The 72,089-nt window shown below is 43.1% G+C and overlaps 2 protein-coding genes and 1 long non-coding RNA gene across 4 annotated transcripts in view; 2 read left to right on the top strand and 1 right to left on the bottom strand.

Moving 5' to 3' along the window:
• The first annotated feature begins 8,208 nt into the window (after window positions 1-8,208).
• LOC311026735 lies at window positions 8,209-10,562 on the top strand. 2 transcript variants are annotated; one of them, XR_014598518.1, is made up of 3 exons: window positions 8,209-8,492; window positions 9,848-9,931; window positions 10,378-10,562. It is a non-coding gene; the product is annotated as an uncharacterized lncRNA (long non-coding RNA). The 2 variants fall into 2 exon arrangements; XR_014598519.1 differs by lacking the exon at window positions 8,209-8,492 and having other exon boundaries at window positions 9,118-9,931.
• A 27,500-nt stretch (window positions 10,563-38,062) lies between these two features.
• Window positions 38,063-40,295, top strand: lratd1 (LRAT domain containing 1). Its single transcript, XM_084030603.1, has 2 exons — window positions 38,063-38,225; window positions 38,650-40,295. Exon 2 carries the CDS (start codon window positions 38,687-38,689, stop codon window positions 39,473-39,475), a length of 789 nt encoding a protein of 262 aa, XP_083886729.1. The 5' UTR covers window positions 38,063-38,225; window positions 38,650-38,686; the 3' UTR covers window positions 39,476-40,295.
• A 29,788-nt stretch (window positions 40,296-70,083) lies between these two features.
• Window positions 70,084-72,089, bottom strand: part of nbas (NBAS subunit of NRZ tethering complex) — a 140,044-nt gene continuing 138,038 nt past the window's right edge. Inside the window, exon 53 of the mRNA XM_084030177.1 lies at window positions 70,084-71,061. Coding sequence (XP_083886303.1) covers window positions 70,786-71,061 — 276 coding nt within the window. The 3' untranslated portion in view covers window positions 70,084-70,785. The remainder of the gene's footprint in view (window positions 71,062-72,089) is intronic.

The following is a 72,089-nucleotide window of genomic DNA, read 5'->3' as shown; positions in this document are numbered from 1 at the left end:
TCTTGCATGTCCTCTGTGCATCGGGCCTCACCAGCGTCGGGGAAACTGGGAAACAACAGGAAAGAAAGGAGATTGTTATCTTTTTCTCATGCTTTACTTTAGAGTCGCCTTTTTTTTTTTTCATGATGATGTTGCTTGTTAGCCTGCTGGGTGTCCTGGAGAGCTCCCTTAGATGTGCATGTTGCTTGGATCAATATTGTCAAACGGGGGCGGTTGCTCCCTGTCACAGAGAGAATCGCAGATCCGTCAGTGCAGACGCGCCATCACGCACACAAACACCGAGCGCATCATCCCAATTAACAGCACAAACACGCACATACTCTCTGTTTAATAGATCCACTACGAATTAGTATCTCCTCTGACATTTCCCTTACGCCGATGACCTCCTTTGATGATCAAATATCTGCCAAAGTTGCTCACGCGGTACGGCGACATGCTGTAAATACACTTGAAGGCTTTTTTGATGAAAGCATTTTGATAGTGTTTCAGAGAAAATGCTATGCTTCGGCTGTAAAATGTGTTGTCTGCCAACTGCGCCATCTGGAAGACCAAGAAAAAGACTTTCTATGGGTATGGGGGGGAAAGGGGGGGTCTTGCTGGCCATCTTATCTTTTCAGCTGCACTCTGGAATTAGTTTCACAGCCTCATAAAACTCAATTTTACTGCCACAGTTACAGAGCTATACAAGTCCATCCATCCATCCATTTTCTACCGCTTATCCTGTATTCAGGGTCACGGGGGGGCTGGAGCCGATCCCAGCTGTCATTGGGCGAAGGCAGGGTACACCCTGGACAGGACGCCAGTCTATCGCAGGGCCAACATGTAGAGACAAACAACCATTCACGCTCACATTCACACCTACGGGCAATTTAGAGTCATCAATTAACCTATCCCCATCCGGCATGTCTTTGGACTGTGGGAGGAAGCCGGAGAACCCGGAGAGAACCCACGCTTACACGGGGAGAACATGCAAACTCCACACAGAAGGAACCCGGGCCGACCCGGGGATCGAACCCAGGACCCTCTTGCTGTGAGGCGAGAGTGCTACCCACTACACCACCGTGCAGCGCTATACAAGTCATTAAGTCTAATATTCAACCTTAAAATCTGCTCCTATTTTCTTGTGGGGAGAGAGTTCCTCGTGTTTAGCTGCTGAACTTTCAGGAAGTATCTTTAATCAAGGCACGGAGAAGTTTAGTAGCATCACGATGAAAAATTACACCCAAGGAAACAACTTAAAAAGAAGATCATTTGCAGCGTGCTCGATTGGCAGTTCCCACCCCTAAAAATGAAAACTACGTAGAATTGAATGCATGATTTCGAGATTAAAATGTGGCAATAAGCGAGGCAATTTTGGAGAAACTAGTAAGAGGAAGCTACATTTTAAGTATCCCTTCAGGCCTTTCTCCAAAGTCCACCACGGGGTAGCACATCATTCTCAACCGTATCCAACCACCTCAATGAGGGCAATGGCAGACTGTGCATGTAGATAGTAAGACAGGAAGGTAGGCAATCAGAGCTTTACAAGTCATTAAGTCTCATGTTCAACCTTTTTTCCACTGTGGGGAGATAGTTCCTCGTGTGTCTCCTGTAGCTGCTGAACTTTCAGGAATCTTAAATCAAGGCGGATCACTTTAATAGCATTATGATGAAAAAATAACACCCATGGAAACAAATTAAAATAGGCTAATTTGCAGTGCTCAATTGGCAGTTTGAAAAAAATGAATAAAATCGAATGTGCGATTTCGAGATTAAAATGTGGGCAATAAGCGAGGCAATTTTGGAGAAACTAGTAAGAGGAAGCTAAATTTTAAGTATCCCTTCAGGCCTTCCTCCAAAGTCCACCACGGGGCGTTGGGGAGGGCAGCACATCATTGTCCAACCACCTCAATGAGTGCAATGGCACACTGTTTTTATTGATTTATTTTTATTTTATTTTATTATTATTAAATGTTAAACTTAATGAGGGTTTTTCTCTCATGCTTTTCTGTAATGCATTTTAATTTTGCCTTTGTTTTCTTTTAATTCTTCTATTTTTTTCACTTTAATGTATGACATTTTATGATGTGAAGCACTTTGAGACTGCCTTGTGTATGAAATGTGCTATACAAATAAAGTTGCCTTGCCTTGCCTTGTGTGCATGTAGATAGTAAGATAGGTAGCCTGCAACCGTTGACATGGGATCAGCTTTACAGGAGTGGCAACAGGGCAGTGAACATCTTCAGTCTTCTCTCTCTGCTGTAAAGAACAAATACTTGGAGTAGATATGATGTAAAGTGAGACAAAACTGCCGGGGAAAGGTCCCATTGGACATACCCTCATCTTTCTGTTTGGGGTCACTGAATATGATCCATGTAGTGGTATTGATTTTGCCATAACTCTGACAACATCCTTATGGCCTACTCTCTGGAACTGCACTGCAGCCAAACAGGGGAAAAGGCCGTGAACTTGCCTCACCCATATCTGCTGTTGTCTACGTTGCTTCAAACGGATCCACTAAATGGTTTTTGACCTAATAAACGGATACAGAATTGATATTCATACCATGTTACCGTTCCTTCTCTCTCTCCCTCCACTGCTAAATAGGTTACCTCTCAGGCATTGAGACACAGGGGATCCCTGACTTCCACATGAGTGTTTCCTCCTCTCAACTTCGCTGCATCTGCAAAGAGAGAGGGTCCGTGAGAGAGAAAGTAAAAGAGAAGGGGGGGGTGTAGGACCGGCTGGAGGGGGGGTATTGTCTAGAAGTAGGTCAAAATGGCCGTAGCTGCAACTATTTTGGCCGGAGACAAGGAGAGGGGAACGGGCCGAGGGATGGAGCAAATCAGGCTTTGATGGAGGGAGGGAGGGAGGGACGAGTAAGGAGAGAAAAAGAGATGCTAACAGCTATGATACACCTGTGGCACACTGGTAACATAAGAGAGGAATCTATAAAGAGAAATAAAGTAAGTGGTAAAAAAAAGATGACCAGTCAACGGCTTAAATGTATTTCAATAACATTTCCCGGCTTATCATTTTCAATTCAGCAGAAATCTCCAGCTGATATAAGCCGTTTCCATCTGTTTGGAGCTTTCCCGGTCCTACGAAGTAACTGTTGACGGCGACAGAGGTCCCGTCTAACTAAGTCCATACTCTAAAGCCATCCCGCTGCTGTGGCTGGAGATAAGAGCCAAGACAGAACCTTTGGAATAATAATACTGCAGACACTCGCTGGCTTCCCTTTTGTGTGCCAGACTGTGGGTTGCATCGAGTGTATGCAGCAATGGCACAGCTCTGTGTGCAGTGGTGGGAAGTTTTTCACTCAAATAACGTATTTAATGCTTATGTAACAGACCATTATTGGACTCACAGTTAGTTCAGAGCCTTTCTATGATCGAGGGATTGCCTCTGCCAGGCTCTCAACATTCATTGGACAGCTAAAGGCCGACTAGTTAGATAGTTTTACTTGGGACTCCAAATAGTTAGCTGTTCCAAAAAGACAATTCCACACTAAACTGCTGAGTTGCTGTAATTAAAGTCATTGTTTGATGCCCACAGAGGTAAAACTCTTCAATATTTCACACACACACAAAAAAACAGGAATTAAAGAAATATCCCAAAAAAGTGTAACAGCAGAACTTTGTGTTTTCTTCTTTCCTGCCCCATTAATCATCCCACACAACCCCTAGTTTACCTTGTGACCCTTTGAAACTAACTGCACCTGGACCAGCTGCAACAACAAAATACCACTTAAACATCAGTATGAACAATCTAACAATTAAATACACAAGTATAATAAAATGACAGTCAAGGGGGGAAATTTCCTGCACAATGAGTACTTTTACCTTTGAGAATTTCTCCAGTGTCTCCATACAGAATGCTGGGGTACATTTGGTTCTCCATCTCACAGATAGAAATGCAGAGATTGAGAGCTGCAGTCGTACACACACACACACACACACACACACACACACACACACACACACACACACAAATGCTTTCAAGTTCAGAACAAGCCACATAACCCACAGAAATTCCGCTTTGATGCAGCAAATGTAATCTGCCCTCGAAATCAAACCTGCCTTATAGAAAAAAAAACTCAGTTTTCACAAATACTTTGCGTTAACCTGAGATAAACTTACTCCAAAGTCCTCGACATGTGATTCGCATCGCCTCAAGGAGTCGCCATTATGGGCTGAGGGGCCATTTGTGTGGGCTCCGCTCCTCGATTCCCCGGGTCTGAGACCAGACCAGCACTCGCGTCCTGATTAGTGGAGGGTTCTCCAGGCACAATGGCATGGTGGGATGTTACACGGCGTCCACGAGGCCCCGTTCTAAATTAGAATGATTTCAAATTAGACCGAAAGCCTCTCCGCACGCGCGCCAGATTACAGGCTTTGACTGTTAATTTTCCCCTTCTCCTACCAGCGCTGAGTTGATTGTTTCTCAGCAGATGCAATCACTTTGCGCGTGCTCGTTTATCATCTCCAATCATCCTAATCAAGTCACGGCAAAGTGGTCCTGGGACCTCCGTGGCAACAGTCACCCTGATTAGTGTGTTTGGAAGGGACGTATAGGGTTATCTGACATGTGACCAATGACTCATGTGTATAGGCAAGCTCTTGATTCTCTCTCTCTCTCCCACACACATTCACACCCACACGCAGCCGCTCTCGCTCCTGTTTTTCATTTTTCCCTCGGATATTGCATTGCTTTACAGCTTTGCTCCTTCTTTAACCACAGCATGGTGCCATTACATCCGTTAATCTGCAGCTGCTTAACCAAACACATGCACACACTCAATAAAACACACACACACACGGAGATTCAATCTCATACTTCAATATGACCTCGGCTGGATTGGAGGTGCGTAAAAAGGTGCAATCTCAGCAAATCCGACTGTAAGAACAAGAGCTTGGAGAGACTATATCTCTGATCGCGGCCGTCTGGCTGTTGATGCTTCTTCCCCCTCTCTCTTGCTCCTCTCTTGTCCGTCCTCTTCAGAGTGTTTACCGAGTTTTAAGATGCATCAGATGTTGTGAGCGCGTGTGCACCCTCACTGAGCTGTTTGTGTGCCTTGTTTTTCTGCAGTTCTTCGCTGTCCCCTCTGATATTTTATGTGCACAGGTTAAAGAAGGGACAAGTGAATATCAGATGAGATGCACACACACACACACACACTCAGTCATGCAAACCCAATCGCAGACAAACACAGACGTACAGATATAGCTCAGACGTTGCTGGCCCAAGGCAGGGACGTGTCATTTCATATATGTGTGAGTGACTAGAGGGGGCGAGGAGGACAAAAACAAGTTGCGAGCAGGAGGGGAAAGAAAGAGAAGAGAAGAAGAAGAGTGACAGTAGGCAGTAGTTGTCTTCTGGCTGTGAGAAACAGAAGGGGGGTTAAAGCGGAGCGATGGAGACGAGGGGCTCCAAGTTGTAGCTAATTAAGGCTCCAATATGAAAAAAACTCTCGACATAGCACTGAGGAAGATGTTATTAAATCATAGCCAGTGGTGAGGGAGAGCATAAAAACATTAGTGCGCACATTCAAAGCACCGCCCAGGGCCTATTGGCTAGCGTTAGATTTAGAAAGTAACTAATATGAAAAATTAATTAGGGCTGTTGCATGGTTGTTGGGGGGGAATGGGTGGGCGGGGGGTCTGTCTGTCTTCTTGAAGAAGGAATCCAGAAGCCAACCTCCAGGTGAACCAGCTGACAAGAAGAGAGAGCCCACATATAATGAGCAAGCTTTACTGCTACATTTAATACCTGTGACCCGTGTCTAAAGGGGCAAGATTACAGAGAGCTATCCACAGCTGATATGATCAGGAGTTATAAAAGTACGTGGATTCCACCAGGATGCAAGGAGCGACATTTTTAACGTGTATCACAGGAAGAGAAATGCTGAATTTATACATCACGTAGGCCGACCTCACTTCCTGTTACAGCAACCGCCAGTTTATGAGTTCCGGGCACAGAAGCTCCTCCTCATCATACAACTCTTCCATGTTTTTTTTTTTGCCAGACTTTAAGGGATTGAATCATGCCTGTCAAATAAACTAAACAGAAATGACATTTTACAAGCAATCTGCCACAGTACTAAATATGTCAGGCATGCACTAAAGGTGCAGGTGTAGAAAGAAGGCATAAGACACACACCCTGGTCCAGATCCACGGAGCTGAGGTGGAGAAGGAGAAGAGTCAAATGGTTCCTAAATGGTTGTATTGTGCAAAATGCCCCGCAATACACCCATTTCCTTCTGTATTATTACATATTTGAGAAATGCTCTTGATTGCGATGGAACATAATTCCCACCGACAAATACAAGCTTTCTTTTACCTCCATTAAAAAGGTATAAATACAAGATCGTCTTAGTTTGACTGTGGAGAAAGAGAAGTGACTAGGTGAAAGTCAAATTGAGTGTATTCAATTATTGACTACATTAGCAGTTCATCATTTATTGATCATTTCATGAGGGAAGAGCTGAAATGAAAGGAAAAAGCTTTGAACAATCAAATGACCTACATTTGTATGTATTGCCTGTGTGGGTATCAACTTGCTAAATGCCCTTTTTACCTACTTTTTAACTTTCAAATACTTCACCTGAATATAAAATAGCTTAGCTTTAACAATTTGATGCTAAATTGGAAAAAGCAAAGCCCCTATTTAGGATCCAATATGCTGGCAAATAGACTATTTCTTTATGTCTCCTTGTTAAGGATATAAACACAAAGGCATGCGAGTCAATAGGTGTCAAAGTTGCCTCTTAAAGTCAAAAGCCCAGACGTGGGATCCATTAGGGGAACAAAAGAACAAAGCACAGGAGGAAATAAAGCTTTCTATTGTGTTGGAAAGAGGGGGGGGAGAAAAAAAATAAGAAAAAGAAGTCTTTCCGCTCCTCCCCTCATCTGCGGGTCTTAGCGCCACCGAGGCTGATGATCCAAAGAGCTGCTCCAGTGTGGCGGGATAAGCCGCGCCACTCGGATCCGTCGCCATAACACCGGAGAGGACGGGCGGAGGGGGGGGCGGGGGGAAGAGGGGCGGAGGCAGTGATGGAGCAATAACAACCTCACATTCATCAAACATCACTCCTGACCACCACACCTGCACGAACCCTCACGCACACTGATTCCGATGTGGTGATTGAGTCCTAGCAGGTGTTATTCTCCATGCTATGAAAATAGAACACCTCTCAGATTCGCATTAGTCTTTTCAATTTTCTCCTTTTTCACACATTCAAAGGGGAGAAATCGTTTTTTTTTCTTTTTTTTTTTTCTTCTTCTTCTTTTTATTCCTTGTATGAATTTCGCCACTGGCACGCAAACTGAATTATCCAAGCATTACTGCAAGGCATGCTTTGGTGTTTTAAAGTATGGTATAAAAACAGCACTGCCTAGTGAAATGTTGTATTAAACTTAAATGTAAAATGTTAAAGGTTCCCGAGTCACATCTTCGACTGTGATTCAGAAATTGAGGACAAACAGTGCTTTTCTCTTCACTGTGGACATCATACCACCATAATAAAGAAGTTCCAGCTCAGACAATTCTGTTTTTGACACCATCTCACATTTTTAAAAAAAGATTTAGAGTTTAAGTTTTGAGATTCCTCGAACAAATATTCTGCTGGGGAAACGGTGAATCATGTACTTATTGATTTTGTTGGCTTGCATTTTAATAACTCAGTTAAAGTTTTGAAATCAGCCAAATGGTTACCCACATCATTAGTTTTCTTAACCGTTAAACCAACCTGTCCTCACTCCCAACTCAACAAATATAATTGGCCGGTGCTCCTCTGCGTCTGATACCAAATGCACCAGGGCACCGTTAAGCATCCATGAGGCACTCCACACTGGGCTTTCAACTAATTCCAATGTAATCCCATCTGTGTCATTATTAGATATCAAAGCAGCTGACTTGATATAAAGCGATGGCGGGGGGGCAGGGTGGGAGTGGAGGATGGATGGATCAAACAAATACAAGGACAATCACGCAGGAGGCTGCAGTTCGTGTCCCATGTGAAACCAAGTCATCATGTCTTATTTTAGTGTTTTTTTATTACGTAATTTACACACTTTACTAACACCACTGTGGTTGTTTTACGTAAAAAGCCTACTAATTTGAAAAAAAAAAACTAAGTGAACCTTCATTCGAGGTTTATTTTGAAAAGAGAACCCTAAGCCTAACACCTCATTTGAGGACAGGACCCCAGTCTCCTCATTCACACAAAGAATTGTTGGGTTATTTTTTCAACCCAACAGCTGAGTTGAGACTGTTGGTTAGTTTAATTGGGTTGTTTTCATTAAGTTGGGTAATCTAAGAACCCAATTTGCTGGGTTATTGTCGTTGGCAGTTGAGTTATTAGCTGTTGGGTTGTAATTTCCATTATACTGTGTTGGGTTATTTCGGACTACCCAACATGTTGGGTTGACGTTCGCGCATGCGCGACCAACAGTAACGTTAACGCCACGGTCATGGACATACTGAGAGACTCAGCTCTATACAAAGCAAGGTTTGTTACGTGTGCACTATTGTTTCACCACAATGTTTAATTTATATGAATAATATGTATATAAAGCTTATTGTAGTAACTAGAGATGGGCAAATGAAGCCTCGTGAAGCTTTTGAGGCTTCTTCCTGATTGTACCGAAAAAAGATTCGAAGCTTCAAAGCTTCACAGAAAGACCCTACCAGTGACATCTAGTGGTCAGCTGCAGTTATAGCAGCAATGAACCTCCAAATGATTCACACATCATTGCTTCCAGTTCCAACACAAAAGCAATAAAGTCATTATTAAGCAGTTGTGTCTTCATTCTAAGAATCATTGTTCACACATACACAACAAAGTGTTACTATATAATGTCAATTGACTAATAAAATGTGGGCATCTCGCGTCTCGTTATAACGAATGAAGGCGCGCCAAAACTTCGAATCAGTCACCTCATTTCCGGTGGTTCGTTGTGACGTATGAAGCGTCAAACGTCATCGGTCACGTGATCGCGGAGATTTGATACAAGCCTCGACACAGCGTTTCGAACCAGCCTGCTTCAATAGAGTGAAGCAGGCTTCGGACTCTCGGTGTCAAATGTCCCATCTCTAGTAGTAACCGTGTTACGTTGGTCATACGAATGGTTCAACGTAATATGAGCGTGTGTAGCAGTGATTGTGAGCTCTCGGTCATTTGTAGTTAACGTTAGCGATAGCTTGTTGTGGGTAACGTATGTTAACAGTTATGCACACCCACAGTGGGCCAACGTAAACGTATATGGTTTTAATACATGGAAGCCTTTGCGGCCAGGGCTTTAGGAAATATAAGGTTTGGATGTGAGTTAATGAAGCACCAATGAGCAACGTTACTATCTATTGGTAAGTCAGCAAGCTGTTAGCTAACGTTATTAGCATGCACAAACTCAATTTCATTAAACGTAGCAAGTTAGCATGTTAGCTGGGTCGCTATGTAGCAGTTTCGAAGTAACTCGAGTGTTTTAAAGTTAAAGTTAGGAGGACAACGTGAGGTTTTTCATCAATTTGGCTTCCATGTATAACAACGTAAGTAGGAGAGTGTTGTAAACCCGAGTGAAGGAAAAATATATTATGAGTCCAATTGACCGCGGTGGGGGATCGATTTTGGTTTTGGCTACCCCGCTACATGCTAGCAAGCCTCAGCTAGCCAGCCAGTCCGCGCTGTATTAGCCAGCTTGAGTTTGCCGAGGGGGAACCGGTAACTTTCTTATTTGCTCAAGTCGAAGTTTAAAACCGTAGAGAAGTTAATTGTTACAACAGTGAAAATACCTTTGATTTAACGTTACTGAATGAGTTATTTATGATACGTTTGTTTTATTTTAATTCTTTGTGTTGGTTTTGCAGTTTGATTCTCCCACCTCATGGACGATTTTGTGAGATCCAAATTGATTGAGTGGCAGCTTCCAGGGCTCATTGACAGGTTTAGTGGTAAGTCAATTTAAGTTGTTTCCATGTCACATTATTTTATTGGTACTAACTTGGTAGCCACTACTATTATAAATAAATTGGGATAATTATTCACTGAGCCTTAAGCTACTGTCTGCTAAAGGACCACTATTTTCCCATATTAATTTTAAGGAAGAAAATAGTTTGAGTGTTGTACCAGATAGATACTCTATTAACCTTAAATATCTTAAAGCTAAATCTGGGATGTTTACAACAATTGTGTCCCATTAATTTGAACATTTTACAATAGTTCTACTGCAGTGAATTCTGTACAATAAAACTGAATTTCTGTAACACCTGGCCATATCATAACAGGTTCAGATTATATAATGAAACCAGGTGCAAGTCATGAATAGAAAGGAACACACAAGCACTAAAAATATTTTGGTGTGGTGATTTTAATGTTTTTTTTTTTTTCTGTGTTCCAGAGGAGGCAATTGATGAAGAGAGCTTTGGCTACCTTGATCTTCCAACCATCACCACCTTGATTCCCAGAATAGGCGACAGGCTCAAGTTTGTGTAAATCACTGTTCCCTATTTTTGATAAAAAGTTTGTTACTTAAAATATTTTGTATTCTGTGAATTTTGAATTTTAATAAATATTTTTTCTTAATTTTTTGTGTCAGAATATATTTAATCAATAAATACCATAACAATATTATATAATTATAATAAAATATTAATAATTAGAAATTAGCAACCCAACTGATTGAGTAGAAAGAACCCAGCAGTATAGTCAAAATGAGCCTATGGTTGGGTTATATGAACAACCCAACTGGGTTGTATGAACAACCCAACTGTTGGTTTAAGGAAACCAACCCAACTTGTTGGGTCAAAATAACCCGGCATGTGTTCTGTCCAATATTTAACCAGTGTTGGGTTAAAAAATAACCCATATTGGGTTGTTTTTAACCCAACATTTTTAAGTGTGTTGGTTGCTATAGCGCCCTGGACACAAGCATGTTTATGTCATACTCAAGGAGAAAAGAAGTAAAACAATTCTGTTGCATGTGACAAACAACAAACTGAGGCTTCAAATTAAAATTTTGTAGATTTTTCCTGATCAGTTTTACATTAAATGTTCATGGCAGGTCAAATACTGCAGTGTTTTTCCTTCAACTCCATAAAAATAATCAGCTGAGGCTCATGGGTGTCGTATAGAGCAATTTGCCAAATCAAAACTGGAAAAAACATCCCTTAAATTAAAAGGTGAAAACGTTTTAACTGAAGAGCATACCATAAAATTAACCAGAAGGCCTTTTTATGTGAAAGTGTATTGAAAATGGCATTAAAAGAACATTTTCAAATGGATTTCTATAGTGTATAACACAACCGCCTCCTCCCTTCCCATCCCCTTATATGACTGAATGAAATATCACAGAGAAAGCTTTAGGGGAATCCTTCCCAACGGAGGCTTATACACTCTTTCATTTGTCCTCTCATCTCTCTCGTGACCATTCTCATTAAGCAATCGCACCACGTCGAGAATATAACAACGCTAATAGGAGCTGATGATCAATCCTAATTGGTCTCTTCAGAGCGCCTGTCCGCTGTTTGAGAATACGGCTGTTACTCAGGGCCCCTGCACCCTGATGAACTATTCATCTAGCAGCGCATCCAAAAGGTCAGTCCCCGCGTAGGTCACCCCCAGCGGCACACAAATACACGCCGAAACACGCCAAAAAAAAGTCAACAGCCCTCTTAATGGTGCCGGAGTGAAATATCACATGGAGAGGGGGTTATCTGCATTAATGATGACAGTGGGAGATGTTCTGGCCGCGCTGTGAGCTGATAAAAGAGATGGGAGACAGAGGGGGAGAAGGGTGGGCTACTAACATCGTTTGGCCGACCATGCAAACAAACACACATTTCTGTGTATTATATATTTAAATATGTAAAGAAAATCATCATAGTGATACAAATATCCTGTGGATCCAATATTGGTAATGAAGATTTGTTTGACCAGATAGCACCAGGCTATAAGGGTTAGGTTTAGGGTTAGGTTAGGTTAAGGGTTAGGTTAGGTTAAGGGATAGGTTTAGGGTTAGAGTTAGAGTTCAGGCAGAGGTGCAACTACCCAGTGTCAGACAGTGATACAGCAACAATTTGGGCCAATTACAACTCTATGTAACATTAAGGGAGTGCAGAAATTATTTAGAAATGCATATGCATATATATATATATATATATATATATATATATATATATATATATATATATATTCCCCATCACTTTGGCGCCCCCCCTGGTGCTGTACACTGTACAGTCACACACACACACAACATGAAAGGGAAAACTGAGCAAGGCACGGCGTTCAGTGCAGCCAACCATGAGAAAAATAACATCAAAGATGGAACCTGCTGATATAGAAAAAAGGGAACACAGTCACATGTGTGTGTCTAGACTCAGAGCGTGTGTGTGTGTGTGTGTGTGTGTGTGTGTGTGTGTGTGTGTCTGCTGCTTCCCACAGGCCGAGGGCGAAGCCGCTTGTACACGCCGACTGTAAGTCTGTAGTTCCGTTTACGCTTGGATGGGCGGAATAAGGATTTGGTTTAAGGGAAAGCTGTCCCCAGATCTGTGTCCATGAAGGGAGAAATCCTCCATCTGACTTAAAGCCGTACACACACACACACACACACACACACACACACGGTCCTCAGTTAATGTAATGCTCCAGTAGGACAAGCATCGGGCGCCGAGGGCATGACCAGCAGACAGGCTGCAGTTTCTTTTACTGCAGAGGAGCGAGGGGATAAGAGGCGAAGAAATATATAAATTTGACACAGCGAGAAGGAAGGTGAGGGCATTCTTGTGACACCCCCCCATCCCCCGTGTTCCTCTGCCCTCCCTGTCTTCTAATCCTCATTTTAATTTCCATCATCGCGGATGCAGCAGCCACCTCCGTAACCTCTTCCTCGTCGCCCTCCCTCCCCTCTTCCAGTTTTCTAACACATTCTCCACATTTTTTTCCCTTCACTTCCGCTCGTGAGCATCCTTTTGCAGACACTTGGCTTTACCTGCAAGAGCAATCGATACGAGTCATGCGTGGCAAGTAAAGAGAAAAGCGAGAGTTTAGATATCATTTTCAGCACGTATGAGCACACGCATAAGCATCTCGCATCCTCAGGCGAGACCTTTTTCACCCCGTTTCGTGTGTTTCCTCTATTTATCGATACACACAGCCATCGCTGAGCTAGCATCCCGTCCCACTTACATTCCATGTATTAATCGTATAAATAGTGTGCTGTTCAGGGCTTTGTTCTCCATGATGGGCTTCTCAGGAGACTGTAAATCAAATACAAATATACAAATAGATGCAACTCATAAAAGAACCTTCCCACACACACACACACACACACACACACACACACACACACACACTTAAGCTGCAAGGCTTTATGCAGATGTTGGCGTCTGTCCCTCAATATTTCCAGGTGATTGAATGAGAATGTAGAAAGTGAATTACTTTGCAGCACAACGCATAAGCAAAGCAAAGAGACAAGAAATATTAAATCCTGAAACACCAAAAAAAAAAAAAAAGGATGATGAACGCTTTTGTTTTAATAAAAGTGTCTTTTTGAAATGACAGACGGTGAGACAAAGCCAGCAGTGATGTGGTTGTATAGCCTACAGTGCTGTCCTCTTTTCCCACTAAATCTCTGATGATTGCTATTCACCTGCTGAGTGCCTCTATATTCTGTCCATCTGCTTCATCCTTCACTTGGCTGCACCATAACTCACTCTCACTGTACATGTGTTTAAGTCCAACTTTGTCAAGTTTAGTCGTTTAGCTTCAAAAAAACGTCTAAAAATGTGGTTTTATGTTTCTATTGTGGAGTGAATATGAAGTCAACCATGTTTCCATATCACATTGACAGTATTGTTAGAGTTACTATCTATCAGCATTATTTAAACTGTCAAAACTTCTGGACAACACTTGGAAACATTTGAGCCTGAAGGAAATCCAACTTTTAATAATGTGTGTTTCAATTTCTATATGTATATCATACTATAATATTAGCTATTCTGTCTTTGTCTTCACTCACACAACTTATACTAATGCCAACTCGGGACTCGAAGACTTCCAACCTACTAGAAAAAGTACAAATGAACTAAAATTCGGACTCTCTACCTGTGAACTCAGTAAAATCCATCATTACTTCACAAAGAAGCAGTTGTCTAACGTCACAACAATGGAAGTGCACATTGTCAATGGTAAACCATCAACTAAAGGGTATATTTGATAAAATAATACATACCATCATATAGTAAAACCTGTCCTGCCTGTCAATTGTTATAAGATGGCTGGTTACAGACAAACTGCACTATTTTCTCTGCAAAAAAAGTTATTCCAGGAAAATAATGTGGAGGCTGCACTGCTGAGACATCATTTGTGTGCAGACTTAGCCAAAGAAACACCAGTTTGTCACGGTCAGCCATGTTTTTTGTTTCTGTTTGGTGCTTTCAGGTCGAAGATCTCAACTGGGAAAATTCAAACCTCCCGAGTTGTCTATAACTGTATACGTCTTAGTAATCAAGAGGATTTTTGTTTTCCATGTTTTGTGTTTTTGTGCTGCCTTTTCCCTCCGTTAGCCGTCTACACACCTGCTCTGAATCAGCCTTGTTAGCCCTTCCCTGTTCCCAGAGTTTTCCCTTGCCAATCAGCTGCTTGCCCGTTCCTCTGCCTAATCACCTCAGGCCTGAGCCGGCTCAGTAGGCTCGTAGCTAACTGTGCTAACGGTACAAATAACGGTCAACGTGCTGACAGAGCTAACAGTGTTTACCTGAGGGGGAACCGGAGGGAGGGTGCTCGGGAAGCTGTCGGTCGAGGTGGAACCGCCATCAGAGAGCAGACTCACATGCACTTAAAGCTCTGGCAACAACACACACGGAGGGAGAGTGAATTCATTGTTTGCTGCTATATTAATGCTCTAAAGTCCGATTCAGTCTTTGTTTGATCCTTGATTTTGTTCGCTTCTGCCTTGTCTGCATGAACCTGGAATAAAAAGTTATTTGCCTGCCCCAACATTTTAAATGCTAATTGCTAATTGCTAAACGACAGTGGGCAAACCAAAACTCTAACCTCAGTCTGCACAGCAGCAGTCCATGTGGACCAAACTTTAGTTCGTTTTTCATTGAACACAGTTTTCAAAATGTCTACATACTTCTCATGGCTTTTACTACAACCTGCGCAACACTATATATATATATATATATATATATATGCTAACAGTTTTTTTTACTGTACAATAGGAGCCAAAAGCTGCCCCCAAATAGGAGGAAGACAGAAAGGATATTTTCAGATGTGCAGGAAAATGCTATTCTCGACATGGTTGTTGTCAACAATGCAATAAAACTGCGGGAGATTAAAGATAGAATGCTGGCTGATAATGATATATTCGGAAATGTAAATTCTGTCAGCACAACAACAATTGCTCGAGTCCTAAAGAAACCCCAACTAAGAATGGAACAGTTATACACCGTACCGTTCAGAAGAGACAGTGAACGATACCAATATGTCCAGGTAAGATGTCTGAGGTTACATACTAAATGTGAAAAACACTGCTTTACTGCACTAAAACTGTGCACTTTTCACAGAGTAATGGAGGCAGAAGCAATGAAACACCACTTTCATTTGTATTTATAGATGAAGCGTTTTTTTTTTCTCTTTTTGCAGCACATCGCAGATTTGTTGTGTTGTCACCTGCCTCCATATTATAGAGGAGTGTTTCTCTGCCTGGAGGTGGAAAGTGTACGATCACAACCCACATGACCAAATGTCGCTATTGGACTGCCAGCGATGGAAAAAGCCCTCCAGAAGCTTCTTCTCTAGGTGGCAAGAGAGGGCATCTGATTTATGTCGATGAAAACTTGTGGCCTGATGCTAGAGAGAGATTAGCCTCACAAACTGTTACTATTACTATTAGTAGTTTGTAACTTTATGTTTCAGTAATTATGTAAATTACTACAGACAACATAACTATTGAAGCAAACTGCTGATTTTCATTCCTTCTTGTTTCCCTAAAAAACTGTCAAATAAAAAATGTCATATATAAGAATTTCATGTGTATTTAGCTGTTTAGCTCAGGTGGCTTTTTTTCAGTGGTTAGAAAAAAACTGTAATACTAGACTTTGAATGGTTGTAAAATACAAGGTTTTTATTTAACCTTTCCTGCCACTGAAGCTGTACAATAAAGACGGAGTGATGTATACTCTCAATTAAGGAATTGGATATTTGTCAAATATTTTGGACATTCTCATCCTCCAATTATGGATGTCAGTAAGAAAACACATGAAAAGAAGAGCAGAGGTGGGACTGCTTGCAGCTATAAGGACACTATAACGTTGAATATTGTACGGAGGAAATGGAGCATGGGAGAATCTGTTCATGCATTTAAATGGTACAGAATTATCCTCACTCTTGCAACATTATTCAAATTTGCATGAGATGAATTACTTTGAGGTCATTTCTTGCAGCCTACTGGGTCCTGCATACATCCCCCCCCATACATGGCCACTTTGAAATCCCATCTAAATCCCACCCCGTGACTTATTAATAAAGAAATATGATTGCCTTTGTCTTTTATAGCTAACTACATATTTTGGTTTGCAAATATTTACTTTTGTTTATCTCACTTGATTTACTTGTCAATTTCATCGAAAATCTCTCAAATTTAAAAAAAAAAGCAAGTGATGTGGGAATCTTGTAAAATTGCATCCATATCTAAAGAGATTCATTTGATGCACAGTAAATACACACTGTACATGTATTTATTCATAGTCAATATCTTTGGGGACCTCAGCGGCACTTCCTGTCAGCCATAAGGAGAGACGTCTCTAAGGACTCAATTCTCCCTCACATGGAAAACTAACAGGAGTGCCACTGAGGGCCAATGTTTCTGCCTCTGCAATCATTTCAAGGTGAAAATAAAAAAGGTTTGTCAGTGTCATTGAAAAAAAATGAATAAAAAAGATGGCCAGAGGAGAAAGAATAATAACAACAAAAATAAAAATAATACATTCATTCAGAGAGAGTTTTATTGAACTGAAAGCGCCTTCACAGTTAAAATTAAATTAAATTTTCTTTTAATCCATACTTTAATTTTGCCATTTCCTTGTTCATGTTGGCGTCATTGCAGCAGAATTATGGCAACATTTGTAGTGTAGAATTTAAGAAATGGTTTCTTTATGTTTATCTACATATGTTGAACATATTCTAACAACAATGAGTTTTTTTTGTGGGCAATATATACAACACGTGTACACCCTGTATACATCTCATTATCACAACGCTCCCTAAGGATCTCCAGCATTTCTCTGCATTGTGGCTACTTTAATTATTGTTCGTTTCTCTGGTGATTTCGTGGATCTTGTTATTTTCCATCGTGTTGTTTCGTGCTGTCAATTACAATCCGTTATGCGGCGAAGTATTTGTATTTGCTTGTCATCTTGAATTTGTTTTCAGACGGGACGTTTTCATGGGCCTCCCAAGGTTTTTCCCTCCGAAACAACCAAGGACTGCCTCTTCATTCCCGTCTCACTCTGCTCTCTCCTCTGTGCTCTGCTGTTCGTGTGCCTCGGTGCGTGAATAACCAATGACGGGGCCTTCTCGTCACTCACTCATAATTACTGCTAATAGCTGCGGCAGCGGCTGCTGCCCAATAAAAACTCCCGCATCTCATGCATGCGAGTTTGTGTGTGAGACGGAGGTCAACTGTCAGACGCAAATAAAAGCTCGAACCTATAGAGCCAAAAATAAAAGATCCTCCATGCACCGGTTATGAGTGGGTACCTCATGTTTGCCGTCTAACTGTGTGCACATATATGAGAAAAATAAGAAGGATATCAGTCCTTGATCCTGAAGCTTTCAGAAAGCTTTGAAAACCAGAAACCACAATTCTATTTACGTGAGGAAATGGGAAGACCGCTATCTCTACAGTGCACAGATTCACAAACACACTCGTAGAAAGACACACACACACACACATATATGCACAAACACTCACAGAAATGCAGTGACGATCCCCAGGTGAGGGCCAACATACAGACAGCTCAATAGATTCTAGTCAATTATTTGATATAATGAAAAATATTTATACAACTGATGATACTCAGTACAGTTGAGGGCAAAGAATCCAATAACTACTGTATAGGCCAGAGGATTCGCATTCTTTTGTGTGTGCCTGTAAATGTGACGATAATTGGGTTTTGACTGAAACCCCTCTAACCCAAACAAAATGGTTTCGCAGTTAAAAAAAAAAAAAGATCTAGTGTGTGGAAAGCACAGCACACAATTATGAGCAGCGACAGATGTAGAAATAACTTTTTTTTAACGTTCAAAGTGAAAAATATACACAATTACAGCGTATTAAAAAATAATTAGATTCCAGTTATCATCCCCAAAAGAAAGGATTTAATGTACAATGGGTAAAAAAAGAAAAAAAAAAGGCCGGAATGATTGAGTCATTAGCTGATGGAGGGGTAATGACAACAAAGCATCGGGAAGCAGGAATGAAATGAGCTGAGACATTAGCTGTGTCAAGGCTAATAAGAATCCCTATTAATTTAGGGCCAAAATTACCTGTATCATTAGCTAATGTATGACTTATGTGAAAACAGTATTAATTCATAACCAGGATTAACTGAACTGACACAAGTGTTTAAGGGCTTGGAGGTCTTTTTTTGAGAATCAAAGTGACAAAAGGATCAACAGCTGATTTGGGCATATAGTATTTCCTAGCATTCAATTTAAACCAAATTGTGTGGCTTTCCAGCGAATCTCATTAGCTATAATTCATGAATTCTCTATTCTGATGGCAACCTCCAAACATCAAATATAATTGTTAAATGCTTCGGCTTTGGAATAGACATTTAAGATATTTAATTGGGGCATTTCTTTGGTGATCTTTGGGCCAATGAGTTGATATCCTTATTTAAATTTCATTCATTCACCACAATAGGTCGATGATATTCAGAAGGTTACAGTGAAAATGTTTCTTACATATAGAAAAATTGTTAAAAAAAAATGTATTGTCTCAAAAAATAGCTACTTCTAAGTATAATTTAGGCACAGATCCCCATGTGCACAGTTCCATTCAGGCACCATCAGCCAGAGATCAGCAGGTTTAAATGCCTTTCGAGACGACAGACTTTGTGTGAGCTCGGTGAAATTGAGAATTTTTTATTTTTTGTTTTACTGTCCCATCTACAAGGACATAAGGGATAAGGGACCTTTTAGTGAAATGACCTCCATTTATGTTGAATTGCTTTGGCTGGGTGACTGTGAAAAGCTTGAATTGTGCTTCAGGAAGGGAGATTTTGTAGCAGATTTTATTTGCCAAACTTGGGAAACAAGGCAAAAGTTGTGTATGACGGAGCAATAACATAACCTTTAATGTTTTTTAATTAAATGACAGGTTTGATCACTGCAACTGTAACTTTGATTGTAAAACCCTGGGGTTGGGCACTTTGTATGCATGAAAAAGAAGACAATCAATTAGCCCTAAAGTATGTTAAAAAGGAAAAAAAATACATCCACGCCAGCAGCTCTATGATGATCAACTTATAAGCCAAATGCTAACGTAGCAGGATATATGGTTTACTGTATGAACCATCCAAGTAAAAAACAAAAAAATTGTGTTAATCTTAGTTTTGCTGGGGTCATTAGACACATTAGTGTTGCTTTGCTGCACTATTTGATACCAATCCATCAAGTAGATGTTGCGATAGTTCAATGGACGGGAAAATAACTTTTGTACTGACCTGCGTGATGCCCGCAGTCAGGGAATCACCAAAGTCATTAGGGTTCATCCTCTGGGCACAATGCATGTCTGAACCATATGCCATCCAGCAGTCACGATATTCCAGCCTGGACCAAAGTGGTGGACAAACCAGCATCTCCTTGCACCGAAGTGACTGGAAATACATACAATAAAGACTTTACATTTTTCTTTTATTCTGTAGATCATCATTTCATTTATTGCCATTCTGCCCGTCTTCTTTCTAACCACAGCATCAGTGCCAGTCAGGCGTTTGCCGACTCCTGCGGAGAAAGGTCCATTTGTTTTCATCAGCAACAAGTGTGAGTGGGCGATGTGTTAATGGCTGCACTGTGTTCTTGTGATTATCCAGTGTAGAAAAATAATTTAGAAATGTCCAAGACAAAAGTGCATAGGCGCAAAACTGATCCATGTCCATTAACGCCATAGGAATGTTCCAGAAGTTTTTTTTTTTAGAGGTTTGTGTGCATTGACTCTCCACTACAACTCTGGATGATGTTTTTAATAGAACAAAAAGCAGCATCTGGATCTAAACTTGATTATTCTCTCCTGCACACAAGCAGACCTGTAGGATTCCCTCCTACTCAAGGTCTTCCTCAGACCAGATACCCCGTTCCCATTCCAAACCTGTGAAATATGGAGTACCCTCTTATACAGCCGCTTCAAGGCAGCGTCTAGCGTCCAGCATTGAAGTCAGTACACTATAAACCCAACCATGTAATTATTTTTTATAACAGAGCAGGAAAGTCTACCTAGAAGGAATGAGTCAAACAAACACAGGACTTTCACCCAGGAGTCCACTGTTTGTGTCCCATGTGAAGCCAATTCAACGTCGACTCAATTTATTTGAGTTTTGTTACTTAACTTAAGTACTTTCCTTAACACGTAGTTTTGTTGCATAAATAAACCTCAAAGCTAAGTAAAGTCGTTTTTTTTTTAGGTTTCCATTTAACAAACAAACTGTACACTTCTTGTTTACACAGAAGTTTATAAAAAATATGAATACAATCATGCCTATGTTCTCAGAGTTCTATGTTCCCACAACTAGTTCTCATTCTCAGCATATGTTTGGTCAGGACATTGGGTCCCCTTTGACGTCTCTTGGGTTTAGGCAACAAAAGTAATTGGTTAGGTTTTTGGAAAAGATTGTGGTTTGGGTTTAGTACATTTTTGACAAGCCGAGAATGAGATTATTCCCCAATAGTATCTAGCACATAATGGAAAACCAGAAAGACATGTTCCACAGCGCTGTTTGCATAATATCGATATTGTGGGAACTTTACAAAAGGGAACACAGCATGAAGTTAAACATAGAGAGCTGAGAGAAAATGCTCCCAAACCGGACGATAGATGGGCTGATTTAACAGGATGAAACCAATACTGTTACGTTGGCTGTACTTTGTTTAAGAGATGTTCCGTTCGCCTGTTTTGAATGATAGGCTCTTTAAAAGAGTCCTCACACACATTGGCCACCTGAGACTTAAATGAAAGAGGCGAAACAGATACTTGTAATGGGACGTAATTACTGCCAACACATCTGACAAAGTAGGGCCTTGGTGGTGAGGAGGTCAAACATATTTAAATGCAAATGGACGACGTTTCCAACGAGTATGACTAAAGTTTAATTTCGCCTCTGACAAAAGACCGCCCGTCTGTGTACGGAGAGATTAGGACTTTCCCCTCGCTGAGTGCCTGTTCTCATACAGCCTCCAGCGTGTCACGCTTCTACTCAAATGGACACAAAGGTCGGGACTTGTAGGTATCCGTCATTTAAAAGAAACAAGACGAGTGTAGAGGCAGGTTGGCTACATGCTAATATGTGGTCAAAACGACAATGCTAATAAAAAAAAAATCACCAATACAAATGTGTTTTCTTTGCAGGGATCACCAAGATAATGACAAATCATCCTGCGGGGAACAACTAATTGAAAAGAATACATCATTATTAAAAGAAATTGCATTAAATATTGAACAGGAATCCATGAACACAACCACGACAACAAGCTGGGCACAAAGAAACCTGCTTGGAGAACACTGTTGCACACACATTCTGCACCACAACACACACAAGACAATATCTCCTGGGATATTTGAAAGAAGCAGAGATCCACACAGAGCTGAACTTTCTGTCAGCGGGGGAGCATCAGTAATGAAATTACATATGCATACAGTAGCATAAGCCACAGACTGGCTGAACTGACAGCAAAATGCACGACAGGCGCCACGCGGCAAGGAAATATCACAGGGAGGGTGGGGGTGGAGAAATACACAAACAAAGACATGATTTGGTGAAAGCAAGAGGAAGACCAAGAGCACAGAAATCCAAACAGACGCGTCTAATCTCACACAGGTAAAGCAAACTACACAAACAGCCGGGAAGCGAACGTGGCAGATGCAGCCAGGATCATACAATCCCTTACACCTGTAAACATATTCATGAGGTATATATGCAGAATAACACTGTCAAGCATCCATCTTGGACTTACATAAAACAAACACACACACACACACACACACACACAAAAAATCCACCACGAGTCACGCTGGAATGTGACAAGAAAACAAGGCCACGGCATTCATCACTAGCTTCCATTGCACATGACAGCCGGTGTGTGAAGTGAAGCCTACTGGCAAACCCACAGTGTGACTGTTATTGGGGTCTACAGACGAAAAAAACAAGTTTTTTTTATCTGTAGACATTCATGAAACAAAGTAAAAATGTAAAATACACAATCAGTTGAACACGTCGGACAATGTATCGATTCAACGTCTTGAAGGAGTTAGGAAAAAATATATATTGTCTCTTTGATTTGGTTGCCAAGCGTGGCTTTGTAACAGCAGTCAGTCACTGCAGGAGTTTGTGTGGATGTGCTCAAACAAACAAAACATAAAAGTGACTTTTGTAGCCTTCTGACCCGTGGTCAGGAGAGGAGATACACGAAGACAGATATTCAACACGAGCACACTTGCTGCTCGTTATTCTTTTTGACAAGCAGATGCTAGGCTGGACCTGCTGGGAGCTTCGAGCCAGCAGGCTTCATGGCATAGGTGTTAGATATCCAAATGTAGAGGATACTGGAATACTTTGCACTGTATGTGAGGGATATTTCTATATTTAGGTACTCAAGTTGCTCATCTTTCAATGGAGGTAATTCTTCTGCTATCTAGACCTGCAGTAATATATTTATATTTATATATTTAATTTGAATTATTTCAACAAAAGCAACTTAAACAAACAAAAAAAACTCCTTTACCTTATCCTCAAAACTGTCCTTTTAGCTTATAAGCAACAAGCTGCAGCCAATGGAATGATAACAAAACAACAATAATTATTGTATTGTATGTTAATACTTTGTTTACTGCAGTAATATCCCCCCTTGATACTGAGTTAACCTTTGCTGAGCAGATACTGTTCAGTATTTGCATTAGAAGGTTAAATCCGAATGCCTGCCGTCTGTGTACCAGTATGGCTAATGTTTTTTTTTCCACAATGGATTCGCATAACACCATCACCGCAAACTATAGAGATATTTTTGAGAAAATAAATGCCGCTATCTTTCAGAACATGGTTTTATTGTCTGAGGTATAAGCCGGCATTCACCTTCTGTGCTTATTTGGTGGCATTCACTGATTGAATTCTTATTCTGCCAAGTTCTCCCTCTGCTCCTTTCACACATTTAACAAAAGGCTCCTTCACACGGTGAGAGGGAAGAGAAGGGTGGAAGTAGAAAGAAGGAAAAAAGTAGAGAGAAATTGACGGATACCGCACGACATTGCCGGCGTTATTTTTCTTTGACATTCAGAGGGAGCAGAAATGGGGCGGGGTTGGAAACGGACAACCGGTGGAGAAAGAAAGAAACGGCAAGAAGCCAGGCTGAAGCACTCGGAGGTGCAGGAAAAAAATGGCAGGCCTTTTTTAGATTCAAGGCACACGGTATATCCCGAGATTACTGCCTAGAAATGTCAGTGAGGGGGAGAGAAAGCACTCACAAGTGAGGAGCTGGCAAAAAGAGAGAGCAAAGGGAAGGACATAGTGCATGTAAAAAAGTGAGGATTTAAAGGGGGAAAGGTTGAGGGGATAGAAAAAACAAAGAGGGTCTGAGAGAGTGAGGTGGAGTGGGCTGTGCTGGGATGAGGGGAGCAGGGAAGAGGAGAGAGGGCGGCCAAGGGCATGCGGCGAGGAAGTCACTCAAGACTTCATCGGGAGGAAATACATTACAGTCGCACATGCACAGATACCTGTAAAGGACGACTGGGGAAATCAGATGAGGCTCTGAGCGATATACGTTGTGTGTGTGTGTGTGTGTGTGTGTGTGTGTGTGTGTGTGTGTGTGTGTGTGTGTGTGTGTGTGTGTGTGTGAGCATGTTTCATGTATGTCTGCATTTAGCCTTCAGCGTTATAACCCACGGGACAGTGGGGAGCGGGACTCTCCTGCTCTCCCTGTGTCTGGAATTTAAAAAGATCTATTCAGTCGGTTGGATGTCTGACCTCCAACTGACTGAGCAGCCGCTTTTTTTTTTTTTTTTTTTACCCCGAGCACTCTGGGAGAGGGTCGGTTCTCTGCCCTACATTTCACCGCCTCCTCAACTCGCTGTGAGGTGCAGCCACGCAGTTATTTTGAATCATTTCTGGCATGTTAGTACCATTGAAGGTTGTAGGATGTGCAGTTTACAGGAAAAAAGGGACCTCAAGTCTTTTAACCTCTATTTTATTTATTGTACAAAAAGAAAACGTACTGCATACTGTTGCTCTATGATATTTGTGAGAGTATAATATTCCTGCTAATTACTTGTTGAGGCATAGTTTTCCCCCATCAGGATCTCATCCATCTCAAACCAGACAAAAACCATTATCTTAACTCATGTAAATACTTAAAAGCTGCGATAAATCAATATTGATATAGTCGTGTTTGAAATTTAGATGTCGCTCAACCAAAAAAGCATCTCATCTTTATAGAATTGGAGTGTCTTTTAGTTATTTTTGACACCTGAATGCTGTGTTTGGAGCTTGTTTTTCGATGCCCCCAAGTGGACTCACAAAGACGTTTTTTTTTTAAAGTGGGCAAGATTACACAAGGCTGAATTTGTACTAGGCATTAAAAAAATATATATTAACAAGTTACTAGAAAATGTCTTCCCATCTGTGTGTACAGAGAAATTCCTTTTAGGAGACTCTGTCCAGTCCCTTTTGTCGTTCTAATTAGCAAAAATACAGCGAAACACAAAAGAGCAGCTGCACTAATTGCATTGGTGGCTCCTCTGAGCTCATTATGCAACACAAACTCTCAAATCTTTGAGCAGCGTTTGAATATTTTTGCTTTTTTTTTTCATTATTTTTCGCCGACCAACTCTTTGGATGACGCCTAATTTGTATTACAGTAATTTCGTTATTTTTCCACTTTGTGTGTAGAACATGAAGCAAAAGTAGAAAGTATTTATTAAAAAGAGAAAAAAAGAACTACCTGAATAAAACATGGATGAACTCATGATCACATTTCATAAAAACTATGCATATTCAAAGTTTTGGTGTTTAGGGGTGGATATTTGGTATATGTAAATAGCAGATTATATATGCATGAACACAAGATGTTTTGGGTCGATTTACAAGCGACGGAGGGATCGTGAGGGAGCCGCTGGGGGTCAACTGAGGAGAGGGCCCTCCTCCCCTAGTGGTGGTCTGTTTGTTCTCCGGCTTTGCGGGTCAAAAGGGAGAAAAAAGTATCACAGACAAAGCAAAGAGGATGTGAGGAGTCATTATCGGAGGATGAGATTAAGTGTTCAGAGCCAAACCAGAACTAACAAAAACCCTCCCATTGAGAACAATGGCAATCCAAACCCCCTAAGCAGCAATAAGGGGCACTGAAGCGCTGCCACATGGGGGGGGAGAAAGGGGGGAGGGGGTCTCAAGTCTCAGCTTCTCAGAAAGAGCCTCTGCTGCAAACTGCCGCTTCATCACCACGGCATCCGCCTCTTACACTCTTCCAAATTCCTGCAGGGTTGGAAGATGAGAGACGACAAGCCTGCCATCTTTTTCAGCATCTCTCTACAAAAAAGGTCCACAACCAAGCGAGAGACACTTGTGACAAGAAATTGACCAGCTCTTTGAGGGAGCTCTCAAAAGAGTCTCAGCAGCATCAAAGTGGAGAAATGGTCGCCTTAAGGAATGCATAGTCTACGCCGAGAAAAAATGTTGGGATCGCCGACAACACCGACAGTTTACCACTTTTATTTGACCTCACTCATCAAAACGATTTGCAGACGTACCAAACAGGAAGTGATCGTACGAGCAACCTTTAATAAACAAAAGAGATCCAGGATATATCAGTGATCGGTGCAGAAATTAAATGGTTAAAACTGTTAAAGATATCATGTGGGGTTGATAATAATAATGTAATTTATAAATTATGAAAACGAGCAGCAGACCCAAAAAGAGCAAAGCACATCCAAATATAATCCATCTGAGCATGGTCTGCAAACTACAGTTAGCCTATAGATGGATCTAACAGGAAGTAAATATGACTTCCACTTCCTGGAAAGGCTCCGGTTTTCTTCAGCGCCCCCTGCTGCCTCATCTTGTACACCTCCATCGAGCCTCGTGTGTAAACTCGCCCCATTAGCGATCGCGCCAACGACCTTGCTAACTGACGGCATGCTTGCCAACAAAAATTCCAAAAGAGAGTGACAAATAAACTCTGTTGTGACACTTTCTGGTCGTGTGGGCTCTAATGGGGAGAATTGTTAGAGCGGAGGTTTTTAATGGCCGTGCCCCCCACCCCTTATGACTGATTGGACATTAACAGTGAAGGTGAAGCATGAACGAAACAGTTGATGCCAATCAGCTAATGCAAAACCAACCTGATCCATCTTCTTAGACAACGCTCCTTCATTTCATTTTGGAGACTGGATCCAAGTTTACAATAAGACCATATTGCGTTCCCAATCATGATTGATGTTGGTTGTTTCTACCACAGTTGATCAGCTGATGCTGAATTGTCACTGTGCCAAAAACCTAATAGACGGCTCACGCCGGCCATTTCATCCAAATCCCGGGTTCCTTGAGGAACGCCTGAGTGGCCGAGTCATTACGGCACATTCCCCATCGATATCTGGGGTTCAATTCCAGCCTTCGCTCCACATCATAACTCTCTATCTCTGCTCCTTCTCCCCTGTCAGATACGGTAAACAAATATATACAAAAGAAATAGAGCTTGGGTGCAGAGAATGGCAGAATACGAAGATGAGTGAACCAACTGCGTGATGAGGACTGACGGCACCATGAGTCAACACAAGTCCCAGATTTACTGCGTCTGTCTGTGAAAGAGGGCTTTTATTAGCGTGCGCCTCCCGACACATTACTGAGCCACTAGGGGGCTCTAGGGGAAGAGATTGCATCGTAACCATCGCGACTTTACCACAGTGAAATATAGGTAATTCTCCAACACGACGCTGCCTTTCATTAATCTTTGTGTGCAAGCAGGCGTGGGTATACGAACACCGGGACGTGCACATGTGTGTATGTGCGTGTACGGTCTCCGGGCCGCGCAATCCATAACGGGAATGTTCCACCTTGCCCCCGATTTGAACCCCCTACATCAAGCCTTATTGTCTTCCACTTCTCCTTTCGCACAGGCACACTTCCACACTAATCAGGGCTAGGCAGTCAGTGTAAGAGGCAAAGGTCTGCAAGGCTGTTTGATAGAAGATTAGGCTGTCGTGTCAGACAAGGGACTAGGCCACACAGAAGGCGGTCACATGCTGAACCATACGCACAGTAATAAAGTTGTGGTTGAAAGGGAGGAAAAACTACCAATGTGCGTAAAAAGGCTCTGAAAAGAAACTCAAGGCGAACCTTTTTTGAAGCTCCGACCTCCAAGGTCAAGATTGGTAAACACTCGGATGTTTGAATATTGGCAGTAGCAACTAATAGAAATCATAAGTGGAGGTTTGAACTGATAGAGCTTTAAGTTTTCAGTCCAGAGGCATACGACTGCAGCACAGCTTGTAAAGTGGTTGGAATTTGGGGGAAAATACAGTATAAGTATAAACTCGGGAGCGGCTGGCATCAGTCATGACCAATCTTATCATCACCGCCTTTACTCCTCTGCAAAAGCTGTGCACTCTGCATTTGCTGATGAGAACAGTCTTGCGCACAGCTGTGAAAAAAAAAAAAAAAAAAAAAAAAAAAACCTTCTCCCAAGGGGATTCGACGCCCTTGTGCGGGAGGTGCAGAATCGGCAGGAGTAAATACAAGCCACCTTAAATTAAATTAACTTTGGCGGGAGATAAGGCTTTTCGCTGCCGTCCAAGGAGAAGCGTAGCAGGGTAATGAAAAGCAACACAGAAGCAGTCATGCCAATACGGGATGACCAACATGTCATCCATAACATGGGTTTGTAAATCCATGCTAATGCTATAAACCCACGGCGTGCACCTCGGCCATACGGCGTGCACCTCGGGCGTGTTCCAAGCAGGTGGGAAGCGCAAAGTACACACAGTTCTTGACATCCGACTTCCACTGTGGTGCCTGTTAATAACCACCCCCACCCACTGTGCCTATAATAAAAAATAAAAGGAGAAAAAGCATGCCGTGGTGAGAACGCAGCCTGTTTGTGCATCCAATAAAGACACTAAAATCCTGGCTTCACGCCATCACACAATGAGAGCCCCTAGAATCATCAATCTTTTGGCAATAAAAGCCCAATTTGTGAATTAAATTCATGAATTTGAATGAGAAAGACTCGCTTGACTTAAACCCTTTAACCCTTTGGGGATATTTACACATTAACACTCATCTGACCTCATTATTGAGTTAGTTGATCATGGTTATTTCATTAAAAAAACATGATGCATACAAGAAAAAGGTACTAAATGTGGTTGAAACTGGTTAAATATAAAACAGTTAAGTTCCAAAGTGTTGCCTTCATACTATGAACGGTGCCCTACACTGTGTGTATGATTGCTGCTGTGCAATTTTCACAATTCTAGCAGCGGGCGAGTTAACCATTGTTGACAGAATGTAGGAAACACTACAAACACTGTGAGAGTCCAGAGAAATATCAAAAACAACTAGAAAATAAACAGATATATTGAATCATATCAGTTAAAATATACGTGCAAATCAACTGAAAACAAAATTTAAATTTTCTGTCTCCTGATTATTCGCCATCATCTGCAGGTAAGTAGGAAAATGACCCAATCACAGATACAGATGAGGAGGCAGCAGGAACAATTCGATGACTCCATAGAAAAGACTTACAGGCATGGAGAGCAAAAGGCAGGCAGGGATACAGGAAGCAAAGACAAAAACAAATGATGCAACGGGGAACTAAGAGGAACTTAAAAAAAAAGGAGCACATGTGAGTGACTAATAGGGAAGTGAGGGGAACTAGAGGTCAGCTGACTGCAGGGCTAACAAGGGACAGGTGAGACTCATCAAGGTGGGGCCGGCAGGTGAAGTGAATGAAATGACTCGAAACGAGGGAAATCATCGGAGCAGGAGGGTTTATGACACGTTTAAGCTCTTCACTTTTTCATTGCGTGTTCCAGCGTGGCCTCCTTTCTCTACACATCCTCGTCTCGCACGCCTCCCGGCTATGATTAACACGGAATAAATAGGAAGGAGCAACACGAACATAAATATAGAAACAATATGTTGGATTCATCTGCCATCTGGAATCAGTCCCCTCAGTCAACCCCTTTCACTCAGCCAGACATTCAGTTAACAGTCTTAATCAAACAACTTTATTGACGGAGATGACATAAATTAGGGCGGTGGTGGTGGTGGTGGTGGTGCTGGTGGTGGTGGGGGGGGAAGTTAATGTGCTAATGTACTCAGAAGACAGAATGATGGATGTACTTTGGTTAAAACAGCAGAGGAGGATAATCACAGTTAAGGCCACTGATCTCCGAGCGTTAATTATTTTAACCTTTATTTAGCCAGCTGCCAGCTGGAAGCTGCAATTTCACTGAACCCCCAGTTAAGTGGTCTGCTGAGGTATTCCATAGTTTAGTGCTTTAGCTGTTCAGTGTTCAGAATCCAGATTTCTGTCGCCATAGGACCATATGACTCGGCATGAGATGTGAACTTTTTTTTCTCCATGTGCTGTTCATTAAATTCCCTGCCTCGATGATAAGCAAACGGCGACAACAAATGCATCTGGGAAGAGTTTTTTTTTCCCCCCAACAGGAAGATTTCACATCAGTTGCATCAGGATCTTGTTAATAAGGCCGGAGTGTCCGAGCTCGGGAATCAGGTTGATCTCTAGTGAGGGGAACACATGTCTCTGGAAACAACTCTTCCTCCCCAATCAATTTTAATTCGGTCAAGACTGGAGAATTGGCGAGCCAACCGTGTCGCTTTGGGATCATATACCACAGCCGGCAGTGTGCAAGAGAAAGAGCAGGCAAGACAATGACCTCTGCTTGACCTCTTTGATACTGCCCCCCTCTCTCTCTCTCTCACACACACACACACACACACACACACACACACACACACACACACACACACAGTCTGGTAGTGTTGCTGATGTTGGCACATTTGTGCTCTGGGACAAGAGCCGCTTCATTGGCACTGATTACCGCTTTATCCTTCCCCTGCAAACACCAGCCAACATCACCCTGCATACCAATGGACTACACCAACCAGAGAGAGATAAAGGGGGGGGGGCTGGGAAGTAAGGTGGCCAGGGGCAATATGGCAACACTTCTCATGATCAACAGAATAGATTAAACACATTTGTGCTTAAAGATTTGAAAGATTGTTCTTTCTTTACATCGAGGTAACTGTGGCTGTCAAACTGTCATTTTTGGTTCATCTACTGCATTTCTGATATTGATTTTCACCCCAAAATCAAAGCCTAGTGTGGGATAACGAAGCTAACAAACCAGAATTCAAATAAGGATTTTAATTTTTTTTTTTAAATGGGTTGACACTAAAAGTTTCACCATCGCCAAAATAACCGCTATCGCTTCCAACAATAGACAACTTTGCTGTGATTTAATTGCAATAAAATGCAATTTTTGTTGATTGAAAGAAAAATCGCTCTCAAAACACATTATAATACAGAAAATGTCTTCATATCCCAGTAGAGGATTCCAGGAAAAAATTTTATGTAACCACGTTCAGGATAACCCTGACTATGACCATCAATTATCCATAGTAATCTTTCTATTTCAATCCAAAGTTTGTCCATTCTGGGCTACTGTAGAAACATTGCAGTGCAACATGACAGTCTCCATGAAGACGAGCCATTCCCTATTTAGGCTTATTCTGAATAAACAAATATTAAATGTGTATATTAAGAATTATTCTTACAGCTACATTGTGGTGTTTCAGTTTAAGGAGTGACCGTGTCAGCTGGTGACTCAGCTGAAGGAGTCCTAGCGACGCCAAATATTGAAAACACAAACACAACATGCAGGTGTCCTTGCAAAATCAATCCATGTTGAGTTACTATGAGCGGCCACAGATGTGTCGGTTGAAAGTCACCATCAATCGTTACGCTGAAGCAGCTGTTGCTCTGAAGCCGTCGTGATCCCGACATGAATTCTGCAGGTGGAATATCGATTCTGACAAGCGAACATGCAACAGCCAGACGTCCGAATTCAACGTTAAAAGCTCGTCAACTTGTCGCCTGATGACGCCACCTGTAAGAGGGTCTATTAAAGATAAAAGTCTTTAATATATTTAAGAGGTGCAGAGATTAAAGCTTACACCCACTGCATTTAATAAACCATATTTGGGGATAGCAGAATCTCGCCTGATTTATGCCACCGCACAGTTCATTGAGCTACAACCTTCTGTCAACTCAGCATATTGGACGCTGGGATTTTGTTAACTATGTCGGATCACACTGAGCAATAATTCTCAGTTCAGGAAAATAGAATCCGGTATGTCGGCCTTTACCTGCACACACACACACACACACACACACACACACACACCTGCGAAAGGTACAAGCTCTTTTCAAACCTGAGCGACTGTGGTCGTACGGTGGAGACGGAGGGGAAAGTCTGCAGAAGTTAACATTCATGGCCACATCGATGGGCTTCAGATGTGTCAGATGAGGGGCCCCTGAATGACTCACAGTGTGCAGTCTGAGGAGGGCTGATAAGACCTGCCGGAAGACCTGCTTTTCACTGGGAGACAGATGGAGTTGGAACAAAACAAACGGAGCGAGCACACACACACACACACACACACACACACACACACACACACACACACACACACACACACACACACACACACACACACACACACACACAAACAACATAGTGTCAGATAAAAGAGGATTCGAGTGTTTTCTAATACTATAATTGTAAAAACATGTCTGTAACATTTGATCTAAAATATTGGAAATACTTTATTTACTGAAGAGAGAGAGAATTTGCTTACATTTACATAATATCAAAGTTTAAACAAACAAAAAACACTGTAAAACTACAACAAAACTTGAAATCAAACTTACTGACAATAAATTACAGTCTAACAATCTATTTTTTCCCCTTTTTTTTAGATGGACATTGTTGCAAAAAAACAAACAGTGCAACAGATGAAGTTGTTATGCATCACCAAGGGAGGACCGGCTGTATTAGGGGAAACATGGAGGGAGACTTTTGGAATTGGTTTTTACACAGGAATACTTTTGCCAATTCAATCCTTCATATTGGCGAAAGGAGTTTTTCCGTGAGCAAACTATGCCAAAAGCTCAAATCGCACGACGTCCAGGGACAGCTTGGTGCCGTATGTGACTGCCTGGATATGAACCAGGGTCTTAAAAAGGCTACTGTGTAGACATTAGTTATCAACTCTATCAAACCCCATGTCGTTATCACCCGTAGCAACGTCCACTGTCTCTAGATGTTTCTCTGCTGCTCAATATCTTATGAAAAGCCAAATGAAGGGTGTTGACAGGAAGAATGGGGCCCTTCGACCTACGTTTCTGAATAGTGAAGCCAAATGCCGAAGTGCCTTGAACTTGCATTGGTTTTAATAGCCAGCAGGGGGCGAGCAAGCAGAATTTTGTAAATGATGGTCCCATTTAGAGTGAAATAGACAAACAATCAGGGTGTTTAACTTTTTCAAAGTGTGTTTTCAGTTCATTGTAGCATTTTAGTTGCCTAAAAATGTCTTGCATTAAACACACAGATGGCTAATATCAACGACAGGCCGATGCCACACAAGAAGATTATAAGAAAGCAATTATTTTGTCTGGCTCTCGGAGTTTCAGCAGTTTTGTTGAATTTTGGGTTTTCTCTGCCTGCTGTTAGTTAGTCGTTGGCTTTTTTTTAATGACTGAATGGACGCAGTTGAAGAGGAGGAATGTGACCCCTATTTATACGGAGCAGATGGCTCAGCATTACACAATGTACCTTTAAATGCCTAGTATAGCTCTTAGTAGACCCACATGCACTTGAAAATGTTTAGTGAACAGTCCATTGCTCTTCAGTCATGGGCCCAGGATCAAGTCCCCATGGTGATAAAGCATCCACCCGACTGAGGAGTCCTTGAATAAGGCACTTAACCAGGTGTGAGTATGTGTATGGAGCAAGGTCTTCCTGAAAAAGAGGGGGGAAACATTATGTCAGCAAACCACAGCACTGTGTTGAACAAACATTTGAAGAAATAATAACAATAATAATCATATATTTGAATTGTGCCTGTGCAGATGTGTATATTATAATTGTTTCTTCAATGGTTTAACCAAGCAAACACACTGAGCTTCATTGCTCCTCTTTTCCCGCTACGATAAAGACAGTGCTCAGTTCAAGAAATAACACCCCAAAGCGAAGTCTTCACTGTGATTATAGATATGATGATGATGGTGATGGCTACCATCTGCACCTAAGCACCTACAATCACAGTCACAAACAAAAGACATGCTGGAGGGTATAAATGCTTTTAGACATTGTTTCCCAAGAAACGGCATCTGATTTCTTTTCCACGTAACATCCATCCCTCAAAACAACAATTCAGTATATCGCTTTGTAGGTGTGTTCATGTAAAAGTTCAATTAACATTCCCTTTTTCATTAAAAATCCTGGAGACCCTGGAGAACTCTGCAAAATATGGGGTTCTGTCCCCGCTTTCTTATGCTGGCAAGTTTAATTCTAATATCCATTGTTGGTCAAATAAATTTGCTTGTGGCAATGGTGGGAATAATTGTCATCCAGCACCTACGTTATTGTCATTATGTACCGTGACACATGGTCAGAAGGGTTAATTGTAGAGAGTAATTGTTGATGCCCCCGTGACCTTCATGGATACAGGCTTCTGCTTCTTGTTCTGCACTTCATTTATCAGAGAACTCCTTCCTACACCGTCTCGTTCCCTAGCACACCAATTTAAAGGCACACTATGCAGGAACTGTCGCTAACTGCTTGTGATTTAAACATTTAAAGTTGGCCACTCCTTCCCCACCCATGAAAACTCAATAACAAGCAATTGTCTCGCAGTCGCCTCATAATAAACTTCAAACTTGCCAAAAACCAAAGTTGAATTCATTAAGCTGTATGCCGGCTCAGCAACGAACGACGTATAGCGATGTCTATACTGGTAGCTCCATTCCACTGTTAAGCCTAAGTTATGCTTCCGCGTCGACACAACGCAAGGGGGCTTACGGACCCATTACGTCCTTGCGGACCCCCCTTACGTCCACCGCAAGGGCCTGCCGTGCACCTCCTAAAAATCCTAGACGCGCGTCGAGGCGACGCAGCACCAACGCAGCGGCATTGGCTGTGATTGGTCCGCTAACTACATCCGCTGGAGACCGCTTTTCCGGTTTCCACTCATAAACACCGCCATTTAAACTTTTAATACTTTTATTGTATGCACCTTGTCGCTTTTGCACACAGAAATAAAAAACTGAAAAAGTGTGGATGTTTAAAGCCGGAAGGTAAACAAATAGGCTATAACGAGGCTAACGACGATATACGTCAAGAGTCTCAGTCGGTCGGTCAGTCTTTACAAAAAACATAGCGCCCTCTACCGGTGTCGCATTGAATTGCATTTCGACACGTAAACCCAACGCAGAACCATCACGGTCTCCAAGCAACTGCGTGGCCGTTGCGCGATCACTACGCGGAAGCATAACCGAGGCTTTAGCGATTAGCCAAATGCACCATCCAAAACAAAAAAGGTGAGCTGGAGAGACGTGGCCTAGAGGTGTGTGCACTTGTAGTCAAACACATCATCTATATTGTAAGCTGTTAGCCAAACAGACACACTGTCATCCCCCCCACTGTGGGTGTTGAGTAGCTAAAGGGGAGGGGGGGCAGAAATGCATTCAGCTGTGTTATCCCTTGCATCCCCTACTGGCCCCCCACTGAAGCTGGTCAGCAGGCAGTATGAAAGAAAGGCAATAGAAGGTGTTGTTGTTGTTTTTTTTTAGAAAGTGTGACTCACCACAACCACAAGAGGTCCTCGAGCGTTCAGCCACAACCGGCCACCCAAAATATAATGCGGTCTGCTGCAGCAGAATGTGAGATTAGCCGGGGACGGACACAGAGGAGCACGCTCAGCGGCGTACTTACAGACTCACTCAAGTAGACACGCATACGAGCGATCATATGATCCTGCTGGCGGTGATCAGATAGTGGGTTCGAAATGACTTCAGTATGAGTCTATACAAATTGTTTTTTTAGGAAAATCCTTCATAGTATACCTTGAAGGTGCCGTATATTCATAACCATGAAATAACATTCCTAGGAGAATATTTTATGGTTGATTTCCTTCAGATTTTTTCACACAAAATTGAGTGAGAATATAGAGTGCATTAAAGAGCAGGAATGCAGGAGATTTGATTGGTCACTGCTTCATCACCACTCACACCAAACCTTTTGCACTCAAACACCAAATATCAGTTATACCCGCTAACAAAAACAGGGAATTGACTCAGGTTTGTGTTGTTCTCAACTCCTAATGTTCATTTATTTTACCTGACACTGCTCTGTATGCCGACCCTGCTCTCTGACCTCCCTGCAAAGGCTCAAAATAAAAGATTATTTTCTCTGCCGGGATCAATAGACTATCATAAAAAAAAGCTTACAGTTCACTGTATTTTGTGCTACCTTGGCTTTTTAGACACACAAGAAAAAAAGCCTTTCAATGATTTGGTGATTTAGAAAAATAGAATGCGGAAATACCACCAGCCGTTGTGTACAGGTAATAAAATGTGGACATTTTCCCGTGTGCTGACATCAGCTGCAACACAAAAACATATATCCTAGCTTGTGCCTCCAGGGTTTACGACTTCACGTAGGGGAGTTTCTCCTCAAAGGCTTTCTGTCCATAAACGTATATGGTCGGCAGCTGAGTGTAATGGTATGCAGACGGTACAGTACAACTCACAGACAGAGAGGGAAGGGTTGTTTACATACATGGATGGCATTTGTGCACGTTTTGGTCGGCAGTCAATGACACAGATGGACCCACTGATGTCTGAATGTGTGAGGATTTGCAGACAGCTTTATGTGTATGTGTGTGTGTGTGTGTGTGTGTGTGTGTGTGTGTGTGTCATCTGCATGGTATGGTGCTGCAGCGTATATGATTTAGTTAGTAATTAGGGAATAGAGACGTAGCCAATGATTGGGGTTCTGAAATATCGCCCTGTCTCAGTAGTTATTCCAGTACTGCCATATTACTACAGCAGCTGCATATATGATTAGGTGTGTGTGTGTGTGTGTGTGTGTGTGTGTGTGTGTGTGTGTGTGTGTGTGTGTGTGTGTGTGTGTGTGTGTGTGTGTGTGTGTGTGTGTGTGTGTGAAAGAGAGAGAGAGAAAAAAGAAAGAGAGAGCAAATACAGTATACAGTATGTGTGCGTCCAAGGAAACTAATTTCTGCTCATTGTAGATTACAGGCGACAGGACCAGATGCCTGCAGGAGCTCAAAAGCCCTTTGCTGACAGTCTCATGACACTGTGTGTGTGTGTGTGTGTGTGTGTGTGTGTGTGTGTGTGTGTGTGTGTGTGGTGGGGGGGCAGGATACTTCTGGTACTACTTTTCTCTTCCTGTCTGACGTTAACTATATAGCGCACACACAAAGGTAAGGCGATCAATCGGATACACACACTCCTGCTCTCTCAACGAGGTGTAAACACGTAGAGGGACAAACACACAGCTGCATGGATGTGTGTGTGTGTGTGTGTGTGTGTGTGTGGGAGAGTGTATAAATCTTCACAATCATATCACACCCACTGTAAAAAAAAAAAAAAAAGCCACCCTCCGCTCTGCCTGTCACCAGGGGAAACAAAGAACCGTTCTATGTCAGCGACTGGAGAGCTGCTATCTCCAACCATCTGGGTGAGGAAACAGATAAAGGTTCTTTGAGGAGCTCTCCCAATGCTGCCAGAAGAAGAAGAAGAAGAAAAAAAGAACAGATTTCTGATGTGGAGGTAGAGGGAACATCCAATCCGTGGAGGGGTTTGACATAAAACACAAGATGGCTATCTGGGCAGCGATGAAAAAGGCAGATGTGTGCGGATTATATGCAGCGTACGCAGGTGTGTCGTGCAAGTGCACGCTATATTATGGGTGCAGAAGTACGGCCGGATTTGATATGCATTTTAATTCCTGTTCAAAAGACACAACATCAATGCAACGTAAAAGATTATAGTGTGTATTAATCTCCCTGTAGACTCCTTTGTTTTGTTCCTTCATGTACCTTGCACACAAACACACACCTGCCTCGAGCCCCTCCCTTTATAGTCACACACACACACACACACACACTGGGAGATATGAGAGAAGACAGATATGAGGAGAACACGTGATGCCATAGTGAAGCAAGCATGTGGGAATAATTTACCAGTTACACGTGGTAACCGGAGGACAGAGTCGAGTCTGGTATTCAGGAAGGTGTGCAACACATTTATCAAGTCCGACAGCAACAGTGCGCATGCGATAAGGGTGCACCTTTGGCGTCTTTTGGAGATATCGGGACTGTTTATGGCACATCAGAGCGCAATAATCAAATAAATAAATACATTCATTCACATGCCCGTCCCGAGATACGCAGCCTCTTATCACTGCTGACTGTTGCATTGAAAAACTCCGCTGATCATGTGGAGAATTCCACAGCTCTCTGACAACAAAAACCCATGCCACGGTAACAGCCGTCCGTCGCCGAGCGGCCGCCCTCGCGCGCGCCCCATTGGCTCCTCCGCTTGACTGGCACGCTCCCCGCGCGCTCCCCATTGGCTCGGCGGTAATGGACCCCGTGACCGCGCTCCAGTCGAAAGCCGGCGGAGGCGGAGCGCGCCGGACGAGGCGGAGCTCTCCGTGGTACTTAAATGGAGCGGGTGCTGAAAGAAGTGAACTACTAGCACGCACGACAAGCCCGGAGCGCCCCGGTGCGCGGTGCGAAGAGTGAGAGACAAGTGTGTGAGAGAGAAGAAAAAAAGAAGAGGGGGAGAAGAAGAGAGCAAGGGGACCGTGCAGCTCCCTGCACTAATGGACCATAAGGATATTTAACCACTTGCCCGGGGAGCGCACAGGTATCCTGATTCCTCCGGTTTCGTGCCGCGCGTAAAGACACAGGACTTGCCCTTTTTATCCGCGGTGGTGTCTCTTGCCTCACTCTTTCTCTCGCCTCGTTGCCTCTGTATGGCAACCGCCGTCTCTGTTACATTCCGCTGGAATTAATGATTGACTAATGGGTGGGAATGGAGCAAGGGACGGTGGATCATTGATTGTGTTAGTGCACTATTTCGGCTCAATAACACGAGCGAGCTCTTGCACCTCCACACAGGTGCTGAGGATTGTTAGAGTGCTTCCTCAGCCTCTCTTATCTGTTGAGCGGAGGGATTTAAATGCGTGTGCCTTGTTCTGTGAAAGCTACATTTTTTTTTTACGCTATTGACATCCCTCTCTCTATCACACTCCCCATCTTTCTCTCCCTCTCTCTCTCTCCCCTCTCAGACACCGCAGTCCATGCCTCTGCCTTGCCAGGTCATTGATGGGAAATCAACTGGATCGGATCACCCACCTCAACTACAGCGAGCTGCCCACGGGGGATCCGTCCGGGCTGGAGAAGGACGAGCTTCGGGTCGGCGTCGCCTACTTCTTCTCTGACGAAGAGGAGGAGGTGGACGACCGCACTCCGTCCGACTGCGGCTTCACCAAGGACCACAGCCCGGCCGAGGAGGGACCCTTCTCGGTCAGCGAGGTGGAGTACTCAGCCTTCTGCTCCCAGGAATGCATCTTCTCCAAGCTGCGGGAGAACGAGGACCTGAATGTGTACTCGGCCAAAACTTTGCTGACTATGTGCAAACCGGGGGACCTGCTGGAGCTGGTGGCCACGGCGCAAGCCCCCCACTGGGTCATCTACGAGCAGGACGACCGGGTCATCCACCTGCACAAGGGCGAGATCCGAAAGGACAGCCTGCTTGAGGTCAGCAGCGGCCGCCACGGGAGGATAGTCAACAATCGGTACCGGTACCGACCGCTTCCCCCGGACCTGGTGATGCAGAACGCGGTGGGACACCTGGGCCTGGGCAGCGAGGAGATATGCTGGACCAACTCGGAAAGTTTCGCAGCTTGGTGCCGCTTTGGGAAACGGGAGTTCAAAGCCGGGGGAGAGGCGCACTCGGCGGAGCAGCAGTATTTCCTCAAAGTGCATCTGTCCGGCAGCGGGGTGCACACGCTGGTCTTTCGCAGCCTGGAGGACATGATCCGGGAGAGGAGGCGAGTGGACGCCAGTGGAATTCTCAAAGAGCTGTCTTTGGTTAACGGGGGCAAGGAGTGATCAGGGATTCCGTTTGATATCCTCCCCCCCTCCTCCCTTCTCCCCTCTCCCCTTCCCCGCTGCGCACGGACGCACAGTTTTGCGCACACGCAAACGTACTGGCACACAAAGCACACACACACACACATGCAAGGACCTGTTGTTGTTGTTTTTTTTGGACTGCCTGTTTGTGACGGGTGCAGCTCCCTGCGGTCTGGACCACATGCGGGAGCTCAGTGGAATTTCCATCCGTTTGCAGCGTGTCGAAAATCCCGAAAGCGAGCGGCCATATAAACAGACAACGCCCCTTCAGATAAGAAGCTCGTGCTGAGTGGGACACGGCTATTATCTGATCATCATTGACCCCCCCTCCCTCCCTCCCCAACCCCGCCCTCCCGCACACGGCTCGGTTTGGTTTTCTGTTTCATTCCTCGGGATAATGGAATTGCCCCCCTCTCTCGGCGTATAGCGCGCTTGCTGCGGCAGATCAGACGGTGAGAGATTGTTGGTGGTGGTTGGAGGGGGGGGGGGGGGTTGGAAACTGAAAGATAGGATCTGGGGATGGCTCTCCAAAAGTCTCCCTTCTATTTTTTTACTGTTAGCTTTAAGTCCGTAACACAGATCCACTACTTCAAAGACCTCTTGACAGTCCCAGATGGCTACGCAGTTGCCTAAACAAAGAATTCCTTGGCTTGTTCAAGCTCCCTTATTGCCATAACAGAGTATTGTCATCAACAATGCTGCCATCCTGCTCCACGGCACTGGATGTATGTGTACATTGTATTCGTATTTCAATTTGAGTCCCTTATTTTTGTATTTAAGTTTAGTGGATTTAACCCTGATCTCTGTTTTTTCTTTTTTTTTCTTTTAATTTTTCGGTTGAAATAAATGGAGGTTGAAATATAAAAAAAAAACAAGCACAGGTGTTGTTTGGTCACACGTAATTACTTCCACACAAACACATGATCTCTGGCCCTGCACTCACATGCACACAGAAGGACGTATGAATTATTGATGCTCCAGTGCCTCCTGACCCGCCTCAAGCCAAATGGGCTTCATCTGTCCACACGGTGTTCGGAGGCTGTAAAACGGTCGTCTGCATCAAACCCATTACTTCTTCGTTGGAAATCCCACATGAGATCCGGGAGCTACAGTCCATATAGGCCGCGGGAACATACAGCTGGTTCTTTTTCAGATGTTTCCTTGCGTTGTCGTTACCCTGCTGGTGTTCAGACGTTCATGCGCTGATCTCCAGATTATGTTCTCCCCCCCATTCTTTTCAATCGCATTACTACACTGCACACGTTCTTACACCATATTTCACGACTGCTAGCGTGGACAAGATGATCTCCATGTAACGCTTATCCCGAGGAAACACCTTGTGTTGTTTTGACACCTGTGCCGTGTGAGCGTTCGCTGGCTTTATCTGGAGATTGATGTTTCTGACTCCACTGCTCCAGACTGTGCCTTTCGCTCTCTCGCTCTCTCTCTCTCGTGAGGTGCTCTAGGATCAGTCAAGGTGGGATTAATCACCTTCCGGTCTAACCTCTCCTGTCTCCCTGCGTTTGCTTAATTGAGTCCTGGAAGGAACGTTTGATGGATTCCTGGGAAAAGTTCCCGCCGTGGTGTTTGTCGTTATTCTGCCTGGCAACCTGCTACTATGTGGCCTGTTGCGGATTGCGTGCGTGAGCTTGAACAGGTTCTGATGATGTAGTACGAGGGGCCGCAGAGCCGCTGTCTGAATCCGCACTTGTAGGACACTGGTGATTTTCTGTGATCATAAATCACCAAGGTGCAGCTGGAACGGCAAACAAAGAGTTTATTTCTGGCTTTGTGAGAGGGAGTATGCAGGGATACCAGCATGCATGCAGTGTGTGTGTGTGTTTGTCTCTAGTGGGACTCAATTTGTGCGGTGTGTGTGAGTGTGTGTGATGTTTGTTGCACGGTTCAATCAGATCCAGGTCTCATCGAGTGTGCAGCTGTTGCAATCTCAACCCCTCGGCCATGTTTCAAGTCAAAACACAGACTAATAAGCTTGTGAATCTTGTAAAAGTGCCTTGAGAAGATTTTCTCCAGCTATTGACCCAAATACTTAATTCTATCGGCTTCGCTGTGAATATATTGACACGTTTCTTCTCTTGTTAACTCTCTCTTTCCTCTGATTCCACCGTCATATCGCTTTGACTCTCCTCACCTTTTTTTCTCATAGTTCCGCCAAAATGTTCCCATCCCTCACACCTGCCTGCACAGCGGAAACCAAGCCGACGGCAAATTCCTTTTTTTTTTTCTAAAAAATGTAAATCCTGTTTGCAGAAGCATTCAAAGGGATGTTTGAGATTTAGTCGCTTTAGTCAGAATGTCAACACGTTTAAACCATCCAGACTTGTCAGTCTTGCTAACAGACGTCTATATTTCTATGATTTCTACCATTGTTTCGTCGCCTTGTTTTCTTCCACTGATGACTACTCTCTCTGTTCAGTACATTCCTAAAATGCTCCGCGTTCAATTAAGGTTGGTGGGTGATTGTGTCCCCCCCCCCCCCCCCTCCCCCTGTGAGTTAGGACAATTAGGGTAGTGGGGCAGCTGGTGTTAGTTTGTATGTGTGTTTGTGGTCTGTGACTAATAGGACACAGAAAGATTTATTGGTGTGTGTGTGTGTGTGTGTGTATGTGTGTGTGTGTGTGTGTGTGTGTGTGTGTGTGTGTGTGTGTGTGTGTGTGTGTGTGTGTGTGTGCGCTCTCAGGCAGAAAGCACAGACCACATTGTTAACTTGAGGAGAGGCTTCCGCCACCTAACATGACATTGTGAAGCATCAGTGTGTAGATGCATCACTTTCATGTGTGAAAGCTTATTCTGTGTCATATACACATACGTGTGTGTGTGTGGGTGGGGGGGGGGTTATGGTACGTGCACAGACCATATGCTGTGTGCATGTATATTCATGAAGGTCTACATCTTTGTATCCATCATCAACGAGGTGAAAGTAAACGCCGTTACTAGGGCAACTCCAGCCACCGTCATACAGTATCTCCACGGAGGTCCAGTGTTTGCATGCGTGTGTGTGTGTGTGTGTGTGTGTGTGTGTGTGTGTGTGTGCAGACACTCCACAGCTTAAAGCTAGTTGTTACCCTTTACAGCTACTCATGTAAGACAAACACATGACAGCTCCCTCTCTCTCTCTCCCTCCCTCCCTCTCTCTCTCCCAACTCACTGGGGACCAGCTACTGTTCCTTTGTGCAGTGGTATGGATGTATTCAACGTACATTGGGTTTGTCTTCTGTGTGTGTGTGTGTGTGTGTGTGTGCACATCTGGACAAAAAAGCAGATCCCAGCTAGCTCAGTGAAATGAGCGGTCTCGGCGGAGATGTTCTGGGGAGGAGGGAACAAGACAGAATATCCTGTCTGTGCAACGCCTTTAAGAGGATCCCCCCTCTAATCTAGACACTGGCCTGGACTCCCCTGTGAGCTTCAGTGTCTTGTCTCCCTCCTTCCCCGGAATGGCCGCTATACGCTCGGCGTCAACGGCGGGCACAGCGGGATATGTAAATGAGGCAGTGGTAAATGGGTTACATGCTGTTAAAAGCGTCGCTAACAGTGGTTTCCTCCAAACATCTGTTGTAGAAACGTGTGCATACATCACATGCAGTATGTTTGAACCACTTACACACTGACATTCAAAACTGATTACACGCTGTGACACATTTGTTATTTGAATTACATGGCAAATCATCCATCACTATTCCATCATCGGTATGTTATCAGTAAATTATACCATAAAGCCTTGAAGGATGATTTTCTATATTTTCCTTATAATCAATCAACTCCCATCAAAAGACCTAAACCAACAGTGAATTCATCCAAACAAACAAGTATTGCCTTATTTTGGGTGTGAAAGTTGGATATAGCCATAAAGCACCATTTGTTGAACAAAAAAATGATTTTAAAAAACAGATGATTGAGCCACATCGTCGATATGGATCTTTATTATCCTAAATGTGGGCATTGTAGTTTATTTTCTGCTGCTGTGAATCCTCATTAGAGCACCAAACCTGCCTGAAATGAGTCCCCTACAAACGCACTACTGACTCCAGTTCAGACTAACGTTTCCCACAGTGCCCAGCTGTTTGAGGAAAGTAGCTTTTAAATGAAAGTTTATGTTTGTGAGCTGCTTTTAAAGGTAAACTAATGGCCTCGGAGCTGAGATCCTCAGACCGGGTATGTTGGAATGCATTGATAGAGAGAAGTGTTTTTTGGTATTTTCATGTGATTTCATGATAATATTATAAATAAATAAAATCACCAGCCAACCAACCAAGTGTATTACCAAAAAACTAGTAATGTCTTTCAGTCAGGCGACCCTCATCAGGTGAATGTAAGACACTTATCTCAGATTCAGCTTAATTTATGAAGGTCCACCATGCCAAGCTAAATAAAGTGATGTAAGAAAACTTTAACTTTTCAAACTGAAAAATAGTAAAACCAGCATGTGAGATTGTTGGGTGCGTCTCAGGTTTCATACATGAACAAAGGGAAGACTCCCAGGTTGAAGGGGAATCCCTGCTCTATAGGGAAACATGGTAGTAACTATAAAACAGGTGGACTAACTGACATGCAAATAAACACCTCTGTTTAAACAAGACTGCTGGGCTGCACCTGGCCACTGTCCATCAAAACCTGTTTGCTCAATTCAAATACCTGGAGGCAAGTTTGGTATGAAAGCTAATTTGGTTTTGGTTCATGTGTCGATTTACTTCAAACATACTTTTGGGAGACAGTGGTGAAAGAATTATTCAGATACTTTACTTAAATAAACGTGGAAATCCCACTTTAATAAAAACACAAATACTGTTTGGTAATTTTATATGTAACAGTGTGTCGTATTTAATTAGTTGATCTAATAAAAGTTAACACATTCCCTCTGAAATGTAGTGGAGTAGAAGTATAAAGTTGGACACAATAATGTTTACAAAAGTGTTATTGGTTTCAATAAGATCTTAAAGGTCAGTGGCAAAAAAAACAACTCATTATGGTGATAAAAACCCAACAGTCCCAGTTTTCTACAGCCCATAAATTCTCTCTTCTGAGGTGTTTGGATATTTATCTGAGCTCCACTAAGTTTCCTGACTGAATAGTCTCCAGATATGTGCTCTGTCCCCCGAGCCTCTCCGCCTCTGTCAAGACACCTAACTGCTAAATGTCAGCAACACATTGTCAAAAAAAAAACCTCTTAAAATGTTGCAGGAGTCGGAGTTCCTTTCATTCGTATCACTGTGTTTACTCCGGTCACCAAAGATGAAGATATGTATTTGTAAAGTGAAATTTCATCGAATTTTGACAAAAAAATTAGATGAAACATTCGTAAATGTCTCATCACATTTGCTCTCAGGTCTTTCACATCATCAGTATTTTCCAAAGCATGCTGTCTGACATCAGCACCATCCAACGGCTCTTTCTCCATAATTAATGTGCATAGTTTCCCAAAAACACATCTGTACATAATAATCAGCAAATTTGGAGACGATGAAATATTCATACGAGCTAAATTTCCATGAAAGCGGTGTTAACAAGAGAATGTAGCTTGAATTCGTTTTATTAATCATGACGAGTTGCTTTACTACTACTTTACTACTAGCAGGGATTCAGTGTCTGGCTCAGAGACGGGACACCGTGTCGGGGACACCGTGGCAATAATGCACTGGTTACATGCATGCTGTCTTTTCAAAATAAACTCCCATCTTCACACACAAACGAGTGACAACTTGTTATGAAGACTCAGGTGACAGCAGAATCTCAACATCTACTTTTTGTTTTGCACCAGACACAAACAACGGTCTCCTAGCCAAAAGTCCTGCGTTTGGTGTCTTTTCAAAATAAACTTCCATCGGCACAGATGTGACAATCAAGTTACTAACGACTCTAACAACACTAACAACTCACCTGTACTAAAAACTCAATGTTTACTTTTAAGTTTAGTTTTCAGTTTTGGACGACGTCAGGGAATATGCATTCTTTACATACATGCTGTCTTTTCAAAATAAACTTCCATCTGCACAGATGTGACAATCAAGTGACTAAAAACTCTAATGACACTAACAACTTATCTGTACTAAAGACTCAATGTTTACTTTTAAGTTTACTTTCCGTTTTTGGCCATGTCAGGGAAGGGATCGCAATATTCACTCATTACATACATGCTGTATTTTCAAAATAAACTTAAAAGTCCAGTGTTTGTTTGACCCCTTCCATCACTCCGGGACAAACAGTTGCTCTGAGTGTGTAATAAGATATATGTTTGCATTAGGGTTAGCTTGGTCGACACTCTAAAGGTTGCCGCCGTGCATTCTGGGAGTGAGACCCGGTTGTCAAGGACACTCCAGCAGGTCTATCGGAGGGTTTAACCCCGGGTTGACTGGTTAAAGGACTCATATTGAACCCATCAGTCCACCCTGACTGCTTCATGTGCACCCCCACTTCTTAATGAGTGGGAAGAAAAATCACCCTCAGGCTGTGGCCTTGGCGCAATCGGAGTCCTTGGCGCAATCGGAGTTTGATTAATGGAAAAGACCTAACATAGCCTCATCTTTCCATCTCTGTGGTTTTAACCCTTTTAAGCAAAAAAAGTCACGGGAAAAGGTTACGGTAAATGTCATTACGGGCATTTCACAACCTTCCTGGCTACCCTGCTCTGAATAACCCGTTGCTAAATGTCATTCTCTTAACATTTTGTCATGTTATACTCCAGAGTGTTTTTCCCCCCCAGGAGGCTAAAGGTTTACCGTTTCATAGCGTTACTCTTCTTTGCACCCACCAGAAAAGTTCATCTTTTACAATTGCAGGCTTTTGAATAATGCCCTCTGTGAATTCATTTTCACAGGCAGTTTGAACTGAGAGCATTTCTTTTTTTCCCCCCCCTCAGTCTCACACTGCAGAGGTTCATGCGAGGATGTCGGTAATCTCTCCCTCCCACTCTGGATAAGAACTTAAGAGGGCAGCTGGAAAACAAGCATGTGGTCATTTGACAGTCAGTGTGTGGCCCGCTAAGGCTATTTAAGAGGTGAGAGGTTGGTGACTAAGCATGAGGCTCATCCAGGCCCGCAGTGTGTGTTTGCATATTTATGATGGTGGCTCACTGCCAGCTCAATACAGCAAAAAAAATTGGGTGATAAGGTTGGGAAATAAAACAAATTTGTAACATTTTGACGATAGAGTTTTATATTTATTCGCCCCGATCTTGAGGCCATGCTTTGAAGAGGAGTCCTGTTTCAAGGTCCAGTTTTAAGCATTTGACATATTTCAAAATAAACATGTTTCATTATAATTAAAGCTCACCTGGGATTGTCAAAGCATCTGACTTTCTCTTCACGATTATTGAGGCCAAAAGATAACAATGTTATTGCAACATCTCTTTAAAAAATGCACATATTAGATACTGGATTATGTGTATGTATCCTAGGATATGTGTATTTGAACCTAACTTAGTAGTTTTGTGCCTAAACCCAACCGAACCATGCGTAAACTTTGGTTGACCCATTCATCCACTTTAACCTTCCTCCCCTATTTGTCGCTCTTTATGCTACAACGATTATTATAACTAAATATGTCTCTACGATGGCACATTAGGGCCACAGTAGAAAAAAAAACGGAGTCGAGAGTGGGGGTCAATATTCCGGGAGAAAAAGTAGCAACTTTGCTACTTTATAAAGTCTCAGATTTGCTACTTTATTATGATGCTAACAACCGGCATTTATGCTAGCTAATTTTCCATGAATGTACGCATTTATTTTTTTAAATTAAAACATCAAAATGTGTGACAACGCATGTTAAGATCCTTAGGGTGATAGATGTTGATGGCTATTGTTTGTTTTATTGCCAAATTGTCATCTTATTGGTGTTCATTGATTGGGCGGTTGGGCTAAGATGCTAGCAGTAGCTTTCACTTGTTGTCATAGTAATAAAGTAGCAAATTTGTGACTTTAAAACTAGCAAATTTGCTACTTTCAAAGGTCACACATTTTCTAGTTTTCTCAGAATATTGCCCACCTCTCTTGAGTTTTTTTTTCCTACAGTGGCCATAATACGCCGTCGTATGTCTCAGCTAGCTCACTATGCTAAATTAATTAGCTTGTTTGACGTGTAAATAGCTGCCGTGTGACTGTGCTTATCCGTGAAAACGAACCAGACGATCCAACATAACTCTGCCACTGCTGATAGTGTGAAACCATGTGACCATTCCCCAGATCACCATGAAAGTTTATTGTCAACGCAGTGGCACTCGCCGCCAAACGCCTTGGTGGCATTAAACACATCACATAAAACATGCATTTAAAAAAAAGCATGTACATCATATTGATAATAATATCCTCTTTCAACACTTGTAAATTGTAAGTGTTCACTCCATCACCCTGCCGTATGAGCGGCGGTATTGAATAAAAATAGTAGAACTTCTAACACACACTGATTAATCATCACAACAATTCAAAGTTAACTTCCCAAAGAATCTTGGTCGTGAATTTGTGCTCAATGTTGTAAAGTGAAGCGTCTCCTCCATCGTAAATAATAAATGAACTCATAAAAAAGAAAAAGCGTGAAATAAACACCTTTAATAAGCACTATCAAAGCCGGCCGTGTTCACGACGGAGCGGCAACAGTTTTACAGACGAAGACGTGGAGAACGAATCCAAGATTGCTCGTCGATAGCGCGGCTGACACTCATCAATTAGAGTGGATGTTGTTTAACTGAGCCAAACTAATTCCTCAGTGTAACACACACACACACACACACAGTTAATGAGTGCTACTCTAACATACAACTAATGATGGTACACCTGCCAGGAGACTTTCTCTCTCTCTCTCTCTCTCTCTCTGACACACACACACGGAGACACAGACAGAAACACACACACATGGAGATGCACACACAGACACAGACAAGAACACACAAAGCCTTCAAGGGGTTTCTATTTTTGACGACCACGTCGTCCTTCCTTCCACTGACGACACAAATGCCTGCTGAGGAAAACACAATGACGCGTCCTGTTAAAACACACACACACACACACACACACACACACACACACACACTCTGTGGTGTTTTTCTCTCCATTTCAACGCCGTCTACCACTGCTCCTCTTGTCCTCTTCAGTGTCTCCCTCTCTCTGACCCATGTGGGGTTTCTATTCTCCACCATCATCACACCAAACGACTTCTCTCTCTCTTTTTGGCTCTATATCCTCGTCTGTCCGACTGCACGCCTCCAAATAGTAGCATCTGCTTTTAATATATGCATTTCTGTAATTTAGCTGAACTTTTTTTTTGGCAGGGCCATGCGGGAAAAGACACCCACACTCTTGGAAATCAAAAAATACACAACCTAATCACTGTACGGGGAGAGAGAGAGGGGGAAATCGACTTTGCAACAAACTCCAATTTGTTATTTGCTGATTTTTCATATCGCCAGAATGACTTAAGAAACAATTTTTCCAGTCGGCATATTCAAGGCCTGTTTGCTGTTTAAAAGCGAGGGGAAATATTGCTGAAAGTGCAGGCTGGATCCACACATCCAGTGGCTTTGTTGATGAGCAGGCAGACACAGCGGTAAAGGGAGGGATGGAAGATGATACACCAGACGAGATCCAGCTTTAATGTCACCTGTCCAACTATAATATATATATTATATATAATATAATATTGAATTCTTATAGATTTGAGAGACAGATTAACAACACTGCATAGCAAAGGGACAAGTGAGCAGCATTGCATTGAGGGATAATTAAGTGTATTTATTTTATGTTATGTTAGTAATGTGTGCCATAATATGGGCCGTGGTTACGAGTGTGTATATCTAGAGTCAAAGGTCAAAAGTCAGAGGATATATCATGTGTGGACCATGAATTTTCATAGTCAAGTCATCCCATATCCCTGATGAAATGAATAATATTACTTTCTCAGATTCCCCCAGAGCTACACAAGACTTACAACTGCACTTCACACACTTTAAATCCACTGAGCGACTCTTTCAAGAGGACCACAACACATTGACTCAGCACCTTAAAAGTCAATATAAATATATAATATCCTACTGGGGTTCCTGCCAATAAGAAAAAAGAAAATCACAAGCACAGAATTAAACAAACATAGAGAAATTTGAATGAAATAGGGAGTTTTTAAACTAAATTTTCACTTCACAGAAGGCTTTAAGATCATATGGGTTTCTGGAATTGATTTTACTTTCATAGCAAAGAAAGCAACTCAGTGCTGGTTTTAACTACTGTCCTTTCCTCGAGGCGAGCTCTCCCATTCACCATTCAGCAACCAGTCGTTCAATATCAATAGTGCACGGGATCATGAGAATTCACAGTATGTGTCTGCAGCCGTGCGTGTGTGTGTGTGTGTGTGTGTGGGTGTGTGTGTGGGTGTGTGTGTGTAAGTGCTGCAAATGTGTTTGTGTGTGAGCTCATCCATATATGAGTGTATGTGCAAGACAGAAAAAAAAAAAGCAAAGAAAAAAAAAGAAGCATAATCTGCCGGTAATGGAACATGAAACCGAGCAGAAAATTGCAAAAAGAAATGACTCCTAGGGAGGGTGTCAGCTCTGATGAAATAAAGCCCTTCATGTGTGGCCTAATAAAGGCAGGCATAGGGTCTAATGTCCTCTATAATCATACCTTTAGTCTGATACCTCCAAAAAAGAGGGGAAAAAAATAAATTCAGACACAAAACGCAGACACACATGGCTGGAGCACAGCCAAATATTCAAAAAGTGGCCTGATACTTAATTAGCCAGCATGATTTCGCTCCCTTGGGTTTCCGCTGGCTCACAGTTTTCCCGAATGTACTCAAAATGTGACGTCTGTGTGTGCGTGTGTGTGTGCGTGTGTGTGTGTGTGTGTGTGTGTGTGTGAGTGCGTGTGTTTCCGACAGCCATTAATGAAGCCAAATTGTTGTTGCTAATAATGTTTTAAAAATGCAAATGAAATATGAAGGGAATAGAAAGATTTAGCAACAGGTGTTCCCTTCCCTTCTGCATTCATTACAATAACCGCCACCTACAATTATCAGACTTATATAAGTGCTCCGCTTGCCGTCATCATTTATGGATGGAATTAATACGGGGAGATTTCAGTGATGTTATGAAATGCAGGGACTTTCTGCCCAACTTTTAGGTTTAGTGAGTTGATTAATTGGATTGAATCAACTCACTAAACTGAAACATTGATATTTGAATGTGAGATCATGATTCAATTATCTCATTAATTCAACTAATAATACTGTGATAGGAGTCGTGACGTTCCGTGCAGGTTTATATATAAAGTATGAAATCGATCCTCTTCATATACATGTCCTGTATATATTGTATGCTTGCCTGAAGACAGGTCACGCTAGCATTGAAATGTACCCACAGGTTGTGTGACACTGCTTCTATAATTGATGGCAAAATGACAGCTTTCAGGAACCTTCCAAGGAAATGATTCAGAATCTACAGACCTGTAAAATGAAGCCTTTCAAACAGCCTTTCGCTCACGGCCTGGACTCGCCCTTGAAGAAAGCCGAAATGGACCCAAACTGTGAAATAAACTGAAAAGAGTACCACCTGCAGATATGTCTGGTCAAAGGTTAAACGAGTGGAGCCTCTGCTTTATTTGTAGGGGCATCACCGTGGAGGGCAGGCTGCTATTATGAGGCGCCGCATGGGGTCTCTGCTCTCCTAACCTCCCCTGTTTCCTTCTGTCTGCGGGGTGTCATCTGCGTTGATGGGGGCGGCTGGAATGGACTCAGCAGGGGGGGAGGGGGGGGATGTGATTTGACATTCCCGGTGGGGGGACAAAACGATATTCAACAGCTATCATCGACTGACCTGCCCTTGACCGCCGCCCGCTCCAGTGGATTAGCTGAATGACCCCGTGGTCGCCGGGGACGACTCCTCCGCCGTGTCAACCTGCCGTGGGTAAAAATAAAAGGTTAAAAACAAAACGGTGGAAGGATTGCTCGCAAACCATCTGGCAGCGGCGTTTTTTTTTCTTTATAGCGCCAGATGCAAGTCATATCACCCCAACGGGATCCCAGCCAGCCAGCCAGCCCCTCAATAGTGTGTGGTGGAGCATAGATAAAGCCTTATTCTGATGCCCAAGAAAAGAGAGGGAGTGAGGGAAAGAGGATAGAAGAGGAGGAGAGGGAGTGAAATATTGATGAGGAATGTGAGGCACAAAAATAGAGCGGCTCTGAATTCCCAATGAAGGGTAAAGGACGTGCACACACACACACACACACACAAAGTAGGATGTAACAATAAAGTAGATGAGTATAACACATACACACTCATGAGCACACGCACTTTTGCAGAACCATGATTCAGCACAAAACGAAATCCCATCCACTTCCCTGAAGTGCTTTTCAAACAGTCGCTGGCTATCTTCCAATTCTTTTTCTTTTTTAACTATCATAAAAAAAAAAAAAAAAAAAGAAAAGAAAAAAAGCATCCTTATTCATCATCTATAACCTGAGGTCAACTCCGTGCACATGCGACATGACGATACGCAACAACAGGCACCGGAAAAGGGAACCTTTGAAATGCTTTCAGTCCGTCGAGAACCTTGAAAGTCGGACCGCGGAGCTAAAGAAACGGCGTTACGGTCGGCGTGAAAGCATCAACACAATAGACAGGCGATAATAAGTTGTTCCTGCCAGCACGTGTTCACACCCCCTCCCCCCCACACTCCCACTCATCAGTTAACACTTGCTCATCTAACATGTTGACACTCTTTCTTTTTTTATCCCGATGAGGCCTCCAGCAGCTCTCAACCTTCACCGCCTTGAAGAGTAATAATTTGTTTTGCAAAGGAATTACGCCGGTAGTGTATCGCCGATAAGGGTGTCGGGGTCCGGAGATCATGCCGGAAGGCAGACGTCGTATAACCCTGCAGGGAAACTGCAAATTATTTTTTGTTTATTTGCCTATATTTGAGGGTTCGACCTTTAAGTATGATACCTGAAACCACCACCAAATGTTTTCCCCCTTTGGCATGTTGAAAACAATGTTATCTGAGGCTAAAGTGGTAATGAATTAACTCAGTATACAAGCTCAAGGACAGAGTGGAAGTTCCTCATGAATAATCCGCTCTCAGACTTTGGGACCCGAGAGTCAGCTTGGTATCTTTAGCAACGGAAAAACCGGAGCCCGCATGTGGCTTTTCCCTCAATGACTGTTGTAGAAAACAATGAGTCACGGAGAAGTCACTCGGGCTCACCGGCAGATACACGCCACCCCGTGATTGAGCACAATTCCCACCCAGCCCCGGCCAATCGCACTTAATTGCTGCTGCGAATGACTGATTGGGTCCGTTTTTTTTTTTTACCACAGCAGGATCTTAGAGGAACAGGGGGATGAAGGGAGGAAAGAGAGATAAAAACAAAAACATCAACCTGTCACAGAGGGGCAATTAACAGGTTGATTAACTCCAAACCATGGCCAGACTTTCCTCTAGTGTGTCTGCCTTTTGCTCTGCTCCTACAGGATCAAATGGACAAACGTATTAAGCCTTACAAATGATTCAAATTTGATTTAAAAAAAAAAACATAATTCTATTTTTTTCACTTCAAGGTTTGCATGATGCATTTTTTTCTTAAATCAAATGGATGACGACCTCAAGCAGGTTTGTTGAACACACTTCCTGGAATGGTAGGAAGACTGGTTACCTTAGCAACGTAGCCCCCTTTGGTTCCTCTATATCACTGTCAGATAAAATGTTGGAAACCAGAGAATGAGATTGTTGGGAGATCGACGGCCAGACGGACAGGTAGACAGACAGGTAGACAGACAGGTGTATCCCAATTAGGGTAGGAACCCCAACAATTATACGATGTTTAGTCATATTTGAGGGAAGAAAGCGGAATATACTTTTTTTTTTCAACCTTGAGCGCACAATGTCACCGAATGCTGTTCCGTACATATATAAAACATACATGAAGATGCATTGTTCATGCATAAACAGGCTGGAAGCAAGACGGACGCACACAATAAGAGAGAAATAAAGTTAGCCGCAGACACCCACATACATCTGCTGTGGTTGATTAATGTCGAGCCTCTCGTGTGAATTGGAGGAACGTCAGTTTGATTGACTGAGACGTATGCACTTCCATTCATCACCGTGTCTGTCCCTCCTCCTCCTCCGTTTCATTCTTCCTCTAAAGAGTACTCCAACAGGAAGTAGTCCTGGGTAAAAAAAAAGAAAACACACACACACACACACATCGTTGCAGCTCGGCGATCGTTCTCTTCGCTGCAGAATAATAGAGAAAGCCAGCAATCTGTGCTGAATCCTGACACTAATAGAGTAGGATGTGTCATCATGGGGAAACGGTTGAAATGTAACACTCAAGACGGATAAGTCACCGCGGATGGTTGTAAAATAACACGCGTTTGTTCATTCTGCAGCATGAAACAATCACATGTTTGTTCAAACTATATTCTTTTAAAATCACGTCGCATGTAAGGACAAAATATAACAGTTAAAACACGTAACATGTGCAGGTTTTCAACATGATAGACAAAAAGGAAGACATTGTAGCCGTGTGGCTCTTAAGTCCTGGCCATATTTTCAGAATAAATGCTGAAAAAGACGTACCCAAAGTAAATGAAGAATAACTCCACTATAAAAATGTTCATATGCATGTTCTTGGTGTCCTGGGATATCTAGGGACTTCACAGAATGTATTCCCAGTGTAAAAAATGTTTTGTCTGCCACTATGCCTGAGTAAATTGGAATAAACCAGTGGAGAAATATGAAATTCCTATCCTCGCATGATTTCCCCCCCTATTTGAAAGAGGATAAAACTATGCCAACAATGATTCCATGCAGACAGATGCCATTGATTACCTTCAGCAAATCCTTGACTACATATTTATCAAATTTGATATGAACATTTTCACTAAAATGCACGTCCAACCTTCTTTTGTGAACATTAGAATATAAACTTTGATCAACAATTGAAAGTACCGTTGTTCTGTCTTACTACTTTTTTTTACTATTTATTACTGTCGGGTTTTTTCGGCCGAAAAGATAATTATTCGCACATTCCTGTTTTTCATCATAAATACAAATTGTAGCATTTCCTCTTTACTTGCATGTACTGACCTTCTCCGTCATTTCCTGACTCTATGTCACACACACACACACACACACACACACACACACACACACACACACACATACACACGTTTACTGACTCCCCAGAGGAAGCCTCCTGTCCAGCATGGCTCTCTACTCCGCTATAAATCAGACAGCTTTCACAGACTCTCCGCCTGGCAAACGACTGATAGGGAAGAAAAAAGAAGCGAAGGCCCAAACGAGCAACTGCAACAATACATCGGGTCTAATGAAATAATAGATACAAGAAACACGAGGACGAAGGAGGGAAAGGGCAACAACGCCAAACTGATAAAAAGCCAAAGTTCATCTCGGCTGTAAAAAAAAAAAAGGAGCGGACAACTCAATTTCAGAATTTCCATCTGTTTTCTATCAAGGTTCATAAAGTGGAGCCTGTTTCAGGCAAGAATACGATAACCTTGTTTATCCCACAGAAAACCATGTTCACAGAGCCTCTTGATATTCTCCCTCTCGATTGGAAACGATGCTAAGGCCACAATCAAGAATATTAATCCCCTAAAGGAAATTCAGTTTGCGGTCGAGATTCAGGGATTTGCTCAAGGACACTTTAGTGGAGCTGGAAATCTACCAGAACTCGGGTCCTTGGTTTGAAGGATAGTCTCCCTGCTCATTACACAACACCCCATACATTGTAACAAGGGTCACTCCTGTTTCCCCTCCGGCTACGACTGCATGTTTTACAATCTGAACTGTCCTGATGGGGAAACGCTGCATTCAGGCTCTCCTGTAATTTGCTGGATTCATATTAAATAAAGGTCTAAATACGATTAATTCAAAATTCAAATTCACACGTTATTAATTTCGAGATTAAAACTACAAGGCTGCGGCGCTTGGAAATCCCTCCTAAATCTCCCCGAAGCTCCAAACGCAGCAGATCACATTGGCTCGCCGCTCCCCCTGCCGTAGTGACTTTCAGCCTTTCTCGGGGAGGAGAGCTAACAGTATAATTAAATCCAGACAGATGATAGGAGAGCGAACGCCTGCTAAATGGCCATCTTATCTTTTCAGGCCTGACAAACTGTCAAATCCTCTTCCCCCCCCCCATTTGTACATAATAGGAAGGTGGAGGCAATGACAACACAATGATGGGTAATTGTGAGGAGGTGGGTGTTTAGATGTGGGAAAGGTGTCAGCGATGACAGTGAGGTGAGACCGACGGAGGGAGTCCCGGCTTGTTTAAAGCACGGCAGGCACGAGAGAGCTTCTCCAAAGAACTTTGACAAAATATGGGGACCGTTTACATCTCATTGACACGATAGATGTTATGCCTAATGAACCAAATGACTGACTGAGCTATATTAGAACTTTCTTCTTCATACCATAATTATTAGCCATTTTTTTTGAGGTTCCTTGGATTTCTTGCTCATTTTTTGGGTGTTTTTTTGTGTAGCCTGAGGCCGAAACAGCGAGGGAGGGAAACGGGGGAAAAATAGTCAAATGTGAGCACTGTACCTCTGTTCTCTTTTGTTGTTGCTCAATATATCAATATATATAAAGAAATTACATATTTAAGCCATGCTTCGTGTCTGGTTTTTGTTTATAGGCACTCCGTCGCCTCAAAGCGAGCTCTCTTTTTTTGCTGGTCGGCTCCACGGTTACGAGGTGATTGTGAACGCAACACAATATCTATCTATCTATCTATCTATCTATCTATCTATCTATCTATCTATCTATCTATCTATCTATCTATCTATCTATCTATCTATCTATCTATCTATCTATCTATCTATCTATCTATCTATCTATCTATCTATCTATCTATCTATCTATCTTCTTTGTGGGTGTATACCGGCTGAGTGCTTCTTCTTTCCTTTTTTTTTTTGTGTGACAATAAGCCGTTTCCAATCAGGCACCCACTGGGCGTCACCTGGCATCTCTTAAGCAAATGCTGAATAAAAATCTGCATATAGGAGGTTTCTGCAGTCAATCGGGACAGGATTTAGTGCACAGCTGCATGTTTCTCATGTCCTCACTGTCATGTGGAGCTCGTGCTTTACTCCTAATAAGCTCTTATATAAATAACCCCTCAGTAATCATATGGAAGCATTAGCGGAAGAAAAAGCAATTTTGTTTGATAATTGTTTAAGAGAGTTCGACGACGACAGGTGAGGATGTGTTGAATGTTCTCATGCACTCAAAGAATGCAACGTTTGGAGAATAAACGCACTTATTCTGAGTGGCATTCATAAAAATAGCTCATAATATATGTCGTTGTTAAATAAACAGATCAGCCACATCAGCTTTAAGAGCACCTAATTGAATGTCAGTGTTTATATACGTCCAATGCAGCGGAGTTAATTTAACGCTAAAGATTTTCAGCAGCTGTGTGTATGTGTGTGTACGTGTGTGTGTGTGTGTGTGTGTGTGTGTGTGTGTGTGTGTGTGTGTGTGTGTGCTGCTTTATAAAAACTGCTACAAACCAGCACATGGACATATTGACTATGCAGCACACACACACACACACACACACACACACACACACACACACACACACACACACACACACACACACACACACACACACACACACACACACACGAGCAACGCGCTGAAACACAATCCTGCGTGCGTGGCCGCAGCACCTGGGTTAATTATTCACATTGGTCAATAATGAGCCACAAATCAATTTTTAATTGTGTTTGTCTCCCGTATTAATCAGACAATCGATTCCAGGCACGTCTCCGACGCCTGGATGAGCCTCAGCAAGCAAAAGAGCTTCAGGACCAGAAAGAAAAGAGAGGGAGGGAGGACAACAGCTACTGCAGAGGGAAAGAAAGGACGCGGAGAAGAGAAGTAAAGCAGCATGGTGGTTACTCCCCATCCGTAAAACCCAAGGGTTTGCTTTTTTTGGGGCTTTTTGCATGCAGGTACGCTGTTAGCCTTGATATTACCAGGTCAGCAGGTATGAGGTTGTGTGTGTGTGTGTGTGTGTGTGTGTGTGTGTGTGTATGTGTGTGTGTGTGTGTGTGTGTGTGTGTGTGTGTGTGTGTGTGTGTGTGTGTGTGCGTGTGTGTGTGTGTATGAAGAAACAAAGTATTTTGAGGGGCTGTCCTGCTCCCTTTGAGTCAACAAGCTGATAGAGTAATGGAGAGATGCTGACCTACCTACTGTACACACACACACACACACACACACACACACACACACACATACACACACACACACACACACACACACACACTGCTCGTTTGTCTCCCCATAAGCCAACCAAACAATCTTTTATCCTCCTGTCTCATTATATAATGTCTTCAACCTTCAGAGCACAACTAAATAATAATAACGTGCACCTGTCTGACTCATAAGCACGGAGAACTGAGAGAAGAAAGAAATACACGTAAAATAATAATCCAAAGCAATGGATTCAACTTCAGAGAAACTTAAAAAAAAAAAAAAAAAAATAGCCCAACCAAACAGCTGGAGATAGGAAATGTCAAGCGGCTTTTAAGGCACAAAGACGAGCCATTAAAGGAGTTGGCGTGGCGTTTTAATATTCCATCTAGCATGCACCTTTGAAAATGTCAACGCCGCGTCGGAGCTGGATGTGATGGAAAGGTGGACTTGATTACAGGCATCATCTTTTCAGCCAAGACGTGAGAATACATAAAAATCACACACACACACACACACACACACACACACACACACACACAGTCCAAACAGTACGCATTGGTTTCTAGGTTTAAAGGGACTTTCTTCCTCGTTGTCCCCGATCAGTGAAAGTGATGCACAACACATATAAGAAAACACGGGTTGTTTTCGTATGGAGTTGTCATGGCAACTAAATGGAATGAGTAATTGAATAGAAGACCGTTGACATTTATTGTGTCCATGTCAGTGATGCTTGTGCATGAAGAGTGAGGCGTGGGCTCAATCAGGCTGCAATCAGACCAATCACGCCTTTCAGCGTTTTGCCAGCGGAGACGTGGAGGAGAGACTCCGGCTTTAACGCGTGTGTCATTCCTTACCCAGCTTTTTATCGTCTACCGGAGCATCGGAAAGAGCTTCACCGCGAGGCTGAAAATACGTAGCTCTTTTGTTTTAGCGCGCACACAACCCACGACAGATGTCAACTTAATTAGTCACCGGAGAGCTGCATTAATCTGGATGAACTCAATTAGCGTGTTTGAAACTTAATCAGCACCCTATTTGCCTAAGAAACCAAAACAAGCCACAGTGGATCCCCTCAGTCCTGCTCTCATTCCCCATAGATTAGATGTGTGGGAACAGTTGGGGAAAGTTCCTGCTTTGATCCCCTCATGTTTGAATCGTTTGAGGGGAACGCCCTCTGATTGGCTGCAGGTCCCTGTGGATCCGAGGCCGCGGCCAATCAGGCATTGACTGTTGGGGAAGTGGGTTGAAATTCTTGGATCGAATAATCATTTACAATGTGAATATACATTTTTTTTTTCGAGACAAATATGCAGACAAAGTGATTCTCAGTGTTTAAAAATAGACAACTTAAATCCCGGGGATTTAAAAAAATGATGATTAAGCAGATTCTTGCTTTTCGACTTAGCATTTTTTATTCTCTTCAGAGTTGCAGCTAATTTGACTTGGGTTCATTAAAACGGTACTACCCTGCCTCTTCTTCTTCTAGAGACAACGTGATTGCATTTTACACTTTTTATTCTCCAACTTGGAGAAAGCAGCTCAACAGCCCCTTTTTGCTGACTTTAGCTTTTCCACCTTGCTGCAGTATTGTGGAAGAATACCAAGGTGCGTCAGTGACATCATCACGACACTTAAAAACGTTGGACCAGAGCTTTACCAACGCGTCGAATCCTGCAGCAACTATCTCACACATTCCACTCCGACACCGACGTTGTGAGTGAATTCTCATGCAAATGGGTTTTAACATCAAATTTGCACATAAAGTGGAAAATCGGTGTTGAAAATTTGAAGGGAAAAACTCGCAAATAATGTCGTGAGCTTGGCTGAGGTGGAAAAGCTGGTGTAACAACAAAAACAAAATGCAACAAAAAGATGGAAAAAGGCTGCGTGAATAAATGATGACGAACATGAAGCAAGGGACTAAAACATCAGTCAAGCTTCCACCGAGCTGGAGAGGGAAAGAGGAAACGCAGCGTTGGAGGAACACATCGGATATGTGGAGCGATGAAACCGGATTCTGCACATGAAAGATGATAAACCTCACATTATGTTGATGATGATGTGCTCAGCACTTTATATTTATAACAGTAGTGGAAGGAGGCTTGCATTTTCTATTGCTTATTTTTTTAACTTTGGTGAAAATAAAATAATTCTATCACTTATCTGTTAGCTCAGTAACCTTTTAGGACCATATTTCTAATTATTTGTCTTTTATTTGTGTTTTATTTGTGTTATGATTAGCTCTTTTTGAGAGAATCTTTACCCAAGATTTTTAATTCTAAGAAAATGACATTAAATCCACTTCGGCTTGTAAATGCTTAACGTAAGCCAGTCGACCGGGGAGGATGAGCACCAACACTCCAGCGGTCCCGATGACCCAGCCTCTCTCGACAGACGCCGACTCAGGAAAATGACAGAATGAGTACAGGTGTTCAACAGGACACGCAACGCGGCGAGAGGACATCGTCAATGCGGAGTGAACATCGACTCTCCGGCGGTCGCCGAGACAACGAGCTCAACGCTGTGAAGTGAAAGAGCTGCAGCTCCGACAGCCGAACTACACCGACTGCTGACGGAGGCCGCGCCCCTGAAAGGGCGAACCCTCAAAATAACACACATGAACTCAGTTTACCCTGGTGATGTCATCGGGGGCTACACACACTTGTACAGAAACTGTGTGAAAAACTAAATGTGTTTACCAGAAAGAGAGGTGCTAATGAAGAGTTGCACTATGGGAAATGTAGGATCAAGCATTTTGCAGCATTTTTTGGCATCTGCTTGATAGATATGGGGTTTTGTGTGTGTGTGTTTTCTATCAACCAACTCTCTTATGATAGAGGTTACTTATGATTAAAAAGACAACATTTGAATATCAGTGAAGTGTAAGTTTCTGTTCACCAGACATTCAGCAATAATATGATAAAAGAAAGTTCTGTATTTGTTGTTGTTGTTGTGTTTACCACCTGGCTCCTAATTTCTTTGTTTTCATTATTAGAATTCCCATCAGTCATTTCAATCATCAACTGAAATGTGGGCATCTGGCAACATTGCTTGAAGGGCAAGAAACAGCAGTCAGATGATCGCTCCATTAAAAGATACGAGCCAACCTCCAGCTTTATACTCATTTGGAAGAGAACACAAAGTTATTAGCGTCGGTATATAAACGCCGCCGTAACCAATAGGAACCGCGGCCAAAAACTCTCCGCGTGGAGTAGACGATGATAGCATATGGATCATGGTTTACAAAGTGTCATATCGCATCACTGCAGCAGTTCAGTCACGTTGAATTGTAATCAACACTCTGACCCCCACTAACAAGGAGACAATATTGTGTTGCTGCCTGATCCCTGAAGCTCATTTCGCTGGCAGATGGATATCTTTTAGTAATTAAGCCGATAACAGCGCCGGCGGATACCGAGACGCAAACACACAAAGAGGGACGTGTGACGTGGACGAGAGTGAAGCCCAACAAAAAAGTTATCTTATGAGTTCACGTGTTGATAGAGGATGGGAAAAAAACACCTTCCCTTCTTTACCAAACCCAAACAAAGGCACAAGTATCCACATGGGCATGCACACAGTGGGAAAGACACACACACACACACACACACACACACACACACACACACACACACACACACACACACACACACACACACGTTTATAGCTTCTTTCTATTCTTAATTAGCCTAAAGCCCTGAAGTCTGGTTCCAGCTCTTCTTCTCAGTGTGGTGCCGGCGCTTCTGTTAGTTAAGATTTCAGCTCAACATCCTCCACTGCTCTCATCTCTCCCTCACCCTCCCTCATCTCATCTCTCTCTCTAGCTCACTCTCTCTCTCTCACACACACACACACACACACACCCTTGTCACTTTGCTCGCATCTCCATTGCATTTCTCTCCGTATTCCTTTCTTAATTCATCTCTTCTCCCCGTCTAGCTCATCCTCCCACTCTGTTTTTTTTTTACCATGCAGGAGTGTTATCTCATCACTACTTTTTTTTGCCTCTTCTCCATCTACTCTCCCCTCTTTCTTCATCTCCCAATTCAACGGACGCCGTTGTGATGGTTTGCCTCTATGGATCTCAGTCCATCACTCGTCCCCGGTCAGGGTGTTTGTCATGGTTACGACCATCGTTTGCTATTCATCACATGGTTGGGGGTACACCTGCTGGGGGAGAGAAGCATGTAGCCTGGGTTGATAGCTGAGTGTAAGTGTGTGTGTGTGTGTCGGTGAAGACAGACAGGCAGATGTTTTCGGGGGGGGGGGGGGGGTTAAGTAGGAGGAGAAGGAGGAGGAGAGAAAAAGCTGTTAGTGAGCCCCAACCTGATCCTCTCGAGTGCTCAATTCTCCTAGTATTTTAAAGCTCTGATGTTGTTTACCCCGGCAGCAACCCTTATCATCATCAAAGCCTGTAAGTGACACTCTCCAAACGAAAGTGTTCTGCAGAACAGGCCCCCCAAACCCTCCCCCCACCATCGCCATGGTAACCGCCTCGTTCTCCTCCGGCTTGAATCCCCGAGGAACACCTGTTGGTCCGTCGTTAGCTAGCTCCAACGTGTCCGTCATTCGGATCGTCTGGAGAAGTTTCGGAGTAAAACAAGAAGCTCAACGAGTAAACACTTGATATGTTGTGTAAGTAAACACACATTCCTCCCTTCCCTTCATTGACATTACCCTTAGAAAAGGCTCTGAAAGCCTAGCTTCTCTCTACAGCTTTGACTCACAGGGTTTTACTTAGAATAAACAGGTGTGCTTTACTCTCCATCAAATCGCCTGTTTGAAGCGGTTGATGGGCGATGATGTCACGGATTGATGTGCACCATAATTCAAAGGTTGAATATTCATGTTTATAGAGAAATACCCAGGATACAGTTACATCTGAAGATGTTCAACCAGGTAAAAGTGTCTCTTAAAAATCCACTTTTCCCGTTATATTTCCTCTTGTAAGTTTGGGGGAAACATTTCATTCTATCCTATCTGACAGCATCATCACATATTCTGTGCCAAGTCGTTTCAACTCGTCACTGAAGTTATATGATGTTTACACTGAGCGAAACGTTCAAAACCCAGGGCTCCGTGTATTTTCATTTTATCAACTGGAAATGTTCCGCATGTCTTGTGCATTATTTATACGGACCAAAAATCCAGTCTGACGTATTTGGTATCTCTGCATACGTTGGCATCTACACTTGCATGTGAGAATAAGAATTGAGGAGAACATTTGGCTGAACGGCGTGAGTTTATGAGGGTGACAATGTTGCAGCTGCACTGGAGCTTTCTATAGCTGTTTTGTTTTTCTTAATATCTCGTGAAAATTCCTCTCTCGGAAATCTATTTTACGACTCATCTACATATCTGTAGCGACCCGTGACACACAGACTCCGCCCCCTCCCAGCAGGTGCTGACAAAGCAGGTATTTTGCCTCTTTCAGCCAGAGAGATCGACATCAATGGAAGACTGATTGCAGACGCGTCGTGGAAACACATTCAAACGGACAGAAATGCTATTCTGACACAGATGTGAGTGTGTTCACACACAGCATGTTCCCCAACACACACACACACACACACACACACACACACACACACACACACACACACACACACGGCTGATGAAAGTTTTACTCCACTTAGTCTTAAGTATTATTCAGATCTATTTGATGTGTTAAAAACGCTATAAAAAACATACAAATGCCTTGCTTCCTGCTTCAGCTCCAACCAACAATCTTCCAGTCACTCTGGATCGCTCCTCCACCTACACTGCACCGTCCTCCAACCGTCCCTCCACCTCCTCCCCTTCCCTCAACAGTTTGGGAAACATATGGCGGTGGCTAACAGCTTGGAGGATGTGAAACCGTGAGCGCCTGTAAAAGAGGACGGGGTGTTAATGCCGATATGTGAAATAAACCCCATTACCGCCTTTTCAGCTTGTTTTTTTTTTTTTTTTTCATCCTCTGTGTAAAAAAAAGCAGCTGTTATGGAAACATCCAATGCTTACTGATACACATTTTCTCATTGGTGTTATGTCATCACCAGCTCCTGGCTCTGATGCAGGCTAAGGTAGGTGTCTTTTCATTCCATTATTATTCTCAGTTGAACTGCTTCGAGAGAATCGCTAAAAAATGTTTTTTAAAAACACAAAAACAACATTGATCTATAATTAAATGTTAGAGTTAAATTAATGTTTCCCAATGCAAATCAGCTAATTTCATCAGAAACAAGTGTTTCCTGATCGGCCTCATTCTGCTCTGTTGCAGCGTTTGAGAGGAACCTCATGCTGCCGGGCAAAATGTTGCACTTGTTTAAAGAAATTTGGAAAATGTGACACTTAAGATGTCAAGAGTTTCCAGTGATTTTAATAACGCCGGCAGAGAGACTCTGAATGTTTGGTCGCTGGCCCCAGAGAACCCGATATTGGGTTCAGTAGTATAAGCTCATATTATATTAGAATCAATTTCCCTCTGTGTTTTTGCTGACGGGCCGTTTCCCCGCTCCGCTTCCATCCTGGGATCTCGTTGCAAGGTTTGGAGGAAGCAACTGGTCCGTGTTCAGTTTACGATGCACAAATCCCAAAGCCTGCAGGCAGTCAACAAACACGCCTCCACAGAACACACGCCATCGGCTTTCAATCACAAAAAGGCAACTCATATAACCATATATTAAAGTTTGCCACATGTAAAGCAATTATCACATTCTTCATTTACAGTGTTCAATAATGTTAACATGTCATAAGTGTGTATGAAAGGAAACGGCTAAAGGGGAGAAAGCTTGTTTGGGAGATTACCTCAAGTCTGAGGCAGCAGCTGGCGGTAGCAGGTTTGGCGAACCTGCCCAAGAAGGTTTTCATTGTTGTTGGTCTGAAAAGTAACAACAAACAGAGCCAAGAGAGGGGGGCAATATTCAGAGAAAAAAGTGGCAAATTTGCAAGTTTATTATAAAGAATCTTGCCCCTCCTCGCCTCCATTTTCTTTTGGCATATATTCATGTACATATAGTCAATATAAACAAGTTGCTTGTTCCGCTAACACTGGATGTTTGCCGTCGCTATGACAACAACTGAAAGCTACCGCTAGCATCTTAACCCCAACCACCCCAACACCCATAAGATGACAATTCCATCAAACCCAACAATAACCATCAACATCATAAGGACTTTAATGAGGCGTTGTCACATGTTGTGGTGTTTTAATTAGAAAAATAAATGCGTACATTCGTGGGAAGTTAGCTAGCATAAATGCCAGTTGTTAGCATCGTAATAAACTCACAACTTGCCACTTTTTCTCTGAATATTGCCCCCTCTCTCGCCTATAGTGGCCCTAATACACCATCATAGAGAAGTGAGCGAGCTGTTTATAAAAAATTATCTTTTTCTGTTTACGAGGGACCTTTAATACACCCAAGTTATTCCCACTCTAATAATAAGCGATGACTACTACTCACAACCTTGTGCTAGTTTTGTACAAGTAGTAAACCATCTCATAAAGATGCAGTTGCTTTTTTCCAAAGAGATAAAAAAGTCAGAATTGACCATTTTGAATAGAATGCAACCTTTTTTAGCTGCTACCTCTTTCGCTGCAGCGCTACGAGCGTTAGCAGGCCGACGTCTTGTTCCCTCCAGGTATTCGTCTTGCGTTGTGAATCCTGCGGAGCGATATCTTTAGACCTTCCACTCATCGCTCCTTCTTCTCTCATCATTGACTCTCACTCATTTCCCACCTCGCCTGCTTTTCTGACCTCCAGCTTCCTCCAGTGTCTCCTCCATGCTTTATATTCAACGCTATACAACTCTGTGTGCGGTATACATATATACTAGGAGGGTTTTTATTTGTCCGTTTGTGTGTATTTAACCGTCGCAGACAGACAGTGGAGGGCGGGGCTGTGGGTCTAAGAAGGGGTGAGACAGGATGGATGGAAAAACAGAGAGGTAAAGGAAACAAACATGGCCTCGGAGGGTAAATGATTTCCCACGATTCGGCCTTCTGACAAGATAGAAGGCGTGTGAGGGATTTCCTGGAATGCAAACACTCTCCTTTCATGTCTTCTCTTCCTCTGGCGGACTCCACAGAGGACTCGTAGGCGTGAGTTAAATGGCTAAATGCCTTGTTTCAGAGAGGTAACCTCTCTTCAGCGGGGGAGAGAGTTTGTAAGAACCCGTCACATTCAGAGCCTTCGCCCCCCTGGGGGCCCACATACGCTCCCCCATCACCTTCTGGATGGATTGCAATGATGGCTCACACCGCCTGCACCGAGAGCTTTGTCCGACAGGAAGGAAGGGGAAAAAAAAGAAGGGATGCTTACGCTTGACAGGTTGTGACACCGTGTTTACCAAACCCCCAGCAGCACGGGAGGTAAAGCCCGGCAACATTTTACCAGAGGAGCCTGCAGTCCAACTGTGCACATGAGCAAAGCCCAGAAGGGATTGTGATGCTCGTGAGAGCAGAAATGTTTGAATGTTGAACAAACGGTTCTTGAGTGGACGATCATCTCGTTAGTTAAAAGCCACGGGGTGTAAATAAAAGCCTGCAATTTCTATCTTTAATCTTCATTACGGATTCGTTGTCGAGGGTAAAATGAAAAACTGTAAAGATGAGAATTCCTGCCCATTCTGTGTGTGTGTGTGTGTGTGTGTGTGTGTTAGTAAAGAGGTGCGACTCAAATGCTAAATCAAGGTGACAGTCAATAAAAGTGTCGTTATGTTTCAGGTAATTATGAGCTGGCGGTGTGAGCTGAAAGGGAACTCGGAGGCTCCCATCTATAGGCGGGAGCTCTTAAATACTCAGCACGGCTTTGTCAGCGCCAACTTTCCACAAGTTCTTAAAAAGCATCATTAATGTGCAAAAAAAAATAAGTTTGAAATATGCATGAGACGTTTACAGGGTGTTCGGGATGAAAAGCGAGCGAAGCTAAAGTAATGTTTTGGCGACAAAACTCATTTCGAACTGTCTGGCACCAAAAAAACGCACCTGTTGCACTTTTCTAATGACGCGCGGCCGCTAGGTGTTAATATGACATTATTACCGGTAACACCTTAGAAAGTTGATATGGTGGTTGGATGTTAGCATACTGTTTTTTACACTCAGCAGACACAAAGCAACATTAGCATTCTTTTGTAGTCGTGGACAAAAATTAAACCTCCTTTTATCTTTGTTTATATCTACGGAAAGAACATTGAATATTATCTTTAGCGGCTAAATGTTCCATTTTCTGATTTTCTAAGCTGTCGCTTACTTGTCTGTCTGTCTGCCTGCCTGTCTGTCTCTCTGTCTGTAGAGCCACAAGAGAACAGAGGAAAAGTGCTGAAAGAAAAAAGCATAAATGTTTCTGAAATGGCAAACTTTTCACATTTAATCTTCTCCCCTGATGAAGGGCCGCTTGGAAATACATCACTAGGGCCGCATGGCCGCGACCGAGAGGCCGTTTGGTATTTCAGGTGTCAAGAGCGGGTTTTTTACGAGGGTCAACTCTGCTGATCAAGATGGGTCAAAGAGAAAAAAAAAAAAGAAATACTGCAGCGTTAATCAGCTCGGCTCTCGTTTCCCACCGTCCCCTCCACTGGTCTCGACACTTCCTCCTTCTTTTGATTCACAGAAACGAGTCCAATGGAACATTTCTCACCTCCAGACCGACTGAGTGAGAAAGCAGCATCTTATCAGTCTGCTTCCTGTCTCCAGACTCGTGAGCACACATGCACCCTTTCTTTTGATTCTATGGTTCGCCATAGGACTGCTGCTTCCTCCCAACCCACTGTAATTAAACATGCATCGACGGGCCATCAAATTTCCACGCTGATTGCGTAGTTTGCTATTCCGATCTCGTTTGAGGCTTTTAACACCGCTAACGAAAGGTCGGGAGCGCCGATTCCATCAACCCGATGACTGGAGGATTAAACAGTTGAGATTGATTAGGACGAGGCTTCGTGTAATCTTGTTAACTCGGCAAAAGAGTTGATTTCGTGCTGGCCGGCACTAAAAGAAAACACACAAAAAAACGGACTCCCGCTGAAGCTCAAGGGTACGAACAAAACAGCGGGTCGATGACTATCTCACACCAATCTGGTTCATTCTGCAAGGCTGACAGAACTCGTCTGACACGAGGGGGGGATGAGCGTCGGTGGGCTTTCTTTAAGAGGCATCTTTAAAAACCATCAGCGTCCGACGCTGGTTTAGAAGCCCTAAACAGCAGAGCTATGAGTGAAGGAGTGACGGCAGTGAAATTGACTCATTAATCTCGACCGTATTGTTTCCTCTTATGATATACTGCTTATAACTCCTCACAGCTACGGCTGCAGAAAGCCCATTTTTGTTGTGTGGCTGTATTTTCATGATGCCCAACAAAAAGCATTGTCTCATTTTCCTTCTCTCCTCCACAGCTGGGGGAGATCCACTCCTCTCTGGTGTGATATATAGACCCGGCCACTCCAGCACCCCCCCCCCCCCCCCCCCCCATCTCTTATAAAGGGGCCTGAAACACAGTCTGTCAGGGTAAATACCTCCAAGTCACAGCCCTTTATTCCATTTCTGGGCGACTCTACTCCACCAGCTGTTTTAAATGCTTCCTGCCAGAGAGAATTACTGTTCAATATTTCACGATATTGAAAATAGAATTTCGGCTCGCCTAAAAAAAATGGCAAACGACGGAGTGGTTAGTTAGGCAAATACCACTGTGCACTTATGGAACAACGAGATAAGGGGATTGCAAACTGGATGTATTAAGTAGAAACATAACCGGGGGGGGGGGGAGAGGAGGGGATTCAACGAAATTAACTTCTATTTTGTCTTTGGATGCCACGGAAAAAAAAGGCTTTATAGAAAAGCCGTGCCGAAGTTTATTCATAAAATTAAGGGATTAAGAACAGCAGGAGAAAGTTAACGAGAAAATATGGAAACATGATCTGCTTATTACTGCCTGAACAGATTTAAGCGGGTCTTGGAGGCACCGGTGCCACATTTCCAGAAGGAAGCTACCAACAACAGTTACAGCTACTTTTCTAAAAGGCGTCATCTGGGTAATTAGAGTGAAGCACGTCGCAGACATGAACGTTTTCTGTCGGAGGGACTCTCCGGATTGTTTTCGTCTGCTCCTAGAAAATGGTTTAGAAAGCGGCGGGTTAAACATTCACAAGTAGTCAGTTTAAAAGCTTGTTTCAAACCGACAAAAAAGCTAAATCATCGTCAGACGATAGTCAGAACGTTCCCAGAATGCACTGCAACGACTCAGACTATATACGGAAACGATTCTTCCCGTCGCCTACATATTGTACTTATGAATGCAGAATCTGTTTTTAGAGATTACAACCGACACAAACACCAAGCTTGATGCAAATTAATGAGTGATTTTATGCAAATGAGCATTACTACTTTTAGCAACTTTTTGGAGCTATCTTCTCTTTGCAACACTGCAATTTGGTTTCCACGGCTTTGTGCCAAAAATCTAGTTTTCATCTTCCGTTGATGCGTACCCAGTGGCCACATTAACTTCATGTTCTTCAACAACTAAGAAAAGCTTATTTAGTCATCAATATTTGACGTTACACAGATAGATTTCAGTGGTTTTATGCATTTGTCTTGAATATTAAGCATGTATGACTAAATAAGCAATAATCAGAGTTAATTACCTTTTGATTGGTTGTCATGGAAGTACATGACATCATCGTTTTCCGGCCGAGGAAAAAAGATGTTCAGTGTCTAGTGTTTCTCACCTCTGATGATGATTCTGTGTAAGAGTGTAAAAGATGGCTCTTTCTTAGCTAATCACCATCCAAACCCTTCACTCGCCCCTCACTGGTCATAAAAGGGATGTTTAACTTTGATGGGGCAGGTTTACCTTTTAGAGCACATAAAGAAAGTGAGCTGCTCTGCAACACTGCATGAACACACAAACTAAAACTCTTCTACCACTTTGACAAACAAGATAAATTATCCACTTTCCCCCCATTGTTTGCCCTGCAGCTGTTTTCTCCAGAAAACAGTTTGATTGTTTGACAGAGAAAGAGGTTGAAAATGCTCTTGATGACATCACAGTGGGTGAAAGCAGTCAGTCGTTTCAGATCCCCGGGGAGTCGTACGTTCTGACCAGTGAAAACACTTTTTCTTTTTCTCTTTTTGGGCTCGGTTGTCACGGTTGTAACAAGTGCGTGGATGTTCGGGTCACATGGTTGTTTTTAACTTGGAACAATGAGAAAATAGCATATTTATAATGAAAATATAGAATTGTGAGATGGCAGATAAATATTTCCAAAAACCCTTCAACTGAAAATGTACTTTTCAAAAATATTTTCTTGAACAAAAGAAGACAAAAATGAAAGATGTTGTCTATTACAACTACCAAGAAGGAAATACAACAAAGTCATTAACACGATTTTTCTTTATTTCCGATCTAAAAGGTGGCACAGATTAATACCTGCATTTTAGAAAGTGAAACAAAGCATGCTGGGAGCGTCACTGTGTGCACCAACACGTATTCCTCATCATCATTAGCTCTCCGTGATACCGCCAGGGTGTCCGTGCATGTATATGGCGTTTGGGCACACACACCAGAACACACAGCGCAGGGCAGCTGTGGGGCTAATTTGTTTAGAGGGAATTAATTAGACATTATTAGGGTGAAAACAATGGAGCAGAGGCAGGGTGTTTAACGGTGGGACGTCACAGAGGCAAAAACCTGTCACGGAACAATAGGCTCATATTCAGCCTCGGCTTCCCCGGCTACCGCTCAATTACTGGATCACACAATAGGACGCAGGCGTGAACAAACACAAGCGAGGAGGTGCGTTTTCTGGTCGCCCCCCAGTCTGAGGGGAGTCAGCAGAGGCTGTGTGCCTGCATTCATGTACCTGTGTTTCTAATGGAGCAGATGTATTAAAGGTAGACACGTCTTCGCACGACGAATAACAGAACAAAATGCAAGAGGTCTAATATTAACCGTTATTCTCGTTCTTATTTCATCAGATCTCAATCCAATCTAATCCCACTCTTCCCCTCGGCATCTTCCCTAAATCTGCTCCGCTTCATCACCGCAGTCCCTGGCTCCGCTCCAAACCCCCCCTCCCTCCCCTTCACAGCCACTTCCTCAGAACCGCCAAGGCAGAGTTGAAGGTGAACTGGGCCCGGTGGGTCCCGCGGTGAGCCAGCAGCAGGGAGCCCGCCTCGGCCCCGTGGCCCGCCGCCAGCAGCTCGCCGGTCGCCTTCTCCACGTCCCAGCCTCCCTCCTGCTGCTGGGCCAGCATGTGGGCGCTGAGCGGGGGGTACAGGGCCGAGGAGACGCAGCCCACCAGGAGCCCCGCGTCCAGGAGTAATGAGAGGAGCTCGGCGTCGCAGGAGGAAGCCGTCTCCTGGAGGGGAAGAGAGGATGGGAGAACATGTCAAATGTGGTTATGGAGTCAGGAGGAACTATCTTTAAGTGCGTTTACGACATTTCATCCCCTGTGAATACACGCCAGGAGTAACTGCCAGAAATATTGGGAAATACACAACCATTTTATCCGCCAGGTAACCAGCTCTCACTCAGCAGACCGACGCTAAGCACCCTCTGGCTGATAACACTCTTTGTGGCTGGTAGATTTTTGGAGATTCACCAGCCACAGCAGTCTGCAGAAACAATGCATCCCAGCCTCCCGCTGCTGCTGCTGCAGTATTTCCACCCTGTGTGTGATTACGATGTTACACGCTTGGAGAAACCTGATGAGGTCACAGTGTCGGGACAAATCCCGCGTTGTCCCCGTGGCTCACGCACATGCAAACAGGCGTTTCTTCAAAGAAACCAAAAAAACGCTCAGAACACATGTTCACGCGGCCGCGGAAACCTTTACGTAATGTTTTTAATCCCATCTCACGCCTCCTTACATCAATGAAACGCATGCAAATTCAAAAACAGCTAAATGCCGGCGGGGCTGCCGAGAGTGGTTTACAGGCCGCGGAGAAGCAGGGCTGAGTGCTGCCGTGGAAAAAAGGCTCTCTGTGACTCAACCCCCCCCCTATCTCCTCCAGCATCCTCTCACCTGTTTGCCGTCTATTATTATGCCTGCACTCGCAAAACTATACACGCGTTGGTGCACGAGCGCAGACAGACAACAGCCAGTCCCTGTCAGGGTATTTCTGGAGCTGAGGCAGATCAATTATAAATGTGGAGCTCATGTCTCCTCGTCTATAGCGGAGAACGGGAGCAGAGACGGATGAATTTCTCTCTCCCTCACCTCATCGAGGCCGGCCTCGCTCCATTCTTTTCCCCTCCTCCTTGAAGGAAGATTCATGCTTAAAAACACAAAAACGGTAAAAAAAAAAAGGGGATCACTTCACCGTGAGGATGGATATTAGTGAACCTGAACATCTCCTGTGAGTTGAGAGATCTTCGTCGTTAAGT

The sequence above is a fragment of the Eutrigla gurnardus genome (genome assembly GCF_963514095.1).
Source record: "Eutrigla gurnardus genome assembly, chromosome: 16".
NCBI classification, from domain to species: domain Eukaryota; kingdom Metazoa; phylum Chordata; class Actinopteri; order Perciformes; family Triglidae; genus Eutrigla; species Eutrigla gurnardus.
This window is presented reverse-complemented; position numbering and strand designations above follow the sequence as displayed.

Excerpts from the sequence above, each read along its gene's own strand:
- lratd1 (XM_084030603.1), top strand. The coding sequence starts at position 38,687 with ATGGGAAATCAACTGGATCGGATCACCCACCTCAACTACAGCGAGCTG.